The sequence below is a fragment of the Canis lupus genome, chromosome X (genome assembly GCF_048164855.1).
Source record: "Canis lupus baileyi chromosome X, mCanLup2.hap1, whole genome shotgun sequence".
In the NCBI taxonomy this organism is placed as follows: Eukaryota; Metazoa; Chordata; class Mammalia; order Carnivora; family Canidae; genus Canis; species Canis lupus.
The window spans coordinates 83,694,906-83,766,994 of record NC_132876.1 but is presented as its reverse complement, the minus strand read 5'-3'; the positions used below and the strand labels follow the sequence as shown (position 1 = coordinate 83,766,994).

The 72,089-nt window shown below is 39.4% G+C and overlaps 1 protein-coding gene and 1 pseudogene across 2 annotated transcripts; one reads left to right on the top strand and one right to left on the bottom strand.

Annotated features, from left to right (window-relative positions):
• The first annotated feature begins 2,954 nt into the window (after positions 1 to 2,954).
• LOC140627438 (CXXC-type zinc finger protein 1-like) lies at positions 2,955 to 10,253 on the top strand. Of its 2 annotated transcripts, none has more exons than XM_072815787.1 (9): positions 2,955 to 3,050; positions 4,702 to 4,797; positions 4,929 to 5,104; positions 5,490 to 5,697; positions 5,800 to 5,910; positions 6,375 to 6,424; positions 6,641 to 6,737; positions 7,807 to 7,959; positions 8,038 to 10,253. In XM_072815787.1, exons 2-9 carry the CDS (start codon positions 4,708 to 4,710, stop codon positions 8,182 to 8,184), a joined length of 1,032 nt encoding a protein of 343 aa, XP_072671888.1. In that variant the 5' UTR covers positions 2,955 to 3,050; positions 4,702 to 4,707; the 3' UTR covers positions 8,185 to 10,253. The 2 variants fall into 2 exon arrangements, with proteins under 2 accessions (XP_072671888.1, XP_072671887.1); XM_072815786.1 differs by having other exon boundaries at positions 6,641 to 6,746.
• Positions 10,254 to 12,958: 2,705 nt separating this feature from the next.
• LOC140628530 (uncharacterized) lies at positions 12,959 to 50,519 on the bottom strand (annotated as a pseudogene).
• Positions 50,520 to 72,089: the final 21,570 nt, after the last annotated feature.

Genomic DNA, 72,089 nt, shown 5'->3' with positions numbered 1-72,089 from the left:
GATAAACATGGAACAGATGTGAGAGGTAAGGCAAACACTCCCTTCTCCTTTATAATTCCAGGATTAAAGTAGAAGGAACACCACTCACAATTATAAGTATGCCCACAAGTACATTCAAAAGAGAAACATGTCACCCAGTTGTAAAAGAAATAGAGGGAACTTGACAGATGATCGTGCCAAAGCTGAGTCTTGAAAGGTGAGTAGGAATTAGCAAAAAAGAAGGGCAGGCCTGGTATGTGGAAGTCAGTGCTGGACTAACAAGAGAGTGAATATCCAGGATGCTCTGAATGATTGACACCTGGGGGGCCTAGGAAGAGGACTTGTCTGCCACAGGAAAGTGGGGCCTGTTATAGAGAACTTATCTATGAGAGGCACATCATAGAGTGGAGAGCTGATTCTGAATCTGGGGATCCAAGGAAGATTCCCAAGGAGGATGATGACATATTTCATCATCTGTGGTCCTTTAGGAAGACAATCCTGGAGGCAAAATGGATTGACCAGCCACATTTCAAAGAGAGAAGTTTATTATGATGCAAAATATGAGAAACCTCAACTAGTGCTTTGGAATTGGGAATGAAAGAAAGCAGTAAAGAGACACGAGACACTAGAGAAGTAGGTATGAAATCAGAGGTGAAGGAGAGCAAAAAGCTGTCCAGGACTCACTGAGTGGGCCACAGTGATGAAAAATAATTCAAAGAGAAGTTAAAACAATAGCTTGGACACCACAAGTAGTACTTATAAACTTCCATGACCATGGCGAAGTAATACTTTGTTTAGAGTTCACAGACTACTTCTGAGGTCAGCTTGGATTTCTTATCTCTTGCCCCAATCCCTAAACAAGGTTTGATATAAACTGTGAAGATTTAGCTGGGGACACTGTCATTAGATGCCAGGCTTGAATCAGGGAAAAATAACGTCTTAACAGAAAGATCTTAAACATTTTTTGAACACTGCTTTTCTTGTCAATGATTAGTTAAACATAACTCCAATGTAAATTACAGCATATATTTGCTTTTTATCTTCAAGGAATAATAGGGAGCCAGATAAATTACAATAATTTGCCATTTTGCAACAGTATTTGAAGGGTAGAGTTCCTCATGCATTCCTTTGATCAATGATGGCTACTGGATACCCCTGTGTGCTAGGCAGTAAACAGAGCACTGGGCAACCAGCATTGACCAAGACCAGCATTGTTCCTACCTTCATTTCAAGTGAGGAAGACAGACACAAAACAGGTGTGAAGGATTCAGGCAAGGCCTCCATTTCCTTCTTAATTTCAAGATTCAAATAAAAGGAACATCCTTGCTATTATAATTATGTCCAAAAGTTCATTCAAAAGAGAGGCCGGTCATCCAGATGAAAAGGAATCAGAGAGAACTTCCCAGACAGTGATACCAGAGGAAAGTCTTGAAGAGTGAGTGAGAATTAGAAGAACAGTAGGGTTGTAATATTCTACAATGAAAATATTGTTTTTCTGTCTTACCTAATATATTTTCTTTATATTTATTTTACACCATTTAATTGTATATAAGATTGAAAATTTTTACATATTCATGGTGAATCATAGCATTATAGAATGACCTTTCAATCCTAATTAATAACTTGTCTTAGTCTTTTTAATTTGATGTTAAAATAAATGACCTTGCTTTATTTTGGTCAACATGTGTCTGGAAAATTTTCTTCCATCCCTTTATTTCAAATTTTCTGTATTCTAATGATTTGCTAAGATTGGCATAAGCAGAATATAACTAGATTAGTTATTTTTCATCCAAAATGGCAATCTTTGGGATCCCTGGGTGGCTCAGCGTTTTGGCGCCTGCTTTTGGCCCAGGGTGCATTCCTGGAGTCCCGGGATCTAGTCCCACGTCAGGCTCCCGGCATGGAGCCTGCTTCTCCCTCCGCCTGTGTCTCTGCCTCTCTCTCTCTCTCTGTGTCTATCATAAATAAATAAATAAATAAATAAATAAATAAATAAATAAATAAATAAATATTTTAAAGAAATGGCCATCTTTGACCTTAACTGGAGAGTTTATCCCATTAATAATTTTTTAAAGATTTTATTTATTCATTTATGATAGACATAGAGAGAGAGAGGCAGAGACACAGGCGGAGGGAGAAGCAGGCTCCATGCCAGGAGCCCGACTTGGGACTCGATCCCGATCCCGGGACTCCAGGATCACGCCCTGGGCCAAAGGCAGGCGCCAAACCACTGAGCCACCCAGGGATCCCCCCATTAATAATTTTTTACTTATAATGTAATAAAATACGAACTTCAAATATGAATTTATTCCTACCTTCTTGCATTTTGATTTCTTTATTTCCTGGATTTTCTATAAATCTTTTTCTACTTTCTTGACTAAAAAATTTATTTATGTGTTTTTGTTTTCCTCATTGTTTACCACATATTTAAAATGACAGAAGACAGTAAAATAGTAATAATATGAAACTTTTCAAAATAATTGGCAATGATGAGGGGCTTAATTTTCCTACAATATACAATAATGCAATGATCAATCACTCTAATACATGAAACTTGGTGCTGATCTCAGAAAAGACAAGTGTATCCCTGTAGGCCTGTGGTAATGTTCCGCAGAATGGCACATGTGCAGAATGGCACACATACAGAAGTGGTTTCTCTGTAACCATACTCTTCCAACTTTGGGCAGTACAGCAGCTCTGTCCGGGATCCTGAGCAAGCGCAAACCCAACACATTAAAAAAGGGGCGGGGCTATGGTCGATACCGGAGCCGGAAGTAGCTCTACTGACTTTTTTTCTGCACCTGCCACGAGGCTCCTCACGGGTTAGTGCCTGCTTGGCGCTGAGGTATTTTGAAGAACTCGGACGACGGACTTCAGGTTCTGTGATTGGAGTTGTGGGCGTGATTTCACTGAAGAGAATTTTGGGGTTGATAATGGAGGTCTTTGGAGTTGGGATAGTGGCTTCTTTTAATACTAATTTACGTCTTTCTTGGAGTCGGGATAGTGGCTTCTTGTAATACGAATTTCCGTCTTTCTTTTCTCATATTTTCACCTTAAAGTTCCACAGCTGGGTATGTATTGTTCTTGGTCTTATTACGTTCTAAGTTTTTTCTAGTTTCAGTGTTGTTGTAGTGTTACCAAGAGTTACTTAGAAGTGTGTTTTAGGTTTTAAAAAGTTTTAAACATTTTATTAATTTCTGATGCAATCTTTTCTGTGCCTTATGTGATACTTATTCATTGGAATGTGTTTAGACTTCCTTGAAGGCTAATTCCAGGGTCAGTTTTTATTAATATTGCATCTCTACCTCAAAAATAGTATGAATTCTCCAACTGGGGATTTTCTTAATCAAAAGTGTAAATTCTTTTATTGGGTGTGTTTGCTCTTATAATCACTGAGAATGATTTGTTTGTGTGTGAGCATATATATATACACACATGCATTTTTAAAAATTGTATTTTTATATATTTTACTTGGTGTCACTGGTACAGGTAGGGGTACTTTTCAGAATAAAGATCATCAACTTATTCTAGGTGAGTCAGTGCAGACAGGGCGTGACTTGCCATTTGCACGTGGGGAGTGGGGGATAGGGAGGGCTTGGCATGGCTTAGCATGTGGGAGAGAAGACAGAACCGGTATGTAGGAGAAGTGGGGAGAAGCATATGAGGCTGAGAGAGTCTGGCAAGAGGAGAGGGCCTTGCATGGGGCAGGGCTAGGTATGCCTTGGTGCGTGTATGAGGCCCACAGGGCTGGCAGTGTGAGGTGAGAGAGAATGTGTCCAAGGGGGAAGTCAGGCAGTGTTTCTTGGAGGGACTAGGTGGGCTGGGTGGGGCAGACAGGTGGGCGGAGCATATATGAGGGGTGGGGTCATGTGTGTTTGGGTGGGCTAGACTGAGGTGGTTTGTCTGGGTACATAGTGCAGGGTAAGTAGGGTAGCAAGTGTGTCCTGAAGGGTGGAGCAAGGCCCGCTGAGTTGACCAAGTATAACAGAGTGTAGTCTAGTTTTTTAGAGCATATAAGCAGGGCCTTATGCATTCAGGTGGGCAAAGTGGGTTGAGATGGATCAGCCAAGTGTGTCTGGATAAAGTGGGCAAGCAGGGCCAAATCGTGCCAGTCAGTCCCAACCAGGTGCAGTGGAACCTGGCCCTGTCGGCCAGAAGGTGGGACCAGGAGTGTTGGGACAGGTTAAGTCTGTTCCCATTCACTTAGTGCCAACCCAGACCCTTCCTCCCACCAGCACAGAAACCTAGTTGTAATCCCTATTCTCTGGTAAGTCCAGGACACAGGGTAGATGGAGAAGTGGAGTTCGTGCAAGGATTTTCTCTTCAGCTCTTGCCTGGAACACTCTCAGACACCTTGCCATGGTCACACTGGGCACTGTGCATTCAATCATAGCTGCCTACCGTGGACTGCAGAAGTCCAGGCTGTCCCAGAAGTACCAGATGCTGGAAGTGCCATTGGCAGTAAAGGAGGCCTCTCAGATAACAGCCACACCCCAGCTGTTGTCTGAAAATGACCTGCCTCAGGACTGAAACCTATGCCAGAACTTTTGCATAGGGGACTTTTGACAAAGCCTTATGAGGGTATGTCAGGGAGCCTGGGTAGAAAGAAGTTGAAAATGAAGGCAGAGAGGGTCAGCAATGAGAATAACAAAGATAGGGAGTGTCAAAACATCATTTAAAAAACAAGTTGGGAAGACCTGCTGGCATTTTCCTGGCCTACAGTCCTCGATGAGTGACACTGAGGAGTTGCCATTCCTGGATCCTGCACCACAGAAACCAGTAGTGAATGTGAAGAAAATGGAGAATTTGAAGAAAAAGGTGAAGTGGACAGTGAGAGGAATGGGGGGCCATGAAGACAGGGATCAGGGGTGGAATACAGGGTAGGGGTGAAAGGTTAGAAAGCTGACATCAACTCTTCTATCTCTGCCTTGACTATTCTTGTCCCACAGAAAGAGAAGAAGGAGAAGCAGAAGCAAAAGCTCACAGAAAAGCAGAAACACACAGAGAAGACAGATGTCAAGGATCCAGTCTTGCTGAGGCAGTGCCTGGGACCTGGCTGTGTGTATCCCACCCGGCCAGGCTCCAAGTACTGCTCAGACGACTGTGGCATGAAACTGGCAGCTGAGTGAGTGAAGTTAAGCAACAGGATGTGGAGTGGGACGTAATTTATACCATCCAGAAGCCTATCTATCCCTCTACCCATGTATCCTCCCACCATTCATCCACGCACCCACCCATCCATCCATCCACCTTACAGCCACGCACCCACTGAACCTCTCGTACACATTCTATCCACCAGCCCACTCGCCTACCTTTATAGTCATTTACCCATCTGTCCATCCCCCATTCAGTCACCCATTCACCAGCATTCTCTCATCTATTATTTATTATTCTATACATTGACCAGTCATTCATTTTCTTCTTTTTCTTTTTTTAATATATTTTTTAATTTTCTTCTTTTTCTGATGTCCCTACCTACCCATTCCGTTTCTTGCTATCTCCCTTTCCAGCCGCATCTATGAGATTCTGCCCCAGCGCATCCAGCAGTGGCAAAAGAGCCCCTGCATTGCTGAGGAGCATGGCAAGAAAATGCTTGAGCGCATCCACCGCGAACAGCAGGATGCTCACAGCCGCCTGAAGGACATGGAGAACCATTTCCATGAACTGGAGGCCATAATTCAGCGTGGCAAGCAGCAGGCTGTGTGCAAGGATGAGGAGGTGGATAGGAGTGGCTTGGGTGGAGCAGAAAGGTATTTGAAATCTTGCTTTGCCCCTCCCCTCTCTGCACTGCTTCACTGGCCCTTCCACTGTCTTGTGCAGACTAACCAAAGTAGCAAGAACAGCCTAAATCTGCAGATCTTCTGTGTCTCCTGTGGGCAGTCAGTCAGCATGCATGTCGCCATGCGCCACATGGAACGCTGTTTTGCCAAGGTTGGGGAACTGGCGGGGGGCAGATGGAGCAAAGATGTTTTTGCCTGGGTGGGTTCTGTGGGGAGGAGGGTAGGTTCGGTGCCTAGGTGTTTGTTGTAGAAAGGAAAGCAACACACATCTGTGGTTCGACCCATTTGTGCTTCTCTTCCATCCTTAGTAGGAGGGCCAAGATTGGAGCATCAGCCAATGGTGAAGGAAATGTATGATGGTCAGGCAAGGAGAAGAATGGGGAATAGTTATGCAGTGAGAGCCAAAGGAAAGGGAGATATGGTCAGGCAGGGATGGAGAGAGAAATTTAGGAGGGGTAGGTCAGGCAGAGAGAAAACAAGAATAGAAGAGAAGCAGTCAGCTGGGCAGACAGGAACATGGGAGCCACAGGGACAAATGTGTTGTTTGGGGCTTTGTCATGGGAGGGCATGCTGTGTACGTTAACGGTTCCTCCCATTTGTACTCTTTCCTCCCAGTATGAGTGCAAGTCGTCCTTTGGGTCCATGTACCCTACTTGCATTGAAGGGTGAGTGTGGGGCTAGTCAAGATCAAAGGCATGATGTGGACAGGGTCAGGTGCAGGGTGGGCAAGATCAGGGGAAAGATGTGGGTGGGCTCAGAGGCAGAGGTGGGTGGATTAGGAGGAGGGAATGGGTGGATTTGGGGACAAAGTATGGGCAGGGGTTCAGGGTGGAACCTCCCCCTTTCTGACCCTTAGCACTTCACTTTCCATCTCCCCTCAGGGCCACAAGGCTTTTCTGTGATGTTTACGACCCAAAGAGTAAGAAGTACTGTAAACGGCTCCAGGTGCTGTGCCCTGAGCACTCGAGAGATAACAAGGTGGCTAAGGTGGCTCTTCCCTCCCTACCTCATCATCCTTCATTTGTCCCCTTCTCCCTGCCTGACCACCGTATTTCTCTCTTCCTCTCTTCTTGATTGCCTCCTGTTTCTTTGTTCCTTCTGCCCAACTGTGTCCATAACTCCTGACTGACCTTCGCGTGTCCCCTTCTTCCCTTCTGACCACCCCACATTCCCCCCTCCTTACTGGCTGCTTCTCTTCTATTCTTGTTTTCTCTCTGCCTGACCTACCCCTCCTAAATTTCTCTCTCCATACCTACCTGACCATCTGTCCCTTTCCTTTGGCCCTCACTGCATAACCATTCCCCATTCTTCTCCTTGCCTGACCATCATACATTTCCTTCCCACTCCTTGCCGGACTGCCCCATATTCCTCTCTTCCCCCTGCATGACTTCCCTCCATCCTTATTCTGCCTGCCCCGCAGTCATTTGCTCCTCCTAAGTCCTTTCTCCCTTTTTACGCAGCCCCTATTCCTCCCACCCTCACTGTCCCATTCCTCACTTCTTCCATGCTTACAAACCCTCTTGCATCTACTGTGCCCTGTCAGACCTTCCCTCCATCCTTCCTTTAACTCATTTGATCTGTTTCTATTCTTCTGTCTCTCCTTTCTGATCACCTCCATTCCTGCTTATTTATTATTATTTTTAATTTTATTTATTCATTCATGAGAGAGAGAGAGAGAGGCAGAGACACAGGCAGAGGGAGAAGCAGGCTCCATGTAGGGAGCCTGATGTGGGACTCGATCCCGGGTCTCCAGGATCACTCCCTGGGCTGAAGGCAGCGCTAAACTGCTGAGCCACCCGGGCTGCCCCGTTCCTGCTTATTTAACTTCTTTCATCCTCCATATACATGATCGTCCCCCTTTTGCCTCCTCTTCTCTACCTGATCCCGAATTCCTCTCCTCCCCCACTGCCAGGTCACTCCCCATTCTTCTCCTTCCTGCCAGAATGCCCTCCACCCTCCATTCCTCTCACAATGCCTACCTGATCCCTCTCAATGTCTAGATTTCTACCCCCCTCCATACTACATCATCCTTCATTCTTCCTCACAGGTATCAGATGATGAGGTGTGCGGTTGCCCACTAGTGCACAATGTGTTTGAGGTCACTGGCAATTTCTGTTGCCTCCCCAAACGCCTGTGCAACCTCCACTACTGCTGGGAGAAGCTGAGGCGTGCTGAGGTGGACCTAGAGCGCATTCGTGCGGTAGGCTACAATGCTGACTGGGGCTGAAGGAAGGGGGATATCATCCTGGGATCCCCCTCTCATGCTTACCTCCCACAGTTGCACAAGCTGGAAGAGCTGGTTGAGCAGGAGCACAAGGTGCGCACAGCTATGAGGAACCGAGCGGGGCTGCTGGGCCTGATGCTTCATCAGACAATCCAGCATGACCCGCTCACCACTGACCTGCGCTCCAGACTAGACAGCTGAGCCCTGCTCGACCGAGATCCTGTAACCAACATCCTGTGCAAAGGAGACATTCAATGAATTCTTCACACGCTTGTTCTTATAACACTTTGTTCTTAGGTCATTTTAGAGTTTCTCTGTTCATCATTTGGTCTCCTGCCTCTTTTCACTCCTTCATGGGAAGGTGGTCCTCAAAATTGCCCTCTGTTTCTGTTTATTCTTCCAACTGTCTGTCTCTTTCTTCCCTAAACCTTGGCAGGGCCCTGCCCTCATCCCCCACCATCCAGAGTTTTGTTAACAAACTTGGGAAGAACAAGAAATTTTATTTCATTTTAAAGATTTTATTTATTTATTCATGAGAGACAGAGAGTCAGAGACATAGGAGAGGGAGAAGCAGGCTCCCTTTGGGGAGCCTGATGCAGGACTCAATCCAGGACTCTGGGATCACAACCTGAGCCAAAGGCAGATGCTCAACCACTGAGCCACCCAGGTGCCCCATAATAAGGAATTTAATAACCCCCAATAGCCCCCCAAACCTGTCTTTCTGGCCACAAACTCAATTTCAAACCTCTGATGGTGAGTGACAGTGCAACTGTACTTAGGAGGAGGCTGCAGTGCACATGCAGAAGTGGCCCATGGAGTGATGCCCACTCAGGGCTCAGTGGGCCTTCTTCTGTTAGGAGAGATGTGACCTTACAGTGGAAGTGCCCATGACCCTTGTTCCCTGCAGTCCCTCATCCTAGGCCATCAGATACGGAGTTGGCACCTGATTAGTGCATAGCCAATTCCTTAACTTCTGTGCAATTGTTATTATTCCCTAGGCCAGAGGTGTTAGAAAAATGGGATGGGAGATAGATGAGTGTGGGATAGTCCTCCCTGATAATTCCACTTTGGGACACTGAGGAAGATTCAAAGTGTCATCGCAGTCATGCCTCTGCCCATCTTGTTCCACCCCTTACCATCTCATGAAGTCCTAGCTCTTTCTGTTAGCTTTGGTCCATGCCAGTCCAGTCCTGGTCTGTGCATAGCTTCCCAGCACTGCCCACAACATCCTCTGCTCCTCCCCCAATCACACTGCTCTGGGTCTGTCCTTTCCAGCCTGCCCTGTACATTGAAGCCCCATGTGGTCATGAACATTTCACACCTATAGGGTTGCCTGGAGAAGACTGAGACCTCTGGCATATCTCCCTTTGTCAGCCCCAGCCAGGCCTCCTGTGCCAGTGGAGGTGTGTCCCATAATGCTGCTTTGGATACTGGTATGTTTGAAATGACAGACTTGAACACTATTTTTTTCTCTACTCCCTCCCTGGTCCCTTAGGGATTTTTTCCTTAATTTTCATGATCACTTTTGTCCCAAGGACTCACACATTTTTACCTAAATGCTTAGATGTGTTGCTCTAGACTTATACCTCACATTCCACCACGCTAACTTGATATTACCACCTGCTTGATGTGATGTCTTCTTTATTTACTAATATTGTAGTTTTTTCTTTTCAATTTGACCAGATTTTCCCAGGGGCCAATCCACAGAATTGATTATATGAAAGGAGTAGCTTTATAATTTATTTAAATTCTCTAAATTCATATTTATTTTATTTATTTAAACTTTATCAATTGCCACTTCTTGGTTTTTTGTTTGGTATTTAATTTTCATATATTTACTTTATTTTGTTGTTTTTTTCTGATCTCCTGCATCAAAGTCTTAACTCAGTTATTTTTCTTTGTCCAGTCTTTTTTTATATATATAGTAAAGGATTTGAGGCCACTTTCCTCTAAATGTGGTTACTTTATCTCTTAAACTCTGGTATAAAAGTTTCAAATTCAGAATTGATTTCTCACTTTGAGCCTAGCTGTAGAGGAAAGTTTCTTAGTTTCTAACTAGTTTGTCTTTTCTTTCTTTTTTTGTCATTATGATCTTACTGTGATCAGAGAATGTAGCCTGTTGAATCTAAACTGGCAATCATTACTCAAGATTTTCTTTGTAGCTCAGATACTCCACTGAACTGTAAAACTTTCATGGATATATCCATTGATGATTAATGTTTCGTTACTCTGATTTTTCTGTCTACTTCAGCTGTTATATTATAAAAAGAATAAATACAATAATATTTTTAGACAAATTTTTCCTTGTGGTTCTGTGTTTTGGGGAGGGGAGGAAGGGGCACCCTAAAGTGTATATCTTAGGCCATTTTCCACAATGGCATTATGTATTTTCCTTGTTTTGTCCTTTTTATGTTTTCTTGTTTGAGTGCTTTTGAGCTTGAATTTACTTTGATAAGTACATCACCACACTGCTTTTATTTTGCTGCCACTCACCTTGTGTATCTTTGCCTAAATCTTTTTTGTGTTTTTATCTTTAAGATATACTTCTTGTAACTGTATATGTTTTTTGCCCTAATCCCACATTTGTGTCTTGAGATTCAGTCCACTTTGTAGAATTATGAAAATCTTATCTTTTTGTATTATGCTTATTATTGATTTTACAATTTCCTAAATAGAACTTTTATCCTTTTCTTCATCAATGAAGCTCAATGAAGTTTCTGATGTTTTGTTTCTCCCCCTTACTTCATTAGTTTGGAAATTTTTCTTGCTAATTGTTCATTATATACATTTTTACTTCCTTTTTTTAGATTATTTATTTATTTATTCATTCATTCATGATAGAGAGAGAGAGACACAGAGACACAGGCAGAGGGAGAAGCAGGCTCCATGCCGGGACTCCAAGATCGTGCCCTGGGCCAAAGGCAAGCACCAAATCGCTGAGCCACCCAGGGATCCCCCATGTTTACTTCTTTTAAAAAATATTCTTTATTTACTTGAGAGAGGGAGCACAAACGAGAGAGTAAGACAAGGTGAGGGGAGGAGCAGAAGGAGAGAGAGAAGCAGACTTCCCACTGAACAGGGAGCCTGACTTGGGGCTTGATTCCAGGACCCCAGGATCATGACCTGAGCCGAAGCAGATGCTGAACCAACTGAGCCACCCAGGCGCCCCTACATTTTTACTTCTAACAGACATAATTTAATTTGTTTTCTCTACTATTTGATCAGAATATAATTAGACCTTTCTTTCTAAAGGAAATTGCTCTATCCTCCATATTTGTCTCAGTGAAATGAACAGTATCACTTCTGGATTTTTCTTTTTTCTTTTTTTTTTAAGATTTTATTTATTTATTCATGAGAGACAGAGAAAGAGAGGCAGAGACATAGGTAGAGGGAGAAGCAGGTTCCACGCAGGGAGCCCGATGTGGGACTCGATTCAGGGACTCCGGGATCATGCCTTAAGCCAAAGGCAGACGCTTCATCGCTGAGCCACCCAGGCGTCCCCACTTCTGGATTTTTCTAGAGAAATTAAACTGCTTATTTGAAGATTATATTTTTCTGAAACTAAGTCATTTCTGCTTCAAGAAAATATACTGGGCAGCCCCAGTGGGGCAGCGGTTTAGCGCCGCCTGCAGCCGGGGGTGTGATCCTGGAGACCCGGGATCGAGTCCCACATTGGGTTCCCTGCGTGGAGCCTGCTTCTCCCTCTGCCTGTCTCTCTCTCTCATGAATAAATAAATAAAATCTTAAAAAAAGAAAATTTACTTAACATTTTAATTCAAAATCCCCAGTCACATTATCATAACTTAACTATGGCTATATGAATGTGTACCCAAGGGTGTATATTTTACAAGTCATTGCTAACAATTGTGTTGTTCTCTTATTTTGAGATCTATCTTCTGATTTAGTATTCACTTATTTAGAATACTTCCTTTAGTGTTTTCCTCAAATAGAGTAAGTGGGTGGAATACTCTTAAATATTTCATGTCTGAGGGACAACTTGGTGGCTCAGTGGTTGGGCATCTGCCTTTGGCTTAGGGTGTGATCCCAGGGCCCTGGGATCAAGTCCTGCATCCGGCTCCCCGCAGGGAGCCTGCTTCTCCCTCTGCCTGTGTCTCTGCCTCTCTCTCTGTGTCTCTCATGAATAGTAAAAATCTTAAGTAAAGGCATCTGGGTGTACATTATTTTTTTTTAGATTTTATTTATTTATTCACGACAGAGAGAGAGAAGCTGAGACACCGGTAGAGGAAGAAGCAGAGGGAGAAGCAGGCTCCATGCAGAAGCCTGACGCGGGACTCAATCCCGGGACTCCAGGATCATGCCCTGGGCCGAAGGCAGGCGCTAAACTGCTGAGCCACCCAGGGATCCCCGATGTACATTATTTATTCAGGGTCTTCCTTAGGTGAAATCTCTAAGGGGATAAAAGAAGCAGGATAGGGAAGCAATCATCAATGCAAGAGTATAGTTTCATGAAAAGTCTAGTTGTGTCTGGACACACGGGAAAGCTGTGTGGGGAAGGACAGGAGTGTCTGCAGCATCAACTGCACTGCAAAGCTGTGCTTTGAAGCAGGAACATGGGCTCTTGTATTCCTATATAATCAATTGTTGGCTACTCCCCAGAAGGGTGGTATAACTTCCTAGGGATCTGAAGGTATGTTGGCGCTATGACCAGCCAAGGGCAATTCTCTGCAGAAAGTCACAGGTATAAGCTGTTTGTTCCAGCACTTGCAACCCATGGGGATGGGTGCTCCGGCCAGTAAAGAGGATCTGGGTGAGGCACCAAGTGTCAACTCCACTTAATGAGGATGTGCAAAGAGGGAAACTCTGCTCTGATGCATTCTTAGAAGTTTTTTCCTCAGCTTCTTTCCTGAATATACTCGTGGTTTTTCTGCTGCAAGAATTCTATAACATATATTTAGATCTGACTTCTCTGAGAAGGTTTTTCTTAAATTGAAAAAACACAAAGATTTTGTGTTTTTTACATGGGAAGACATTGATGCATACCAACAGCTGATTTCTGGATGCTGCCTTTCCCACAGTCATTGTATTTATAAGGTTTTGCTTGAGGACAAGTACTCCAGTGCTTATTCAAACTTGATTAAGGCCTTGTCACACTCAGTGCATACATAGGGCTTTTCTCCTGTGTGACTTTGCTGATGCTGTTGGGGCTGGTATTTACTTATGAAAGATTTCCCACAGTCATCACACTCATAAGTTTTCACCCCAGTATGAATTGTCTGATGTGTAATAAAAACTGACTTGTATGTGAAAATCTTCTCACATTCAGGATATATAATGGGATTTCTTTCCAGTATGAATTTTCTGGTGTGCAGAGATTTGATATTTTGGTGAAAGCCTCTCCACATTTATTGCATATATAGGGTCTCTCTTGTGTGTGACTTTCTTGATGCTTATAGACCTGTGACTTAAAAGTGAAAGAATTCCCACAGCCACTGCATTCATAGAGCTGTTCTCTAACATGAACTTTCTGATGTAGCATTAAGCTTGACTTATGGTTGAGGGTCTTTCCACATTCAGTACATACATAGGGTTTCTCTCCAGTATGAAAATTCAGATGGACATTGAGGTGAGACTTCTGGGTAAAGATTTTTCCATAGTCACTGCATTCATAAGGTTTTCCCTGAGTATGAATTCTCTAATATGTAATCAATACTTACTTGGAAGTGAAGGGCTTTCCACATTCAGGACAAACATAATCTCTCTCTCCAGTATGGGTCTTCTGATGTGCAAGGAGATTTGATCTTTTGGAGATCTCCCCACATTTTGTGCGTATATAGGGTTTTTCTCCTGTGCGAGTGTTCCTATGTTCATGGGGTTGTGATTTGGAAGGGAAAGATTTCACACAGTAACTACATTCATAAGGTTTCTCTCCACTATGAATTTTTTCATGTGCAACTAAGTGTGTTTTTTGGATAAAAGCCTGCCTATGTTCAGTGCATATAAAGGGTTTCTCTTCTGTATGAATCCTCCAGTGCAACCTGAGTATTGACAGATGGGTGAAAACTTTCTCACATTCCTTGCATTCACAGGGCTTTTTCCAAAAATGAATAATCTGATATGCAGAGAAGTGTGACTTCTTAGTGTAGACCTTCCTATATTCAGTGCATACATAGGCTATCCTCCCAATAAGAAATTTTGGAAGAGGAACATGTTCTTGCTTATAGCTGAGTACTTTACCAAATTGATTAGGTTCACAGAATTTCTTCCTGTGTGAGAATTAGCACCATCAGTATAGGAAAAACTGAGTAAAATTTTATGAATTAAACGTGGGCTCCTGTAGATTATTTTTCTATGTACATATAGTCTCTCTTCCTATTCAATGTGTTCTTATTGATGAAGGCAACATCATTCAAAAGTCTATTTTAGTTTTCCTTATGTTTATCTGGTCATCATCTTACTACGCTTTTTATTTATAATGGAAACAATAAATAGTTCCTCTTGAATTCACCCACTATCTCACTGTGAAATAAGTTTTTTTTTTGTGAAATAAGTTTTTACGGAAATTCTCTGTTATAGGGTTTTAATCCTACACTTCCCTCCTAAAAAGAGAAGAAAGAACATGAAATTGGAACATAGAATAATTAACCAAATATAGATGAGCTATATGCAACTGACCCAGGTTGGACAGAGGGACATTAGATGATAATGATGATAATGGTGGAAACACTCTTATGGGTTTTGCCATATGCTATGTACTTATACAGCACTTGGGATCTTCCAGGCACTGTTCTAAGTGATGCATATATACATACACACATACATACATATCTTTAAACTCATTAAATCCTCACAGCAATCTTTTATGTTAGATACTATTATACATGTTTTTAAAGGAAATTAAGCTCAAAATGAGTAAATAATTTTCCCAAGATAACATGGATTATATATATATGTATATATATATATACACACATATATATGTGTATGTATATATATATATATATACATACACATATATATATGTATGCATTTGAGAGATTAGATTTAAACTAAGGCTCAGCTTTACCCTAAGTAATGCATCACATTACCTGGAAGGGGAAATAACTAATATTTAAATGATTTGTATAGAAGATGAAATACAGTAGGTCTTTAATATTAATAGAATTAATAAATTATACTATTATCCAATTCTACCAAATTTTAAGATATTGAGCATGACTGGATCACAAAGTCCAGTTTTGGTTTTTTCTTTTAAAAAGTCAGGCTAAAATACTGGAATCAAGAACTTTGTCTTGTCCCCCAAACTTCACTGTTCTTACACTCTTATGTTGTACTTTTTATATCCCCAAGCCTCTTCCTTTATTCTGTAGATCTTAAGCATACCAATTCACATGCAGGGATTGGGAACTTTTTCCAACTTTTTACTACATTTAAAAACATACTAGAATGGGCAATATTTAATCACAACTAACAACCTTCAATGTAAAAAGTTCATGCCTATGCTAAAAATAATTTCTTTAACACTCTGAGCCCATAGACTTAAAGAAGCATATAAATGGAGTCATCGGTCTGAAAAAAAATAGCTATGAATGTGAGTTTGCATTCTGCTAATAACTATTTCTTAAAAAAAAATCCAGTTTATTACTAAATCCAATAATTATTCAGGCTCTTCTTCTATTAACTTTGCCTTTTTTGTTTCTTTGTGCCAACTCAAAATGTACATGTGATAGGGGCACCTGGGTGGCTCAGTGGCTGAGCATCTGCCTTCGGCTCAGGTTGTGATCCTGGGGGTCCTGGGATCGAATCCCACACCAGGCTCCCTGCGGGGAGCGTACTTCTCCCTCTGCCTATGTCTCTGCCTCTCTCTCTCTCTCTGTCATGAATAAATAAATAATTTTTAAAAATGTATTGTGATAACTGTCTTTCTCTGATTGACTTATTTCACTCAGCATAATACCCTCCAGTTCCATCCATGTCTATGTAAATGATAGGTATTCGTGGAATGGAATATGAGCATATTCCATTGTATATATATACGCCACATCTTCTTTATCCATTCATCTGTCAATGGGCATTCTGGCTCTTTCCACAGTTTGGCTATTGTGGACATTGCTGCTATGAACATTGGGGTGCAGGTGCCCCTTTGGATCACTACAGCATAGAGAATCATAGGTAAGGGAGGGAAAACTGAAAGGGAAGTCATCAGAGAGGGAGAAATACCATGAGAGACTCTTAATTATAGGAAACAAACTAAGGGTTGATGGAGGGGAGCTAAGTGGGGAGATGGGGTAATTTGATGATGGGCGTTAAGGAGGGCACTTAATGTGATAAGCACTGGATGTCATAAGTGACCAATAAATCATTGCACTACATCTGAAACTAAGTATGTACTTTATGTTGGCTAATTGAATTTAAATAAGAAATTAAAAAACCCAAAATGTATGTGTGATTCATAGATCATTTAAGACTCTTATGCTCTGAAATTAATTCACAACCCCACCACACCTGTAGGAAGACATTATTTTCTCTCATTTAAAAAAATTACTTATTTATTCATTAGAGACACAGAGAGAGGCAGAGACATAGGAGGAAAAGCAGGCTCCATACAGGAGCCTGATGCGGGACTTGATCCCAGAATTCCAGGATTATGTCCTGAGCCCAAGGCAGACACTCAAACCACTGAGCCACCCAGGTGTCCCATTTTCTCTGAATTTTAAAAGCAACACTATCTGTACTATTCTCTTTGATGCCTTTTTAGTAAGAGTTGTTCACTTTACTGGAATAACTAATGAACAAAGGCTAAATTCTTTTTTGTTTTCAAGCCAAGGTTTCCCTTACCGCTAATAATCTGTTTCTTTGAATTCTTTCTGACACACTTAAAAAACACCTACTGAAACAAGACACTCTGATTTGTCTATCTTCACAAAACCAATAATTTCAGCACTTGAACTGGTTTCTCCATTTTTCTGTTAGAAAACTTAAGAATAAAATATTACTATTGCTCTTATTCTTAAAGATTAAAAAAAGGATCTAGGATAGAAGTGATCATATACCACACAATTTTAAAAAGTATTATTTGTATATGAATATTTCTGGAAGGAAACCTAAGAAATGATTAATACTGGTTAGTCCCTAGGGAAGGGAACTGGGGACAGAGGTGGGAGTGAGAATTTTCACTGTGTACTCTTTCACACTTTTTGAATTTCAAAACTTATGCACATATTACCTCTGCAAAAATTTTAAACTAAAAAATAAAATAAGTGGGAAAAGTTTCTATTTGTTCTGAGTTTCTACGGAATGGGGATGAAGAAAGGAAAAGAATATTAGATGCTGGATTAATTAAGAACTATTTTTATGGAATAGGGAAACATATCTAAATAGTCAGAGCCCTAAATAGTCAATAGCCTAGATGCAGAAAGGAATTTCACATATAGGAAACATTAAGAAAACTGAAGTCAAGCATAAGTTATGGAAGATATATAGATATAAGGTTAAATTGGAAATATGTGGCTTGTTGTCACTGAGAGGAGAATTTAATTATGTGCTGCATAATAGGGAGTAACTGCAGTTTTATTTCATAAAGCAAGTACAAGATAAATATAATGGTTCAGGTAATGAAATCTGTCAATAGTATTTAAAATGAATTTGTTAAAAACTGGAATTAGATAATTCCATTATGAGGGAACACCTGGGTGGCTCAGTGGTTGAGTGCCTGCCTTTGGCTCAGGTCGTGATCCTGGGGTCTGAAGATGGAGTCCAGCATGGAGCTCCCCGTAGGGAGCCTGCTTCTCCCTCTGCCTGTATCTCTGCCTCTCTGTCATAAATAAATAAATACAGATCTTTTAAAAAAGATAATTCCATTGTGAACAGAATAATCCAAACATGATAAAATATAACCTTGGTTTAAGGTAACACAGATGGGACTTGAAAAGTAAGGACATTTATTATTTTTTTCTAGATTTTATTTATTTATTCATGAGAGAGAGAGAGAGAGGCAGAGGGAGAAGCAGGCTCCATGCAAGGAGCCTGATATGGGACTTGATCCCCAGACTCCAGGATCACGCCCTGGGCTGAAGGCAGGTGCTAAACTGCTGAGCCACCCAGGGATCCTCAAAGAAAAGACATTTAAATAGAACCTTCAGAAAGAGAAAAAAAAAGGATAGGAATTTCAGAGTGCAGACTTTAGAAGGGAAGAAAATTTTCTTATTTGGACAATGATGATTTCAGTTACTATACTAAGAATGAGGGAATTGAATAGTTGTGAGAAATGTCCTTTTCCATAGGTAAATATGATACTACAGTACAGTTGTAATGCAAGGACTAAAGGTATTACTATATGAATCAATAGAATAGGGAACTAGACTTCTGGGGAAGATGGTGGAGTAGGAGAATCCAGGTTCCCAGGCTCACCTCATCCCACAGATAATACCCACATTACTGTAAATATCCCAGAAAATGCCCTCAAAGATGGGCAGAACAGATTCTCCACAGTTAAATGTAGAGAGAGACCACATCAAAGAAGGGTGGAGACATGGTTGGGAGACAAATTGATCTGCAGGACTGTTCATGGAGGGAGGGACACCGTGGGTGCAGAAAGGAGGAAAAGCAGACCCTATATTAGGCACACCAGGCATGGGGAATCCACACTGGGAAGACAAATTCCCATTACATTTGCCTTTGAAAACCAGACGGGGGCAGCCCGGGTGGCTCGCTGGTTTAGTGCCACCTTTGGCTCAGGGTGTGATCCTGGAGACCCAGGATCGAGTCCCACATTGGGCTCCCTGCATGGAGCCTGCTTCTCCCTCTGCCTCTGTCTCTGCCTCCCTTTCTCTCTTTCTCTTTCTCTCTCTCTCTGTGTCTGTCATGAATAAATAAATAAAATCTTTTTTTAAAAAAAGGAGGAATCCCAAAGAAATAATCCACAAAAAACAGGGACTGAATAGGTATTACGATGACACTAAATTCATATCTTTCAATAGTAACTCTGAACATGAATGGGCTAAATGATCCCATCAAAAGACGCAGGGTTTCAGACTGGATAAAAGAAGCAAGACTCATCTATTTGCTGTCTACAAGAGACTCATTTCAGACCTAAGGACATCTACATCCTGAAAATAAAAGGTTGGAGAACCATTTACCATTCAAATGGTCCTCAAAACAAAGCAGGGGTAGCAATCCTCATATCACATAAAGTTTATCCCAAAGACTGTAGTAAGAGATGAAGAGGGACACTATATCATACCTAAATGGTCTATCCAACAAGAGGACCTAACAATCATGAATATTTATGGCCCTAATGTGGGAGCTGCCAAGTATATCAATCAATTAATAACCAAGTAAAGACATACTTAGATAATAATACACAATTACTGGGAGACTTCAACACGGCATTTTCTGCAAATGACAGATATTCTAAGCACAACATCTCCAAAGAAACAAGAGCTTTAAATGATACACTGGACCAGATGGATTTCAGAGATATTTACAGAACTTTACATCCAAACACAACTGAACACACATTCATCTCAAGTGCACATGGAACTTTCTTCAGAATAGACCACATACTGGGTCACAAATCAGGTGTTAACTGATACCAAAAGATTGGGATTGTTCCCTGCATATTTTCAGACCATAATGCTTTGAAACTTGAACTCAATCACAAGAAGAAATTTGGAAGAAACTCAAACACGTGGAGGTTAACACCATCCTGCTAAAAGGTGAAAGGGTCAACCAGGAGATTAGAGAATAATTAAAAAGATTCATGGAAACTAATGAAAAGGAAGATACAACCATTCAAAATCTTTGGGAAACAGCAAAAGCAGTTCTAAGAGGGAAATACATCGCAATACAAGCATCCCTCAAAAAACTCGAAAAAACCGGCTCGGGGATCCCTGGGTGGCGCAGCGGTTTAGCGCCTGCCTTTGGCCCAGGGCGCGATCCTGGAGACCCGGGATCGAATCCCACATCGGGCTCCCGGTGCATGGAGCCTGCTTCTCCCTCTGCCTATGTCTCTGCCTCTCTCTCTCTCTCTGTGACTATCATAAATAAATAAAAATTAAAAAAAAAACTCGAAAAAAACTCAAATACACAAGCTAACCTTGCACCTAAAGGAACTGGAGAAATAACAGCAAATAAACCTACACCCAGCAGAAGAAGGGAGTTAATAAAGATTCGAGCAAAACTCAATGAAATAGAGACCAGAAGAACTGTAGAACAGATCAACAGAACTAGGAGTTGGTTCTTTCAAAGAATTAATAAGATAGATAAACCATTACCCAGCCTTAATAAAAGAAAACAGAAAAGACTCAAGTTAATAAAATCACGAATGAAAAAGGAGAGATCATACCCAATACCAAGGAAATACAAACAATTTTAAACACATATTATGAGCAGCTACACGCCAATAAATTAGGCAATCTAGAAGAAATGGACGCATTTCTGGAAAACCACAAACTACCAAAACTGGAACAGGAAGAAATAGAAAACCTGAACAGGCTGATAACCAGGAAGGAAATTGAAGCAGTCATCAAAAACCTCCCAAGACACAAAAGTCCAAGGCAAGATGGCTTCCCAGGGGAATTCTATCAAACGTTTAAAGAAGAAATAGTACCTATTCTACTGAAGCTGTTCTGAAAGATAGAAAGGGACGGAATACTTCCAAACTCGTTTTATGAGGCCAGCATCACCTTGATTCCAAAACCAGAAAAAGACCCCACCAAAAATGAGAATTATAGACCAATATCCCTGATGAACACCAATGCAAAAATTCTCAACAAGATACTAGCCAATAGGATCCAACAGTACATTAAGAAGATTATTCACCATGACCAAGTGGGATTTATCCCTGGGACACAAGGCTGGTTCAACACTGGCAAAGCAATCAACGTGACAGATCATATCAACAAGAGAAAAAACAAGAACCATATGATCCTCTCAATAGATGCAGAGAAAGCCTTTGACAAAAGACAGCATCCATTCCTGATCAAAACTCTTCAGAGTGTAGAGATAGAGGGAACATTCCTCAGTATCTTAAAAGCCATCTACATAAAGCCCACTGCAAATATCATTCTCAATGGGGAAACACTGGGAGCCTTTCCCCTAAGATCACGAACACAACAGGGATGTCCACTCTCACCACTGCTACTCAACATAGTACTAGAAGTCCTAGCTTCAGCAATGAGGCAACAAAAAGAAATAAAAGGCATTCAAATTGGCAAAGAAGAAGCCAAACTCTCCCTCTTTGCAGATGACATGATACTGTACATAGAAAACCCAAAGACTCCACCCCAAGATTGCTAGAACTCATACAGCAACTCGGCAGTGTAGCATTTCTATACATTAACAATGAGACTGAAGAAAGAGAAATTAAGGAATCAATCCCATTTACAATTGCGCCCAAAAGCATAAGATATCTAGGAATAAACCTAACCAAAGAGGTAAAGGATCTATACCCTAAAAACTACAGAACACTTCTGAAAGAAATGGAGGAAGACACAAAGAAATGAAAAAATATTCCATGCTCCTGGATTGGAAGAATTAATATTGTGAAAATTTCAAGGTTACCCAGGGCAATTTACCCATTTAATGCAATCCCTATCAAAATACCATGGACTTTCTTCAGAGAGTTAAAACAAAGCATCTTAAGATTTGTCTGAAATCAGAAAAGACTCTGAATAGCCAGGGGAATATTGAAAAAGAAAACCAGAGCCGGGGGCATCACAATGCCAGATTTCAGGTTGTACTACATAGCTATGATCTTCAAGACAGTATGGTACTGGCACAAAAACAGACACATAGATCAATGGAACAGAATAGAGAATCCAGAAATGGACCCTCAACTCTATGGTCAACTAATATTCGACAAAGCAGGAAAGACCATCCACTGGAAAAAGGACAGTCTCTTCAATAAATGGTGCTGGGAAAATTGGACAGCCACGTGCAGAAGAATGAAACTAGACCATTTTCTTACCCCATACACAAAGATAAACTCAAAATGGATGAAAGATCTAAATGTGAGACAAGAGGGGATCCCTGGGTCGCTCAGCAGTTTGGTGCCTGCCTTTGGCCCGGGGCATGGTCTTGGAGTCCTGGGATCAAGTCTCACATCCAGCTTCCTGCGTGGAGCCTACTTCTCCCTCTGCCTGTGTCTCTGTCTCTGTCTCTGTCTCTGTCTCTCTCTCTGTGTGTGTGTGTTTCCCATGAATAAAAAATAAAATCTTTAAAAAAATTAAAAAATAAAAATAAATAAATGTGAGACAAAAATCCATTAAAATCCTAGAGGAGAACAGAGGCAACACCCTTTTTGAACTTGGCCACAGTAACTTCTTGCAAGATACATCTAAGAAGGCAAGGGAAACAAAAGCAAAAATTAACTATTGGGACTTCATCAAGGTAAAAAGCCTCTGCACAGCAAAAGAAACAGTCAACAAAACTAAAAGACAACCTACAGAATGGGAGAAGACATTTGCAAATGACGCATCAGATAAAGGGCTAGTATCCAAGATCTATAAAGAACTTATTAAACTCAGCAGCCAAGAAACAAACAATCCAGTCATGAAATGAGTGAAAGACATGAACAGAAATTTCACAGAGGGAGACATAGACATGGCCAACAAGCACATGAGAAAATGCTCCGCATCACTTGCCATCAGGGAAATACAAATCAAAACCACAATGAGATACCACCTCACACCAGTGAGAATGGTGAAAATTAACAAGACAGGAAACAGATTTTGGAGAAAATGTGGAGAAAGGGAAACCCTCTTGCACTGTTGGTGGGAATATGAACTGGTGCAGCCACTCTGGACAACTGTGTGGAGGTTCCTCAAAAGAGTTAAAAATAGATCTGCCCTATGACCCAGCAATTGCACTGCTGGGGATTTACCCCAAAGATACAGATGCAGTGAAACGCCGGGACACCTGCACCCCGATGTTTATAGCAGCAATGTCCACAATAGCCAAACTGTGGAAGGAGCCACGGTGTCCGTGGCAAGATGAATGGATAAAGAAGATGTGGTCTATGTATATAATGGAATATTACTCAGCCATTAGAAACAACAAATACCCAACATTTGCTTCAACGTGGATAGAACTGGAGGATATGATGCTGAGTGAAGTAAGTCAATAGGAGGAGGACAAACATTATATGGTCTCATTCATGGGGAATATAAAAATAGTGAAAGGGAATAAGGAAAAGAGGAGAGAAAATGAGTGGGAAATATCAGAGAGGGAGACAGAACATGAGAGATTCCTAACTCTGGGAAACGATCAAGGGGTAGTTGAAGGGGAGGTGGGTGGGGGATGGGGTTACTGGGTGACGGGCACTGAGGGGGGCGCTTGTCGGTATGAGCACTGGGTGTTATGCTATATGTTGGCAAATCGAACTCCAATTAAAAAATATACCAAAAAAAAAGGAAGTGTAAGAAGCCAAGAAAATTATGCAAAGAAATACTGAGAGGATGTTTAGCAAATATTAAAACTTATAATGTAAACAAATGCAAGCAAAACAAGGATAAATAGGCCAGTAATATATAGGAAAATGTCCAGACATTGATCTTAAAGTATATGGGAATAGATATGACATTGGTGATGTTCAAATGAAGGAGTATAGGAAAGTTCATTATGTAAAAGCCAGGGGGGAGAAGAGGAATAAACAAAGGATAGGGGAATGCACAGAAGGAATCTACGGCCTATTTAACTAGAAAAGATGCTCAACCTCACTAATAGGTGAAAAAACATAGGTAAAATGGAACTAGATATAATTATTCATTCCTTAGAATGATATAAAATGAAAAAGAAGAACATCATTCAGTGCTGGAGAGGCTTTGGGAAAATGAGGTATTTTATACATTGCTAGTATGAGTATTTCATATGCCTTTATTTATATATATGTATATATTACATATATTGGGTATTTAATATATATTATATACATAATGTATGTAATATAATGTATATGATATTTCTGAGAGTCATTTGATAATATCTAATCTAAAAATACACATACCTCAGGGCAGCTGGGTGGCTCAATCCTTTAAATGTCTGACTCTTGATCTCAGCTCAGGTCTTGATCTCAGGGTCCTGAGTTCCAGCGTCTCATTGGTCTTGGAGCCTACTTAAATACACACACACACACACACACACACACACACACACACATCTGTACCTAATAAGATTCAAATACACAAAAACACAAAGAGAAATGCACAATATCACCATCACACTGCCCTCTATAGAACAAATAAGTGTTCTATTGATCTATGTGTCTATTTATGTGCCAGTACCACACTGTCTTGATGATCACAGTTTTGTAACACAGCTTGAAATCTGGCATTGTGATGCCCCCGGCATTGGTTTTCTTTTTTAATATTCCCCTGGCTATTCGGGGTCTTTTCTGATTCCACAGAAATCTTAAGATTATTTGTTCCAACTCTCCGAAGAAAGTCCATGGTATTTTTTAAAAAGATTTTATTTATTTATGCATGAGACACACACACATACACACAGAGAGAGAGAGAGAGAGAGGGGAGCAGAGACACAGGCAGAGCAAGAAGCAGGCTCCATGCAGGGAGCCAGACCTGGGACTCCATCCCTGGTCTCCAGGATCCCACCCTGGGCTGAAGGCGGCGCTAAACCGCTGAGCCACCCGGGCTGCCCAAGTCCATGGTATTTTGATTGAGATTGCATTGAACATGTAAATTGCCCTGGGTAGCATAGACATTTTCACAATATTGATTTTTCCAACCCATGAGCATGGAATGTTTTTCCATATCTTTGTGTCTTCCTCAATTTCTTTCAGAAGTGTTGTGTGGTTTTTAGGGTATAGATCCTTTACTCCTTTGGTTAGGTTTATTCCTAGGTATTTTATGCTTTTGGGTGCAATTGTAAATGGGATTGACTCCTTAATTTCTCTTTCTTCAGTCTCATTGTTAGTGTATAGAAATGCCACTGACTTCTGGGCATTGGTTTTGTATCCTGCCACATTACTGAATCACTGTATGACTTCTAGAAATCTTGGGGTGGAGTCTTTTGGGTTTTCTATGTAGAGTATCATGTCTTCAGCGAAGAGGGAGAGTTTGACTTCTTCTTTGCCAATTTGAATGCCTTTTATTTCTTTTTGTTGTCTGATTGCTGAGGCTAGGACTTCTAGTACTATGCTGAATAACAGTGGTAAGAGTGGACATCCCTGTCAGTTCCTCATCTTAGGGGAAAGGCTCTCAGTTTTTCCCCATTGAGAATGATATTCGCTGTGGGCTTTTCATAAATGGGCTTTAAGATATTGAGGAATGTTCCCTCTATCCCTTCACTTTGAAAAGTTTTAATCAGGAATGGATTCTGTATTTTGTCAAATGCTTTCTCTGCATCTAATGAGAGGATCATGTGGTTCTTGTTTTTGTTGTTGTTGTTGTTGATATGATCTATCACGTTGATTGTTCTACAAGTGTTGAACCACCCTTGCATCCCGGGGATAAATCCTACTTGGTCATGGTGAATAATCTTCTTAATGTACTGGTGGATCCTATTGGCTAGTACTTTGTTGAGAATTTTTGCATCTGTGTTCATCAGGGATATTGGTCTATAATTCTCCTTTTTGGTGGGGTCTTCGTCTGGTTTTGGAATCAAGGTATAATGCTGGCCTCATAAGATGAGTTTGGAAGTATTCCGTCCCTTTCTATCATTTGAAACAGCTTTAGTAGAATAGATATTATTTCTTCTTTAAATGTTTGATAGAATTACCCTGGGACGCCATCTGGCCCTGGACTTTTGTGTCTTGGGAGGTTTTTGATGACTGCTTCAATTTCCTCCCTGGTTATTGGCCTGTTCAGGTTTTCTATTTCTTCCTGTTCCAGTTTTGGTAATTTGTGGTTTTGCAGAAATGCATCCACTTCTTCTAGATTGCCTAATTTGTTGGCATATAGCTGCTCATAATACGTTTTTAATATCGTTTGTATTTCCTTGGTATTGGCTGTGATCTCTCCTCTTTCATTCATGACTTTTTTAAAAATAGATTTTATTTATTTATTCATGAGAGATACAGACACAGAGGGAGAGACATAGGCAGAGGGAGAAGCAGGCTCCTTATAGGGAGCCTGATGTGGGACTCGATTCCTGGATCCCAGTATCATGACCTGAGCCAAAGGCAGACACTCAACCACTGAGCCACCCAGGTGCCCCTCATTCATGATTTTATTAATTTGAGTCTTTTTTCTTTTTGATAAGACTGGCAGGTTTATCTATCTTATTAATTATTTCAAAGAACCAACTCCTGGTTTTATTGATCTGTTCCACAGTTCTTCTAATCTCTATTTCATTGAGTTCTGCTCAAATCTTTATTATCTCACTTCTGCTTGGTGTAGGCTTTACTTGCTGTTCTTTCTCCAATTCCTTTAGGTGTGAGGTTAGCTTGTGTATTTGAATTTTTTCCAATTTTTTGAGGGAGGCTTGTATTGCAATGTATTTCCCAAAAAGGGGCTTCTTCATGGTTTTATCCCTTAGTCATATTCATCCTAGAAGCCACCTCTATTGATGTACAATTGCAAACAAAGGCTTTAGCCAAACATAAAACAGCCTTCATGGTGAGAGGAGCCTCAAAGCTCACTATGGCACTTCTAGGACTTATGTTGGGACCGCAACACAAAATAACCAAAACAGTATGCTTGCTCAGCAGGACTCTAAGTGATACTTCCCAGGCACTAGACACACTCAACCAAGAATTAAGTGAAGTCAGATAGGGACTTCTTGAAAACCAGGACATTACTGACTACCTGCTATTGCTATGCCATTTGAGGTGTGCTAAGTTTCTTCCCATGTGTTGTTTTAAAATTACAGATAATCCCCACAAGGTGTCCCAATTTATAGGAGACATTCATGATCAATTAAATAAGATCAAGATATCCACTGGTCTATTTGACGGAATTGGTAATTGGGGATCTTAACTAAGAGATGTGATCACAGTTTTGAACCTAACACTTTTTTAAAAAAATATTTTTATTTATTTATTCATGAGAGACACAAAGAAGAGGCAGAGACACATAGGCAGAGAGAGAAGCAGACTCCCTGCAGGGAGACTGATGCAGGACTCAATCACAGGACCCTGGGATCATGACCTGAGCCAAAGGCAGAGGCTCAACCACAGAGCCACCCAGGTGCCCCCCCAACACTTGTTTAATGCTTATCCTTTTGCATGTGCTGATGCATACACTATTTGCTGTCAATTGTGACCCCCCCCTTGGAGCCATACTGCCATCCCTGAACTGACCCCTGGATAGATTCTAACTGCTGCACAACCGCCACCTCATTTCAGCAGGAAGCAGCCAGAGCAGTCATCATCCTAATTCCTAATTCCCTAAAGGCAGTTAGGGTCACTTATAAAATTAAATCTAAGTGATAATTATGCTGGTGCAGCATTACAACCAATTTTCAGCATTGCCCCACAATGAGTTTACTGCCCTGTAGTACCTCAAATATGGAAATTATGGAGATACCATTGCCCCTCTGGTGCATAGATGAGAAGAAGCCATCATATCTCTTCAATGGATGAACTGCTACTCATTCTTCAAAACCCAAATTCACATACCTCTTATGGGAAGCCCTCCCTGACTGTGGTAGGAGAGTCCATGCCAGCTGAAGGCCCTTCTGACCCAGCAGTGGGGAAAGCTTTTTGAAAGGGCCTAGGCCAGGGTGCATGGGTGACTTGGTCAGTTAAGTGCCTGACTCTTGGTCTCAGGGTCATGTGTTCAAGCCCCGAGTTGGGTGTAAAGATTATTTAAATTAAAACTTAAAAAAAAGAGGGAGGAGGAGATAAAGAAGATGAAAGCAAAGCATCCTTTGATGATAGATATTTATACTGAAGTATATGGGTGAAATGATATGAAGTTTGGTATTATCTTTAAAATACTCAAACAAGGGAGGACAGGAGTGAGGGGTGGAGGAGTGATGAAGCAAGAAAGACAGAATGTTGATGATAACTGTTCAAACTGAGTGATGGGTACATGAGGATTCGGCATGCTTTTTGTTCTATTTTAGTATATATGTAAGAAGTTCATCATGAATTTTTTAAAAATTGGGACAAGAAATGGATGGGAATATTCACAACTAATAATATTAATAAAATAGATTTCAAAGTGAAGAATTTTAAGAGAAATAAAGCATGCAGCCACTGAGAAAATCCACCAATCTGAGCATCTATATGTGTGGGGGTATGTATATGCTTTTGAAATATATAAAATAAAAACTAATACAACAGGAAAAAATTTGCAAATATTCAATTACAGTATAAAAATATTATATCCCACAGAAATGGACAGGTCAAGGGATGACATATGCAAGGTATTCATATTGGAATAATACAACTTAAAAGCTTGATATTTTATATGTCTATATTCAATCCTTATTTCATACTCAACAGAGAATGCACATGTTTTACACATAAATGACATATTCTGAAAAAATTTTCCTTGCACTAGGCCACAAAGGATATAACAAATTTTAACAAATTATATCACACAGGCCATATTCACAGACTAGAATGCAATAAAAATGGAGATAAAGACAAAGAGACAGCAAAAATCTCAAATGCTTGGACAGTGAAAGCACTCACACAAAATTAATACTTAGGTTAAGGAGGGCACCTGCGTGCCTCATTGGTTAAGCATCTGCCTTTGGCTCAGGTCGTCATCCTGGGGTGTGGGATTGAGTCCTGCATCTGGCTCCATGCAGGGGGCCTGCTTCTCCCTTTGCCTATGTCTCTGCCTCTCTGTGTCTCTAATGAATAAATACATAAAATCTCTAAAAACAATACTTATGTTAAGGAGGATGTGGAAACAGATTACCAGCTACTTGGAATTACAAGAGCACTACATAACACCTATGTGATGTGCAAAGTGATATACTTAAGATGATTTATATCATAAAGTGCATTTATTAGTAAATGAGAAAGACTGAAACCAATTATTTAAGCTTTTAGTACAAACTGTAGGACAGGAAAACAAAATATCCACAAAGGAAGTAGAAGTTAAAAAAGAAATAAGCAAGATAATTAGCAAATCTTGAATGGTCAGAGAAATTCATGTTGAGACCATGGTGAGTTACCATATATACCCTTTCATTGGACAAAAATTAAGCAATTGAACAAGATTAAATGTTGGTGAGAGCGCAGACCCACAATATCTCTTACAGTGTTCATGGGAGTATAAATTAGTGAACCCATTTTGGAAAATTATTTGGCATCCCCTTCTACAAATACCTCACCACACTGTGAGTCTACTCTTAGGAATAACCCCAAGAGAAACTCTTGCCCATATGCCCAGAAAACATGTAAAAAGACATTCATGAAAGCCTATTAACAACATCAGAACCTGGAAACAAACCAGATGCTCAGCAAAGGTCAAACTACAGCGAGACCCAACAGTATGAGCAGTATTATGGGGAAAAATTAATCAGAAACAATTATATACAGGATGATACACTAATTCCAACATTTTGTTATGAGCACTTCCAGGTATAAAGAAAAGTTGAAAGAATTTTAAAGTAAGCATGCAGAAAAACACATTTTATTAAATATATCTCTTCTATTCATTTATCCACCCTTCTGTCCATTCATCAACTCAGCTTTTTATGGATGCATTTCAATATATTTTCCAGTCACCAGCACGCATCACTCCTAAAAACTTCAACATGCATATCATAAACTGGAGGTCAGTATTTATTTACATTTTTAAGGAAAAATTTACATGCAGTAAAATGCACCACTCAAGATTTTATTTTAACCACTCGAGATTAGAAGTACATACAGACCTCTAGTTTCAGCTCTGATGTATTAAGAGCTTGGAGGTCATTACTCTCACTCTAACAACAAGAAAAAAATGCTGAACAAACTGAAAATCATTGACTTTTCATAGACTTCTCAGAGAATCAGGATTATGGAGCCAACAGTCACCCCAAAATTTGGAGAGACAAACAAATACAGGGAATCACAGCCAATGTTAGCTTACGTTATCTGAAGCTGAAGCCATTGGAGCCATAAACTGGTAGGACCTTTCACTGGTAATTTTGACAAATTGCCAGAGGCTAAGAGTAGATCAGCTTGTGAGGGAGAAACGTCTGGGGGTCCAGTCTTAGGGAGGCCTCACACTTTTACAGATTTTACCTCCAGGAACCCAACCAGATTCTCAAAGTGAAAATCTAAGAAAACTCCCTTAGGTTGTGGGTAAGAGGAGGATCAAAGTTACCATTTTGATGTACACCCAGAGATTTCTCTGTAATGAGGGACTGTTCTCCAAAAGAAACAAAATTTTTCCAGAGATTTGTCTATATGGGGAAAGGCAGTCAACTCCAGCCCTCTCTAACCTTCCTCTCTGATCTAAAGGGAGTGAGGGAAAAAAAGGCTAAAAAACACTTCTGAAGGTCACATTCCAGACACTCAGGCCCAGTAAAAGAATGAGATTTAATTATACAATTACAGAACACTTTCTTTCCTGGATGCCTGGGTCCCTCAGTCAGTTAAGTGTCTGCCTTCTGCTCAGGTCATGATCTCAGGGTCCTGGGATGGAGCCTTGTGTTGGGCTCCTTGCTCAGCGGGGAGCCTGCTTCTCCTTTTAGCCCTCCCTCTGCTTGTTTTCTCTCTCTCTCTCTCTCTCTCAAATAAATAAAATATTAAAAAAAACGAATGCTTCCTTTCCTTCACTCCATACCACCACATCAACTGGCCTCCAGAATAATGACAGTGGATTAAAACTGAAAGAGCTGAAGAACACAGACTCTATATGACAGAATATTATATTAATTATATTATTATATTATATATTAATTAATATATTATGGGAATTCAAAGACACTTTTTTTTCTTCTTAGGGAGAGAAGAAAAACCAAAACAAGGACACTAGAGGTATCTCAAGGCTCTGGCAGCTGTAGCTATAGCAAACATTAAACACACTCAGCTCGTAGTCAGATTAACATAAAACTTCACACTAAAGGCCCATGTACATCAGATACCCAACACATCATGTCCAGCTTTCAACAAAAAATTATAAAAGCATGCTAAATGCAAGAAAAACACAGTCCAATAGATTCTCTCTCCCTCTTCCTCTGCCTCTGCCCTTCCCCTGCCACTCACACAGGCTCTCTCTCTCCCCTCATAAAATATATATCTCTATCATTATCTCTATCTCTATCTCTATCCATATCCCCAAATATTTAGACATTCAATAACACAATTCTAAATAAAACATGGGTCAAAGAAAAAGCCTCAAGAGAAATGAAAAATATTTGAAGTAAACAAAATGAAATATACAACTTACGAAAATGTGTGAGATAACAGTGAAAGCGGGCAGCCCAGGTGGCTCAGCGGTTTAGCGCCGCCTTCAGCGAGGGTGTGATCCTGGAGTCCTGGGATCGAGTCCCACGTCAGGCTCCCCGCATGGAGCCTGCTTCTCCCTCTGCCTGTGTCTCTGCCTCTCTCTCTCTCTCTCTGTCTCTCATTAGTAAATTAAAAAAAAATCTTAAAAAAAAAAAGATATGGTGAAAGCAATGCTTAAAGGGAAATTTGTAACCTTGAACACATATATTGGAAAAGGAGAAAGAGTGACATCCATAATCTAAGTTTTCTCCTTAGGAAACATACAAATGGCCATTAAGCACATGAAAAGATTCATTAGACAGCAGGAAAATGCTAATTAGAATCACAATGAGATATCACTTCACAGCCATTAGAATGGTTAAAACTAAAAAGACAATTTCACCAGTGTTGGCAAGGGTAAGGAACAACTGGAACTGTCATACACTGCTGGTGGAATTGTAAAATTATAAAAGTACATGGGAAAACAGCTTGGCAGTTTCTTAAATAGGTAAACATACACCTACTGTATGACCCAGCCATTCCACTCTGGGTATTTACCCAAAAGATATAACAGCTTATGTCCATACATAGACTTGTACATGAATGTTTAAAATAACTTTATGTGTAAGAGCCTAAACCTGGGAAGAACACAGAAATCCATTGAGTCGAATGGATAGGGGTAGCCCGGGTGGCTCGGCGGTTTAGCGCCACCTTCAGCCCAAGGCCTGATCCTGGAGCCCCGGGATCGAGTTCCGCATCGGGCTCCCTGCATGGAGCCTGTTTCTCCCTCTGCCTGTGTCTCTGCCTCTCTCTCTCTTTCTTTGAGTGTCTCTCATGAATAAATAAATAAAATCTTTAAAAAAAGAGTCAAATGGATAGATAAAGATAGATAGATAGATAGTGGTAGATCCATACGCTATAATGCTACGCAGCAATAAAAAGTAACTGACACACACAACCTGAATGATTTCAAAATAATTATGCTGGGTGAAAGAAACCAAACACAGAAGAGAAAATACTGTATTACTCCATTTCTATAATATCCTAGAAAGTGCACATGAATCTATAATGACAGAAAACACATCAGTGGTTATTTGGAGGTGAGGATGGGGAGGACTTCTAGATTACAAATAGGCAAGACGAGACTTTGGGGGCACAGTGATAGAAATATTTGTAATCTTGATTGTGGTGATGTTTACATGTGTGTACATTGACTTGTGGAGTTTTGCACAAAAATGAAAAATTTAGATCATTCTAATTTAGAAACATCAAAGAAAAAATTCCTAAGTAAAACATTAGGAAACAGAATCTGTCAGTGCATTAAAAAAATCATATGCCATAACCGAGTAAGACTAAAGGAGGATTACAAGGGGCTCGAAACATATGAAAAGATGCTCAATCACTTTCATACTAAGAGAAATGAAAATTTAAACACTTGGAATATCATATCTCATCTATCAAGATTAGCAAAAATCTAAAAGTTTAATAACACACTCTGTTGGTGAAGTTGTGGGAAAACCGACACTCTATGTTGGGCATAGTCAGTGATACAATTCTATGGAGGTGAACCTGAAAATATTTAGCAAATTACAAATGCATTTAATTACAACTCAGAAGCTACATTTCTGGGACTCTATTCGAGGAATTTACCTATACATGTTTGGAAGGTATATTATAAGGTCACTCACTGTGGCATTGTTTGAAACAGAAAAATCCAAGTGTAAAAAGAAAAAAAAGAAAAATCCAAGTGTGCATCAGTAGGACTCAAAGAAATCAATGAAGTCAAATAATCAGTATGATTCCAATCAGTAGATTCAAGAAGCATCAAGATGTAATATTAGAAGTAAGAATAAACATAGTTTCAGAGAGAGCAAGGTAAAGAAAGACCCGAGAACCAGTATATATAACAAATTGCAATTGGGGAAGGAAACTGGAATCAATGAGTATTGTGTGTAGGATTTCCCGTAGAATGTTATGATAGTACTTACTATTCATTAATTGCACTGATATTTCTTAAGCATTAGTTGTATGTTATGTAATGTATCTGCAAATACATTATGATGCTGGCACATGAATATAATAATTCTCAACAAACAAATGAACATGCAAGGAAGGAAAACTCTTTACAGAACAATGTCAACTAATATAGAAAGATACAGAATTAGAAAACCACCATTTGCAAATCCCAAGTTAATCATTGTTTTAGGCAAACATAATCAATGGATGATAAAACAATTTTATGAATGCTTACCTGTGTGTCATGGGCTGAATTGTGTTCCCCCAAAATTCATATGTTGAAGCCGTAATCCTCAGTATCTGAGAATGTGACATATTTGGAGATAGGGCCTCTAAAGAGGTGATTAAGTTAAAATGATGCCTTAAGGGTAGGCACTGATCCAATCTGACTGGTATCCTTATAAGAAGAGGAGATTAGGATTTGCAGAGAGACACCAAACATGCCAAACATGCATAAAGGAGCAACCATGTAAAAATGCAGCAAGAGAGGGACCATATGCAAGCCAAGGAGAGAGGCCTCAGAAGAAACCAAACTTGCCAACACCTTGACCTTGGACTTCTAGCCTCCAGAATGGTAAGAAAGTGGATTTCTGTTGTTTATGCCACCCAGTTTTATGGAATTAGGTTATGGCAGACTTAGCAAACTAACACATTGGGGGAAGAGATTATTCACAGGATCATCAATGAATTACCCAACAGATAAATAATTAAATACAAAAGAAAAAGGATTTCTGGGGCACTTGGCTTCCTCAGTCAATTAAGTGTACGTTATGACTCTTGATTTTGGCTCAGGTAATGGTCCAAGGGTTGTGAGATCAAACCCCATGTCTGGCTCTAAGCTCAGCCAGAAGTCTGCTGGAGATTCTCTCTCCCTCTCCCTCTGCCCCTCCCTGCGCTCTCTCTCTAAAATAAACAAATAAGTCCTTAAAAAGAAAAGAAAAGAATGGGATGCCTGGGTAGCTCAGCAATTGGGCACCTGCCTTCGGCTCAGGTCGTGATCCCCCGGGATCTGGGATCGAGTCCCGTATCAGGCTCCCTGTGAGGAGTCTGCTTCTCCCTCTGCCTATGTCTCTGCCTTTCTCTCTCAGTCTGTGTCTGTCATGAATAAATAAATAAATCTTAAGAAAAAGAAAAAAGAAAAGAAAAAAAGATTTCTTTACAATGAAGAAATTAAATTTAGTATTAACAAATATAGGATGCATGGACACATGTCTCCAGACATGACTCACTGAGAGGGACAAATCACCCATGCAGATTTCTTTCCCAAGCTGTTTGACCTGAATCTATTCATTAGGAAACAATTAGAACTGCAGAACCATCTACAACACAACTGGCAAACTCTTCAGAAATACCAAGGTCATGACAAATTTAAAAAAACAAAAACAACAACAACAAAAAACCAAAAACAAACAAAAAAAACAGGCTGGGAAAATACTCTTAGTTTAAAAAGAGATTAGAGACTAAAGAGGTGTGATGCCATGAATGATGCCAAATGCCATGAATGAACCCTATTTGTATTTGGGACTTTAAAAGAAATTTGAGGATAATTAGAAAAACTTGAAGTTGGGATGCATATATTATTTTATGATTGTTAAATTTAAGTGTGATGCAGTTTTTGGGAGGAGTTGGAGAAGGTGATGAAACTGTAACGTGATGGTAGTGGTGGTTTTACAAATCTATACATGTATTCAAACTAATGAATTGTACACAAAGTAGTTAATTTTACTGTATGATAATTTTTAAATAAAATTGAAAGTTAGAGTGCTTGGGTGGCTCAGTCAGTTAAGCATCTGACTTTGGCTCAGGTCATGATCTCAGGGTCCTGTATGGGGAGCCCCATGTAGGGCTCTGTGCTCAGTCGGTTTGTTCCTCTCCCTCTGCCCCTCCCCCCACGCACGCTTGCGAGCACTCTCTCTCTTTCTCAGATAAATAAATAAAATCCTTTTTAAAAAATTGAAATTCATATCATGGATTTCTTAGATGTGGGAATGGGCTTGTGGTTATAAAAAACAAACAAACAAACAAACAAAAAAACAAGGTCCTTGTTCTTAGGAGTGTGGAAATATACAAAGATGACTCCAATGGGGAAAGAGGCTACAAAGCTTTCTATAGCAAGGGAATCAGCCACCAACATGTAGGAAAGCTTTATAGTGAAGAAAAGAAAGACTTCAGGCACGTCCTGTGGAAATAAATGAAGACAAACCAAATGAGAACAGCAAAGGCCATTTATTCTGAGCTCACCATGGCAAGGAAGTCTGACATTGTCACTTGCCTTTTGGCAGAGACTCAAAGGCAGACAGAGGAGTGGAAAAAACTTTACAGTAAAAAAAGGGAAGGCTTCAGGTATGCCCTGATTGTAAAGCTGTTGGCATGGGGAAGCTGTAGGCAGGCTAACTAGAAGCAGCGCATCTTAGGTGATTGGTTTGGGGAGCAGATTTTGTTTTCTCTGGTTGGACCTGAGTTGGAAGTGGAGAGTGGGGGCAAAAAATGAGGTTGGTAGTCATTGACCAAGTTCTGACCGTCTAGAACCACTGCTGCAGAGGCAGTGGTTTGGCTTCCCAGGATTGTTGCTACAGAGGTTGTAGGTCAGAGTTCTAGTGTTACATACAGTTGACCCTTGAACAACGCTGAGTTTAGGGGGACTGACCTCCCCCTCACACAGTGGAATAACTTTTCATTCCTCCCAAATTTAACTAATAGCTTAACATTGACTGGAAGCCTTGAACATATATTTTGTATGTTGTATGTATATTATATACTGTATTCTTACATTTAAGTAAGCTAGAGAAAAGAATGGTATTAAGAAAATCATGAGAGAATACATTTACAATACTATACTGTATTTATCAAAAAAAATTCTGCCTATAAGTGGACCTGTGCAGTCAAAACTCCCTTGTTCAAGGATCAACTGTATAGATCTGGCCATTGTCTGTTTGTATATTCAGTCCCTGAGGAGATACATGCTGAGTATTTAGCTTTTAGGGAGCATGATGTCCAGTTTACTGTAGAAAGGTATTATACAACAAACATGCTGGAGTCCTTTCTTTCTTTTGCTATCTATTCTTTCCCCTCCCGCATGAACTTTGATTAATGGATAAGCCACAAGGCTTATAAAAACAATTCTCAGAAAGTACTGTTCTGATGGTATGCAGCTCTGATTGAGAGAAGAGCACAAAAACAAGAACAACCCCCTAACTGTGAGTTTCTCTTCAGGTAAAAAAAAACCATCACCTAAGCCCAAAGTGCAAAGACACGTATCTAACTTTTCCCTATAAAAATCCTAATCCTGGGGTGTCTGGGTGGCTCAGCTCGTTAGGCACCTGCTTCGGCTAAGGCCATGGTCCCAGGATCCTGGGATTGAGCCCCAACTCAGGCTCCCTGCTCAGTGGGGAGCCTGCTTCTCCCTCTCCTTCTGCCTGCCCTCCTCCCTACTTCTTCTCCCTCTCCCTCTGCCTGCCATTCCACCTGCTTGTGCTCTCTCTGTGTCAAAATAAGTAAATAAAATCTTTAAAAAAACCAACCCTAATCCTGCTTCAATGCGAGGTGGAGTGGGTGGGGTGGGTGGGGGTTACCTGATGCCCATCAGCTGAATGCAGCCTCTACTTCAGTTACTTAAATAATTTTCTTTGGATATTATATTTTTGTATTTACTTATTTTGGACATTATTTTTAAATGATGGGGCCTGTATGTATGTACAAAAAGAGATAAAGGAAATGTAGCAAAAGTTAACAGTTGTTATATCCAGGTGGAGAGCATTTGGATGTTTGTAGTACAATTCTTTCAACTTCTGTATAGTGTAAAATTTTTCCATTAAAAAGTTGGGTGTAAAATAAATAAGCCATCATTGCCTGTTGTCTACTGACATGTGTAAATGGTTGTGGCTGTTGGTCCAGAGGTCCCTGCTTAGCCACTGAACCTGATACTTTTACCAGGCTTTCCTCTACCTCTGTCAGTGGAAGACAGATAATATTTTTTAGTATTGTAAGATATTTTTCATCTACTAAAGGAAGAAAGCATGTAAGACAAGGCTGATCAGAAGATTGTGGATATCACTCCTCAAATGGTGTTGGGAAAATTGGACAGCCACAGGCAGAAGAATGAAATGGGACCATTTTCTCACATCATACACAAAAATAGACTCAAAATGGATGCAAGACTTAAATGTGAGACAGGAATCCATCAAAATCCTAGAGGAGAACACAGGCGGCAACTTCTTACTAGACAGGTCTCCAAAGGCAAGGGAAACAAAGGCAAAAATGAACTACTGGGGGATCCCTGGGTGACTCAGTGGTTTAGCGCCTGCCTTCGGCCCAGGGTGTGATCCTGGAGACCCAGGATCTAATCCTGTGTTGGGCATCCTGCATGGAGCCTGCTTCTCCCTCTGCCTGTGTCTCTGCCTCTCTCTCTCTCTCTCTCTCTCTCTCTCTGTCTCTCATGAGTAAATAAATAAAATCTTTTTAAAAAATGAACTATTGGGACTTCATCAAGTTAAAAAGCCTTTGCATAGCAAAGGAAATAATCGAAAAAACCAAAAGACAACTGATAGAATGGGAGAAGATATTTGCAAATGACATATCTGATAAAGGGCTAGTATCCAAAATCTATAAAGAACTTATCAAATTCAACATCCAAAGAACAAATAACCCAATCAAGAAATGGGCAGAAGACATGAATAGACATTTCTCAAAAGAAGACAAACAAATGGACAACAGACATATGAAGAAATGTTCAACATCACTCAACATCAGGGAAATACAAATCAAAACCACAATGAGATGCCACCTTACACCTCTCAGAATGGATAAAATTAACAAGTCAGGAAATGACAGATGTTGGCGAGGATGCAGAGAAAGCAGAATCCTCATATACTGTTGGTGAGAATGCAAGCTGGTGCAGCCACTCTGGAAAACAGTATGGAGATTCCTCAAAAAGTTGAAAATAGAGCTACCCCACAACCCAGCAATTGCAGTAGTGGGTATGTACCCTAAAGATATAATGTGGTGATCCGATGGGGACCTGCACCCCAATGTTTATAGCAGCAATGACCACAACAGCCAAACTATGGAAAGAGCCCAGATATCCATCAACAGATGAATGGATAAAGAAGATGTGATATATATATCATGGAATACTACTCAGCCATCAAAAAATGAAATCTTGCCATTTGCAATGATATGGATGGAACTGGGGGATATTACGCCAAGTGAAATAAGTCAATCACAGAAAGACAATTATTATATGATCTCACTCCTATGTGGAATTTAAGAAACAAAATAGAGGATCATAGGTGAAAAGAGGAAAAAATAAAACAAGATGAAATCAGAGACGGAGACAAACCATAAGAGACTCCTAATCATAGGAAACAGAGGGTTGCTGGAGGGGTGGAGGAGGGGGGATGAGGTAATTGGATGATGGACATTAAGGAGGGCTTGTGATATAATTAACAATGTGTGTTATATAAGACTGATGATTCATTGACCTCTACCTCTGAAACCAATAATACATTATATATTAATTAATTGAATTTAAATAAAATTTAAAAATAAATAAATAAAGACTGTGGATATCATTCTTTGCATTTACCATAGGACAAAGAGGTGCTCATCATTATGTCCTTAGCTGCAGATCTGTAAATATTCTGACCTTGCATTTTTCCTTGTTTTCAACTGGTTGCCAGCATAAATGTGAAGATTCACAAGTGGCCCACTCCAGGATTCAGGATTGACTGTCTTGAATCCTGGAGTGGGCCAGTTGTAGAGTTTAAAAGGAGACTCTGATCTCTCTATTTAAAGTTGTAGCCCCCCTCCTCCCCTATTTCTAACTCACATTACTGCCCCATCCACCCCCTGTAGTAGTTATCAACTTTTGAGAAAACCATGTTTATTGCTCTTTTCCCCACTAGGATGTTGGGCTGGTGAAGCCAGGAATTTGGGGTCTATTTTATTTTACCAAATATCAAGTACCAAGAGCAGTGACTGGTGATCAATAAATATTTGATGAACAAATAGGGTCTTAAGTTCTCCATCTCTTTAGTGTTTCCTACGTTACTCCTACCAAATCAATTTTATAATTAGTCATGTCATCCAGAGATGCCTGCAGAATCTTTTGAAGGGAATAATTAATCTTTTAAGATAATGACCCTGGTTGTGTGTATTTTACTGCTGTCTACATCTCTAGTAAAGATACCAAAAATAAAGCAGTTACTCCACATATATGAGAGGCAGAAATCACTTCAGTACTAGCATGAACAAGTAAATGAGCAAATAGTAAATGAATAAGATAATTTCTTTTTTTAAAAAAGATTTTATTTATTTATTCATGAGAGACACACAGAGAGAGAGAGGCAGAGACACAGGCAGAGGGAGAAGCAGGCTCCATGCAGGGAACCCAACGTGGGCTCGATCCCGGGTCTCCAAGGATCACACCCCGGGCTGCAAGCAGCACTAAACCACTGTGCCACCAGAGCTGCCTGAATAAGATAATTTCTGATAAAAAGAAAGAAGGTTATGAAGAAAACTAAGGCATGGTGAGGAGCTAGAGAGTGGTGGGGGTAGGTCAGGGAAAGAAGACATCAAGAGAAAGGACATTTGAGCAGGCATGATGGAGTGAGCCATGGAGCCAGAGCATCTTTAGCAGGGACTTCAGTAAGTGTCAAGGTCATGGGGCTCCTGTCTCTCTGCTCTTCCCACCACTGGATGGCATCTCTGGGCTGGGGCTAAAAATTTTATTGCTCTATTCAAGGAAGGGACAGCACTTTTTCTCCAAGCAGACTTTGCCTTTTTACATTTAGATATTTATCTAATAGCCTTATTTTCCCAATTGACTTAAATAGTTTTTATTTACTTTATTTTATTTTTTATATTTATTTTAAAGATTTTGTGTATTTATTAGAGAGAGAGACAGAGAGAGCATGAGCAGCGGGGGAGGAGCAGAGGGAGAAACAGACTTCCCTCTGAGCTAGGAGCCTGATGTGGGGCTCCATCCCATGACTCTGGGATCATGAACTGAGCCGAAGGCAGACGCTTAACTGACTGAGCCACCCAGGTACCCCTAATGTAAATAGGTGTAATAATAAAGTTAGCACTTAATGTGCCTACTACCCATTGTACGGCCTTGATGGTAACCTGGGTCCCCAATTCATTGCTCTGCCTCCCCTGAACTGAATCCCAAGTTCGTAAATCTTTTATTTTTAATATAGTATTTTATTATAATTTTATTGTAACTACATACAGTCTTAAATAGCTTATGTTCTTTATATTAGTAGCTTTTAATCTTATAAAAGTGTGTTATGCTTTATATAATCTTTCGGGAATTACAGGGTATTTTTCCCTTAATATTCATCCATATTGAGTATTATCCTAGTTTATTCATTTTGACTCTTGTTGATGAGCATCCATTTTTGTTTCTAGGTTTTGCTATTGTGAATAGATTGTCATGCATATCCTAGGTTTCATGTGGGAGTGTTTTTTTTGTTTTTTTGACAAAGAGAGAGGGTGTGAGGGGGTGGGGAGGGGCAGAGGGAGAGGGAGAGAATCTTAGGCAGGCTCCACACCCAGTGCAGAGCCTGACGTGGGGCTCAACTTCACGACCCTGAGATCATGACCTGAGCCAAAATCAAGAGTCAGATGTTTAACTGAATGAACCAACCAGGTGCCCTACCCTCTTTTGGATATATTCCTAAGAGTGGACTGGCTGAATTGTGAGGTATGTAAATATTCACTGTAGGAGAGAATGCCTATTTTCTCTTTTTTTTAAGATTTTATTTATTTATTCAGGAGAGACACAGAGTAAGAGAGGCAGAGACACAGGCAGAGGGAGGAGAAGCAGGCTCCATGCAGGGAGCCCGATGTGGGACTTGATCCCTGGACTCCAGGATCACCACTTAAGTGGAAGGCAGATGCTCAACCACTGAGCCACCCAGGTGTCCCAGAATGCCTATTTTCTAAAGCGGTGCCATAAACATGGTATGAAAGTGTATACACGAGTTGTGTCTTTCCACAATATCAGCTTTATTCAATAATAAAGCAAAGTTAATCACAATTATATAGCACGTTCAGGATTTAAACTCAATGACATTTTACCATGTGCTTAGTGCTTAAACTTGGTTTCTGGGCACCTGAGTGGCTCAGTCAGTTGGTTCAGGTCATGATCCCAGAGTCTTGGGACCGAGTCCTGCCTTAGGCTCCCGGCTCTGCAGGGAGCCTGCTTTTCCCTCTCCCTCTGCCTGCCATTCCCCCTGCTTGTACGCGCGCTCTCTCTGTGAAATAAATAAATAAAATCTTAAAAAAAAAACTTGGCTTCTTACACAGCACAAAGAGCAGGACATGAGACAAACCGCACAACAAACAAGATAACAGAAGGTGTAGGAAGTTAACAAACCAGATGCAAAGACAGTCTGTGAGCGCACGTTTGAGATAAGGTCTCCATATAGTCTGGGTCAGTTCTTAGCACTTATTGCTTCTTATGTTCAACCAGTGAAGGATCTCAGTTCTGCTCGGAGATGAGTTGGGCAGAGCCTTTGGTAGCAGTTGCCTTTTTAAAAGTGGTCAGACAAAAAAGGTCATGTCTAAAGAGTCTGACAGTTTGCTGCAAAAATCTTCCCCCATTTAAAGGGATTTAATTAGTCTTGGACCCCTGAAAAAATCCCTTTTTAAAGGGGTTTAATTGGGCCTCTGCAGACCTTCTCTAGTTCTGCTTGTTATAAGTTCCGGGGTGTCAGCTGATACTGATCCTGGTGATATCTATCAGCTGCAGTAACTTTAACTACTTGGTTGGTCATTGCTTGACATAGGCTCCTGCTTGACAGGACAGACTCCATTTTGCTTTCTACAAGCACTTACACTGATTCACATTCCTTCAACAGGGCAAAACAATCTTGTGGGTGCACATCCTCTTCAACACTTGGTATTAACAGACTGAAATTTTTGTAAAGTGAATGGGTATAAAATGTCATCTTATCATGTCTTGATTTCTATTTCCCTGATCGTTCATGACTTTGAACTTCTCATATGCTTATTGGCTCTATCTTTCCTTCTCTGAAATGGTCTAACAGACCTATTATTTTTTAATATAACTGTAGTACTATTAGGATGATCAACAACATGGACAATGATTCTTGGAACTCTATATAGAGGTATGCCAGACATGTTACCACTGATTCAATTCCTTCTTTGTTTATTCATTCAATAAACTATCAGACCAGGGATATATATGTAGAAAGAGAATTTGGAATGATTAGAGTCCAACCCCCTAAGATAGCAAAAATTAGCTCAGACTATAAAAATCTGCCCTGCTGGGCAGCCCCGGTAGCCCGGCGGTTTGGCGCTGCCTTCAGCCCAGGGCGTGATCCTGGGGAACTAGGATCGAGTCCCACATCAGGCTCCCTGCATGGAGCCTGCTTCTCCCTCTGCCTGTGTCTCTGCCTCTCTTTCTCTCTCTCTGTGTGTCTGTCATGAATAAATAAATAAAATCTTAAAAAAAAATCTGCCCTGCCATTCAACAGGCTGGGAGAATAATCACAGATAAACTAAGATGCAAAGTTAACAGGAAACATTTCTCCCAAGGACGTCCTGCAGCTGTAATGCCATAAAGAACTCTACTATGAGTGACTATTGCTTTCTTAGTCACTGGGAAACTTCCATCTCTACAATCACAGACTATCAGAAAGCTGCCATTTGAAACGGTATCAGTATGAATGAAACATCCTGCTCCCACTGGAGACTCTAAGTCACTTAGACACGAAGAAGCAGCCAGGATTTCCAACTCTGACCAGAGATAAGGAGTATCTAGACACGACATTTTACATCCATCTTAGCTTTATTGCTTTCAGGAAAACAGGACTCCGTTCACTTTGGGGTTCACATACAGCCCTGTTTTGCTTTAAGGTTACCAAAACACTGCTTCATTTCTATCTCATCTAAACTTCACCATTCCTCAAAATCCTGTAACTCTACCTTTTCCTTTGTTTAGTAAGATACTCTATAGTTCCTCTGGTGTGTGGTCTCCCTCATTGATTGATAGATCAGTCAGACTACAAATTAGTCCCAGATGGTCTTAGGCTGAGTAGGACACCCTTACATTCCAGATTGTTAAACTGAGCCCCAGAGGGTAGGTGACTGGACTGCATCCAGCCTGTGTCAGGCCCCCTCAAAATACCTTCCTCATCCGAGGATCCAGAAAAGCCTTCAGAGGGTACAGAGCCTTTGACCTCTGTCAGGAGGATTCCCTGGAGGAGGAGATACTTGAACTTGGTTTTTTTTTAAGATTTATTTATTTATGATAGACATAGAGAGAGAGAGGCGCAGAGACACAGGAGGAGGGAGAAGCAGGCTCCATGCCGGGAGCCCGACGTGGGACTCGATCCCGGGACTTCAGGATCGTGCCCTGGGCCAAAGGCAGGCACCAAACCGCTGAGCCACCCAGGGATCCTCTGAACTTGGGTTTTGAAGGAAAAGTAGGCATTCCCAGCTAAAGGGCAACAGGACTTCCCTTTCTGCCCCGCTGACATCTCCTAGAAGGATATGAGCATCTCCAGAATTTCCCTATTAGAAGTAATGCTAAGGGGATCCCTGGGTGGCGCAGCGGTTTAGCGCCTGCCTTTGGCCCAGGGCGCGATCCTGGAGACCCGGGATCAAATCCCACATCGGGCTCCCGGTGCATGGAGCATGCTCCTCCCTCTGCCTGGGTCTCTGCCTCTCTCTCTCTCTCTGACTATCATAAATAAATAAAAATTAAAAAAAAAAAAAGAAGCAATGTTAGGGGCAGCAAACGGGTTGAAGGGCAGAATCAGTCTTATGTTAAAGCTACATTTTCAAAGGGCATTATCACTGTGCAGATTTTATTTTATATGGAAATAAAAATAATAGTGTCCTACAGTTTTATTGACATATTGCTTTAGATTAAGGAAAACCAAAAAGTATTATTGGTACATATTTTATCTGAGGTCGCTGGAGTGGGAGATAATGTAGACTATGGGAGCATTCAGATCCCACGCAGCCAACCCCTACAAGAACAACAGAAGAGTATCTGACACTGACTTCTCCCCCTTTTTCCCTCAGGGCTATATCCCAAGGAGACTTGCACACCCCCAATTTCTTCCCCTTCTTGGCTCGTGGTATGTTCCAGGAGAGGACTGTAAACCAGTCTGACTTCTCCCCCCCCCCACCTTCTCATCCTGTGGTATCTGCCGGGAGAGAACAGCCAAGGGCACCTCTGCGCCTTGTCAGAAGCCCTTTAGCTTCTCTGAACATTATTACACAAATCCAGAGTATAGGTCCAAAGACCCCTCCTCCAGGAAGCCCGCCCCAAAGAACGTCGCCACCCACGCTCCCCGCCACGGAGACAGCTCCGCGGCTCTGCTCTGTGAGTCTAGAGGCTTCTTTACCCTTGGTACGGAACAGTTACTCCCCCAACATGGCGCACCCGACGGGGAAGCGCGACACGGGCGCGGCCATGTTCCCCTCCTGACGACGCGGCTGTAGGGCACCGAACGCCTCGAAGCACCGATTCCGTAACACCCCCATGTTGACTCTGGGCTGAGAGCGGCTTCGAATGTGGTTTTGCGCGTGTGCAGGGCCACGCCCCCTTCGTCCGTCGCCCCAAACCCTCAGAAGGGGCAGTGCTAGGGGTGGTGACCGGAAGCGGCTACGGTTCTCAGCAGTGTTTAATAGTTGTCAGGAGGATCTCAGTGCTCTGCGTCCGAGGGATGTGGAAGCGATGGGGCCCGGGGAGCGTGAGTGTTGGGGCATTCTGTGTGGTCAGTGGTGGAATCGGTTGTCTAACAGTTGGATGATTCGATCATTGTTTTGCAGGCTTTCCTCTTCTCTCGACGTTAAAGTCCTGAAGTTCACTCTAAAGACCCAGAGGTTCGGTGCATTATGTTCTAAGTGTTCCCTGAGAGTTGATTTTTCTTCTGCCCACAGGTTATTTAGAAGTGCGTTTTTAGTTTCCAAAAGTTTATCTTTTTAATAGATTTCTAGCTTTAGTTTTCTGTGGTCAGAAAAATGTCTATGAAGCTCATTTCTTGAAACAGGAGGAGACTCATGGCCTAGGCCGTGGTGAATTTTTATAAATGTTCCTTCTTTTAATAAAAAAATATATTTAGTTTAGTTGTCAACTGTGTCATACAAAATTTGTACTCTTTGGTGTCCTTGTCTCCCGTTACTGAGAGAGGAGAGAGAAATTCTCCCGTGTGTTGGTGATTGTTCCATTTCTCCTTCCTGCTGTCCATGGTGCATTTTGAGTTCAGGATTGTATATAGAGTGAGACTTAGACTGAAACTCATCTATTTGAATGTCAAGCACCATTTGTTGAAGACGATCCTTCCTTCCTTGACTTGTTTTGCACCTTTGTGAAAAATAAATTGGCCATACTTGTGTAGGGCTATTTTTAGGTTCTTTATTCTGTTCCTTTGATCTATGTGTCTATCTAGTTTTATCACGAATGGGTATTGAAATTTGTCAATACTGTATGAATTTACATGATCTTGTGATTTTTCTTCTGTAGCCTGTTAATATGGGAGAATGCACTGATTGAATTCTGAATGTTGAACCAGCCTTACATTCCTGGAATAAACCTCACTTGGTTGTGCTGTGTAATTCTTTTTATATGTTGCAGGAATTGATGAACTAATGCTTTTTTTTTGAGGATTTTCTGCAACTCGGTATATGAAAGACATTAGTCTACAGTTTTAGTTTTTTGTACTGTCTTTGTCTGGTTTTAGTGTTAGGATAATACTGGCCTCATAGAATGAGGTGGAAAATAATCTCTCCTTTTGTATTTTCTGGAAGAGATTATGTAGAATTATGTTAATTTTCCTCTAACTGTTTGATAGAATCCTCCAGTGAAACCATCTGAGCCTGGACATTCCCTTTTGGAAGCTTTTTGATTATGGCTTCAACATCTGTAGTAGTTATGTGACTTCAGGTTATCTATTTTTTTTTTTTTCAGAGTATCTACTTAATAATGAGTGACTTGTGGGAATTTGTGTTTTTTGAAGAATTGGACAATTTCATCCAAGCTTTTGAATTTATGCACATTTGTTGTGGTATTCCCTTACTTTACTTCTAATGGCTGCAGCATCTTTAGTTATACCTTGTGTTTCAGTTCTGATATTGGTAATTTGTATCTTCATCAGTCTTGCTAGAGGATTACCAATTTTATAAATATTTTCAAAGGACCAGCTTTTGGTTTCAGTTATTGTTCTGTATTGTTTTTCTGTTTTCATTTCTTTCTTTTTTTATGTATTTACATATATATTTTGTCTCAACTATTTTTGTTTCAGGTGTACAATAGAGTGATTCAACAATTTGGTAAGTGTTTTCAATTTCATTGATTTATGCTCTTATATATTTATTACTTCTTTCCTTCTGCTTGCTTTGGGTTTACTTTGTTCTTTTTCTAATTTCTTGAGATGGGAGCTTAAATGATTGATTTAAGACCTTAATTCTTTTCTAATATAAACATTTTAGTACTATAAATTTCCCTCTCAACATTGCTTTATCTCCATCCCCCAAATTTTGATATGTTGTATTTTAATTTTCATTCATTACTTTTTAATTTCTCCTGAGATCACCTCTTTGATCCATGGATTATATAGAAATGTATTGTGTCATTTTCAAGTGCTTGGAGACTCTCCTGTTATCTGTTACTGATTTCTAGTTTGATGATATTAAAGAACATACACCATATAAATTCAATTTATTGAGGTTTGTTTTATGACCCTCCCTGAGTGTGATATGTCTTTGAGAATGTGTATGGGTGCTTGAAGAGAATGTGTATTCTCTTAGTATTTGGCTGGAGTGGGGTGGTATATTTAGTTAGGCCACCCTCTTCTTGGCCCTGTGATTAAGGGAAGTAGGCATTTCTCAGAGCTTTTTTTGTCTGTGCCTTTTAACAGTTCTGAGTTATAAGCTTCTCCAGTGTCCTGTTTGTGATATATGGGAGGAAAAGGAGACCTAGGGAACTCAACAGTGTGTTGTTGTTCCTCAGGCCCTAAAATCCATGGGCTATTTGCCTTTCCTTTCTACAGGTCAGAGTCTTATTATTTGTGTTTGTTGTGTTACGTCATTTTTTTCCCTGATCTCTTCTACGTTGATTGTTCCCTTCTTTTTTTTCCTATATTAACTTTGTTAATTTACACCTTGCTAGAGAATCACCTGTTTCACATCAATATTAAAATACGTTGCTATACAGTTATGTATAACTCACAATAACTACTTTGAAACACTGCCCTGTCTGGGAAAGATTTTCCGTGTGTGTGTGTGTGTGTGTGTGTGTGTGTATGTGTGTATGTGTGTATGTGTATGTATTTCTTTATTTTAAACTGTCCTCCTTTATCTGGTTTGCTAGGGGGTGATTTATGACATTGGTCATTTCAAAGGGCCAGCTCTTTGTTTTGTTTTTTTAAACCGCCTATTATATTTATTTGAATTATTTAAGATTTTATTTTTATTAATGACTAGCTTATTTTTGGAGGGGGGCTTTGCCTGGTTTTGTTTTTTCTAATTCCAGTGTTTTAGGCTGAATACATTACTCTTTTTGTTACATTTATTTTTTATTAAAATCAAGCCATTTAAAGTTGTAAATTTCACTCTATATGACTTTAGTGTGTTCCATGACTTCTGGTAAAAATTGTGTAGCTTCTGTATTGACTTCCCACTTTGATCCTGGGTTATTTAGGCAAGTCTTTCTTTTCTTTTAAAACAGATTTATTTAGATATACAAAATAGATTTAGATATATACCAGTACCATAAAATTCATCCATTTAGAGCAGTGGCTTTTAGTACATTCACAGAATTGTACAATCATCACCACAGTCTAATTTTAGGACATTTTCCAAACCCCAGAAAAGAAACCTAATACACATTAGCAGACATTCAGCATTCATGCCACCCCACACCCCCAGACTAGGCAACTACTAACCAATTTTTTGTGTCTATGTATTTGCCTATTCTGAATATTTCACATAAATAGGATCATAAAATATGTGGTCTTTTGTGATTGGCTTCTTTCACATAAGATAATGATGTCAAGGTTTATTCATGTTGTAGCATGTATCAGTACTTCTTTTTTATTGCTAAATAATATTCCCTTGTATGGATATACTAAATTTTGTTTACCTGTCTTCAGTTGATGGACATTTAGGTGGTTTCCACTTCTTGGCTACTACGAATAATACTGCTGTGAATAGTTGTGTATATACGTTTGGGAGTGGACATATGTTTCCATTTTTCTTGGCAAGGTACCTAGGAGTAGAATTGCTGTGACCCTATGGGTAACATGTTGAGGAACTGCTAAAATGTTTTTCAGAGTGGCTATACCATTTTACAATTCTACCAGCAATATATGAGTGCTCCAATTTATTCACATCTCACCGATACCTGTTATTGTCTTTTCTCCCCTTATTTTACCTATCCTGATGGATGCGAAGCTGTCTCCTAATGAATGGAATATTTTGGTTTTGCTTTGCATTTCCCTAATGACTAATGATATTGAACATCTTATATTATGATCAATATAATAATATAGCCTGTCAGTTCCCAACATTAAGATATCTATCAGATTTTCTTTTTTTTTTAAGATTTATTTATTTGAGGGGAGGGAAGGGGCAGAGGGAGAGAAATAATCTTTCAAGCAGATTTCCTGCTGAGTGCAGAGCCCTAAGCAGGGCTCAATCCCAAGACCTATGAGATCATGAGCTGAGCCAAAACCAGGAGTCAGTCACTTAACTGACTGAGCCGCCAAGATGCCCTTGCCAGATTTTCTTCATGGCCAAGCTATTTGATGGAATTTTGTAGAAGTTCCAAGGGCATAAGGAAAGAAAGCAGGTCTCTCTTTGCTATAACATCATGTTTATATGTTTAAAATTCAACTTACTCATGTCTTTTATTTTACTATTTATTTACTTGTTTCCTCTTTATCTCATTTCTTACTCTGTTGTCTTAATTAAGTTCCTCTTCATAATCAAGTTCCTCTTCCTTTTATAAAGGATATTTTCCCTTTCCCAACAAGAATGACTAAATCCGTAGTGTTTCTATTAGTTGATCAGAATAAAATTGTTCCTTGATGTAGACACAGAGACGCCCTCTCCTCCTTAGATCCTGTAAAAGGAGAAACAATTTTACCTCTGAATATTTCAAGGTAGTGAAAACATTGTAGTCCAAGGCCATTAGCATTTTCCTTATGGCATATCTCTTCTGTTTTGAGAAACTAATTTTTTTTGTTGTTCCAAATCACAGTCATGTTTTCAACATCTGTTAAACAGAACCATGTTTATTTTTAAGCCTACCATACAAAAGATACTATATGTTGTAGTGTTGAGAATGTAAAATTTGAAGCCAGGTAGACTGGGTTTGACTTAATATCACTAAACCTCTGTTTCTGTGTGCATAAAATGAAATAATAATAGTGACAACACATGGGTAACAGGATTGTTGTGCAAATTAAGAGAATTACCTACTTCCGCATATGGCCTGATTCCTTTTAATGACAATACTTGCTAATATGAATTAAATATTTACTTGGTCCAGCCTGCTGCTAAGTGCCTTATAAACATCATCTCATTTAATTTTCACAACCCCTTGAGGTGAATAATTTTGACTCATTTTGAAAAGAAAGCTGAAGAAACATTTTTATATTCTCATAGCTGAAAATTGGCAGGACTAGAATTTCGGGCTTTAATAATTTTTGTCTCAGAGCACCTGGGTGGCTCAATCGGTTAAGTATCTGCCTTCAGCTCAGGTCATGATCTCAGGGTCCTGGGATCAAGCTCCACATCAGGCTCTCTGCTCAGCAGAGAGTCTGCTTCTCTCCCTGCCTCCCTCCCTGTCATGCTCATGGGCTCTCTTTCTCTCAAATAAATAAAAATTTTTTAAAAATAATTTTTGTCTCAATCTCATGGTCTTGTTCATATTCCATTTTGATGAATAACTAGAATAGGTATTAACTGAACTTTGTCCACCCCATGGTATCCAGTGCCAGGAACTGTACTTTGGTGCTTCTAGGAAGTGTTTGCAGGGTGAATCCTGAATGTCTGTGTGGATACTATCTTTCCAGGAATCTTGGAGTACTCTATGGAGCTCCTGGGCTAGACCCCGTAGTGGAGGCTGCAAGAACTTCCCTCCGGCCCCAGCAGCTCTGATTGAGTCCACGGACACCATTTGGCTTCGGGTTTGTGGCACGAGCATCAGCAAGAGAACTGGAGGGCTGAGGCCCAGCAGGAACATGCCAGCCAGCCGGAGCTCTCCTGGGCCATCCCTAGCTCTAGCTGGGGAGAGATGTGACAGCTCCTGTGAGGTGAGGAGGAAGAGGTGCCTAGAGGCAGGAGTTCATCCAGAATGAAAGATAGTATCTCATTACTTTAATTTGTATGACTTGTTCTTTAATTAAGCAGTATAATCAGGGAATTTTTATTGGTCATTCATTTCCCTTGTGTGAATTTTCTTGTCCATTTATTTATCTTAGCTTGTGGATTTTTTTACTGAAGCATAATTAGCATACAATGTTATATTAGTTTCAGATGCACAAAAATTTTTTTAAGGGGGAGCAGTGGGGGCAGAGGGGAGAGAAAGAATCTTAAGCAGGCTCCATGGCCAATGTGGAGCCTGATGCAGGGCTTGATTTCACAACCCTGAAATCATGACTTAAGCCAAAATCATGAGTCAGACATTTAACCAACTGACCACCCAGGCACTCCTCAGATGTACAACATACGGATTGGAAAGTTTTATATATTACTGAATACCATAATAAGCCTAATCACCATCTCTCACCATAAAATATTATTACAATATTATTGATTCTATTTCCTATGCTATGCCTTTCATCCCTGTGACTTATTTATTTTTATAACTGGAAGTTTGTATCTCTTAATCCCCCTTATCTATCTTGCCATTATATCATTGACCTCTCTTCTGGCAATCACCAGTTTGTTCTCTGTACTTAAGAATCTGTTTTTGGTTTTTTGATTTATTTTTCGGATACCACATATACATGAAATCATATGGTATTTGACTTTCTCTGACTTATTTCACTTAGCATAATACCCTCTAGGTCCATCCATATTGTCATAAATAGTGAGATTTCATTTTTTTTATTCTTTTACTATTTCATTTTTATTTGTTTCAAGTATTTTTTAAAAGATTTTATTTATTTATTCATGAGAGACACAGAGAGAGAGACAGACAGACAGACAGAAAGAGATACAGGCAGAGAGAGAAGCAGACTCCATGCAGGGAGCCTGACGTGTGACTCGATCCCGGGTCTCCAGGATCAGGCCCTGGGCTGAAGGCGGTGCTAAACCGCTGAGCCACCCGGGCTGTCCTGTTTGTTTCAAGTTTTTATTTAAATTCTTGTTAGTTAACATATAGTGTAATATTGGTTTCAGGAGTAGAATTTAGCAATTCATTACTACATATAATACCCAGTGCTTATCAAACAGGTGCCCTCCTTCATACCCATCACCCATTTAGCCCATAACCCCACCGACCTCCCTTCCAGCAACCCTGTTTGTTCCTTATAGAGTCTATTTTATAGTTTGCATTTCTCACTCTCTTTTTTTATTTCCCCTATGTTCATCTGGTTTCTTAAATTCCACAGATGAAGTGAAACTATATGGTATTTGTCTTCCTCTGACTGACTTATTTTACTTTGATAATACTCTAGCTCCACCACATCATTGCAAATAGCAAGATTTCATTTTTATGGCTGAATAATATTCCATTGTATGTATATATACTATCTCTTCTTTATCCATTCACCATTTGGATGGACATTTGGGCTCTTTCTGTAATTTGACTATTATTGACAATGCTGCTATAAACATCGGAGTACGTATACCGCTTTGAATCAATATTTTTGTATCCTTTGGGTGAATACCTGGTAGTGCAATTGCTAGGTCATATGGTAGTTCCATTTTTTTTGGTAGTTCCATTTTTAACTTTTTGAGGAACCTCCATACTGTTTTCCATAGTGGCTGTGCCAGTTTGCATTCCCACCCACAATGTAAGAGAGTTCCCCTTTCTCCACATCCTTGCCAACACTTGCTATTTCCTGTGTTGTTAATTTTAGCCATTCTGACAGGTATGAGGTGGTATCTCATTGTGGTTTTGATTTGTACTTCCCTGATGAGTGATGTTGAGCATCATTTCATGTGTCTGTTAGCCATCTGTATGTCTTCTTTGAGAAGATGTCTGTTCAGGTTTCTGCCTATTTCTTAACTGGATTATTAGTTTTATGGTTTTTCAATTTGATAACTTCTTTATAGATTTTGGGTACTAGCCCCTTATCAGATATGTCATTTGCAAATATCTTTTTCCCATTCCAAAGGTTGCCTTTTAGTTTTATTGATTGTTTCCTTCACTGTACAGAAGCTTTTTATCTTTTTTTTTAAGATTTATTTATTTATTTAGAGAGAGAGCATGAGTGTTGGGAGGTGGAGCAGAGAGAGAAAGAAACAGACTCCCCACTGATAAGGGGCCCAACAAAGGGCTTGATCCCAGGACCCTAAGAACATTACCTGAGCCAAAACCAGGAGAGGAATACCTAGCCAATTGAGACACCCAGAAGCCCCCAGAAGCATTTTATCTTGATGAAGTCCCAATAGTTCATTTTTGCTTTTGTTTCTCTTGCCTCTGGAGATTTGTCTGTTAAGAAGTTGCTATGGCCAAGGTCAAAGAAGCTACTGCCTGTGTTCTCCACTAGGATTTTCATGGTTTCCTGTCTCACATTTAGGTCTTTCATCCATTTTGAATTTATTTTTGTGTATGGTGTAAGAAAAGCGGCCCAGATTCATTCTTTTGCACGTTGCTGTCCAGTTTTCCTAGCATCATTTGTTGAAGAGACTTTCTTCCGTTGGATATTCTTTTCTGCTTTGTTCAAAATTAGTTGACCAAATGGTTGTGGGTCCATTTCAAGGTTCTCTATTCTGTTCTGTTGATCTATGTGTCTGTTTTTGTGCCAATTACCATACTGTCTTGATGATTACAGCTTTGTAATATGGTTTGAAGTCTGGAATTGTGATGCCTCCAGCTTTGCCTTGCCTTTTCAAGAATGCTTTGTCTATTCAGAGTCTTTTGTGGTTTCTGCAAATTTTAGGATTATTTGCTCTAGCTCTGTGAACAATGTTATTGGTATTTTAATAGGGATTGCATTTAATGTGTTGATTGCTTTGTATAGTAGAGACATTTTAAAGGTTTGTTTTTCCAATCCATGAGTATAGAATGCTTTTCCATTTCTCTGTGTCCTCTTCAATTTGTTTCATAAGTGTTCTATAGTTTTCAGAGTACAGACCTGTTACCTCTTTGGTTAGGTTTATTCCTAGGTATCTTATATACATATTTTAAAGATTTTATTTATTTATTCATGAGAGACACAGAGAAACAGGCAGAGACTTAGGCAGAGGAAGAAGCAGGGAGCCCAATGTAGGACTCGATCCCAGGACCCCGGGATCACGACCTGAGCAAAGGCAGATGCTCAGCCACTGAACCATCCAGGTGCCCCATCTTATATTTTTTAGTGCAGTTGTAAATGGGGTGGATTCCTTGATTTCTGCTGTTTCATTATTGGTGTATAGAAATGCAACAGATTTCTGTATGTTGACTTTGTATACTGTGACTTTACTGAGCTTGTGTATCAGTGCTAACAATTTTTTGGTGGAGTCTTTTGGGTTTTCTACATACAGTATCAGGTTGTCTGCAAATAGTGAAAGTTTGACTTCTTCCTTGACAATTTGGATGCCTTTTATTTCTTTTTGCTGTCCGATTGCTCAGGCTAGAACTTCTAGAACTATGTTAAATAACAGTGGTGAGAGTGGACATCCCCCTCTTGTTCCTGAGTTTAGGGGGAAAAGCTCTCAGTTTTTCATATATGGTCTTTCTGATGTTGAGGTATATTCTTTTTATCCCTACTTAGTTTTTTTTTTTTTTTTTTCCTACTTAGTTTTTATTAAGATAAGGTGGGGAATTTTGTCAAATGCTTTTTCTGTATTTATTGACCTCTTATCTTTTCTTTTATTAATGTGGTATATCATGTTGTTTGATTTGCAAATATTGACACACCCCTTCTGCCCAGGAAGAAATCCTACTTGATCATGGTCAATGATTCTTTTAAAGTACTGTTGGGTTTGATTAGCTAGTATGTTATTGAGAATTTTTGCATCCATGTTCATCAGGGATATATCCCTATAGTTCTTCTTTTCAGTGGAGTCTTTGTCTGGTTTTGGAATCAAGTGATGCTGGCCTTGTAGAATAAGTTTGGAAGTTTTCCTTCCATTTCTATTTTTTGGAACAGTTTTTGAAGAAGAAGTTTTTTTTTTTTAATGTTTATATTTCTTTTTTTAATTTTTTATTTATTTATGACAGTCACAGAGAGAGAGAGAGAGAGAGAGAGGCAGAGACACAGGCAGAGGGAGAAGCAGGCTCCATGCACCGGGAGCCCGATGTGGGATTCGATCCCGGGTCTCCAGATCGCGCCCTGGGCCAAAGGCAGGCGCCAAACCGCTGCGCCACCCAGGGATCCCTGAAGAATAAGTTTTAATTCTTTAAATTTTGGTAGAGTTCCCCTGTGAAGCCATCTGGCCCTGGTCTTTTGTTTATTGGGAGATTTTTTTATTCCTGATTCAATTTGTTTGATGATTATTGGTTTGTTCAAATTTTCTATTTCTTCCTGTTTCAGTTTTGCTATTTTATGTTTCTAGGAATTTATCCATTTCTTCCATATTGCCCAATTCATTGGCATATAATTTTTCATAATATTCACTTATAATTGTTTGTATTTCTGTGGTGTTGGTTGTGATCTCTGTCATTTGTGATTTTATTTATTTGAATCTGTTCTCTTTTCTTTTTTATATGTCTGGCTACGGGTTCATCAATTTTATTCTTTGCAAGAACCAGCTCCTAGTTTCATTGATCTATTCTACTATTTTTTGTTTCTATATCATTTATTTCTGCTCTAACCTTTATTATTTCCCTTCTTCTGATGGCTTTAGCCTTTATTTGTTGTTCTTTTTCTAGCTCCTTTAGGTGTAATGTTAGGTTGTGTATTTGAGATTTTTCTGATTTCTTTAGGTAGGCCTGTGTTGATATATACTTCCCTCTTATGACTGTTTTTGCTGCATCCCAAAGGTTTTGGACTGTTGTGTTTTCATTTTTGTTTGTTTTCATATATTTTTTTAAACTCTTCTTTAATTTCCTGGTTAACCCATCCATTCTTTAGTAGAATGTTCTTTAACATCCATGTATTTGTGGTCTTTTAAATTTTTTTGTTGTGGTTGACTTCAAGTTTCACAATGTTGTGGTCTGAAAATATGCATGATATGATCTCAATCTTTTTGAGGCTTTTGTACTGGTTCAGGCCTGATTTGTGGTCTCTTCTGGAGAATGTCCCATGTGTGCTTGAAAATAATGTGTATTCTGCTACTTTAGGGTGAAATGCTTTGAATAGATCTTTTAAGTCCATCTGGTCCAGTGTGTTATTCAAAGGCCTTGTTTCTTTGTTGATCTTCTGCTTAGATAATCTGTCCATTGCTGTATGTGGGGTATTAAAGTCCCCTAGTATTATTGTAGTGTTATCAATGAGGTCCTTTAAGTTTGTTATGGATTGTTTTATATATTTAGCTGCTCCCAAGTTGTAAATGTTTACAGTTGTTAGATATTCTTGTTGATAGATCTTTATTATGGTATAGTGCCATTCTTCATCTCTTGTTACAGTCTTTGATTTAAAATCCAGTTTATCTGATATAAGTATGGCTACTCCAGCTTTCTTTTGACATCCATTAGCATGATAAATTGTTCTCTATCCTGTCACTTTCAACCTGCAGGTATCTTTAGGTCTAAAATGAGTCTCTTGTAGGCAGCATATAGATGGATCTTATTTTTTTAATCCAGTCTGGCACCATGTATCTCTTGATCAGAGCATGTAGTCCATTTACATTCAAAGTGATTATTGATAAGTATGAATTTATTACTATTATATTACTTGTTAAGTGTTTTTTTCTGGAGATTTTCTGTTCCTTTCTAGTCTGTTGTTTTTAGTCTTTCTTTCCCACGCAAAGCGTCTCTTTTAATATTTCTTGCAGGGCTAGGTTAGTGGTCATGAACTCCTTTAGTCTTTGAGAAACTCTTATCTCTCCTTCTATTCTGGATGACAGCTTTACTGGATAGAGTATTCTTGGATGCATATTTTTCCCATTCAGCACACTGAATGTATCCTGCCCCTCTCTTTTGGCCTGCCACGTTTCTGTCAGAGGTCTGTTGCTAACCTTATGTGTCTTCCCTTACAAGTTAGGAAATTCTTTTCCCTTGCTGCTTTTAGGGTTTTTTCCTTATCTTTATATTTTGCAAATTTTGCTACAATGTGTCTTGATGTTGGCCTGCTTTTGTTGATTTTGATGGAGTTCTCTGTGCCTCCCTGATTTGAATGTCTGTTTCCTTCCCCAGATTAGGGAAGTTTTTAGCTATAATTTCCTCAAAAAAACTTCTGCCTCATAATCAGGGATTCCTATAATATGAATGTCATTATGCTTTATAGAGTTGCTAAGTTCCCGAAGTCTATATTCGTGAGCCAATATTTTTCTTTCCCTAATCTTTTTAGTTCATTATTTTCGATAATGTTATCTTCCATATCATTTACTCATTTTTCTGATTCTTTCATCCTTGTGGTCATTACATCCAATTGGTTTCACATCTCAGTTATAGCATTTTTTATTTTGTCCTGACTAGTTTTTAGGTTTCTTATCTGTACAGCAAGGGTCTCCCTGGTATCTTATATGCTTTTCTCAAGCCTAGCTAGTATCCTTAGGATTATTGCTTTGAATCCTGGATCAGGCATATTACTTATATCTTTTTTTTTTTTTTAATTTTTTTTTAAATTTTTTATTTATTTATGATAGTCACGCACACACACAGAGAGAGAGAGAGAGAGAGAGAGAGAGAGAGGCAGAGACATAGGCAGAGGGAGAAGCAGGCTCCATGCACCAGGAGCCCGACGTGGGATTCGATCCCGGGTCTCCAGGATCGCGCCCTGGGCCAAAGGCAGGCGCTAAACCACTGCGCCACCCAGGGATCCCCTTATATCTATTTTGATTAGATCCTTGGCAGTGACATTGTCTTATTCCTTCTTTTGGGATGAATCCTTCACCTTGGCATTTTGTATAGGTCTCTGTTTTGTTCTCTCTGTTAGAAAAGCCTGTTATGTTTCCTGCTTCTGAGAGTAATGACTTAATGAAGAACAGGTCATATACTATCCAGGGCCTGGCACTTCAGGTAGTGTCCCTCGTATATACTATATGCACTCTGCTGCTGTTTTGTGGGTGCTCTTTCCCTCAGGTCAGTCCTCTTCAGAGTTTCTCCTTGCCTGCAGTAGGGAGTGTTTGGACCTTGTCCAGAGTTTGGTGAGCACAAAAAAAGTGGTCATTTCAATATATGCAGAAAAAGCATTTGACAAAGAACAACATCCATTCATAATAAAAACTCTCAATAAAGTGGGTTTAGAGGGAATATGCTTCAGCATAATAAAGGCCATATATGAAAAACTCACAGCTAACATAGTTAATGATGAAAAACTGAAAGCTTTTCCTTTAAGAACATGAACGAGACAAGATATCCGTTCTCACCACTTTTTAAAAGATTTTATTTATTTATTAGAGAGAGAGGGTGTACGAATGAGGTGGAGCAGAGAGGGAGCAGGAAACTCCCTGCTGAGTAGGGAGCCCAATGTGGGGCTCAAACCCAGGACCCCGCAATTATGACCTGAGCTAAAGGCAGGCACTTAACTGACTAAGCCACCCAGGTGCCCTTGCTCCCACCACTTTTATTAACATACCAGAAATTCTAGCCATAGCAATCGGACAACAAAAGAAATAAAAGACATCCAAAGAAGTAAAATGTCACTATTTGCAGATGACATGATACTATATATAGAAAGCCCTAAAGAGGGGGCACCTCAGGTCGTGATTCCAGAGTTCTGGGATTGAGTCCCACATCAGGCTCCCCACAGGGAGCCTGCTTCTCCCTCTGCCTATGACTCTGCCTCCTTCTGTGTCTCTCATGAATAAATAAATAAAATCTTTAAAAAAAGAAAACCCTAAAGACTTCACCAAAAAACGATTAGAACTTAATAATAAATTCAGTAAAGTCACAGGATACAAAATCAATGTATACTAATAACAAAGTAGGAGAAAGAGAAATTGAGAAAACAGTCCCATTTATGATTGTACCAAAAAGAATATAAAGTATCTAGGAAAAAATTTTACCAAGGAGGTAAAAAATCTATACTCTGAAAACTATAAAACGTTAATTTAAAAAAATTGAACATGACACAAACAAAAGGAAAGATACACTAAGCTCATGGATTGAAAGAACTAATATTGTTAAAATGTCCCTATTACCCAAAGTGAGCTATAGATTCAATGCAATCCCTATTAAAATACCAGATAGTTTTCATAAAACTTAAATAATCCTAAACTTTGCATGGAAACACAAAAGATTCTAAATAGCCAAAGCATCCTTGAGAAAGAAGAACAAAGCTAGAAGTATCACAATCCCAGATTTCAATATATAATAAGTAGGAATCAAAACAGTATACTACTGGCACAAAAACAGACACAGAGATCAAGAGAACAGGATAGAGATCCCAGAAATAAACCCACAACTATACAGTCAATTGATTTATAACAAAAGGAGGCAAGAATATAGAATGGGGAGAAACCTGTCTTTTCAGTAAATGGTGCTCAGCAAACTGGACAGCTGCATGCTGAAGAATGAAAATGGGCCACTTTCTTACAACATATATAAAAATAAATTCAAAACGGATTGAAGACCTAAATGTGAGACCTGAAACCACAAAACTCCTAAAAGAAAACACAGGCAGGGGCGCCTGGGTGGCTCAGTTGGTTGGGCATCTGCCTTTGGATTGGGTCGTGATCCTGAGGTCCTGGGATTGAGCCTCACGTCAGGGTCACCACTGAGCAGGGAGCCTGATGCGGGGCTCAATCTTAGGACCCTAGGATCATGACCTGAGCCGAAGACAGATGCTTAACCGACTGATCCCCCAGGTATCCCAAAATGATTATATGGTTTTTATCTTTTTTTCTTGTTAATGTGATGTATGTCACTGACTGATTTGTGAATATTATTTTTTAAAGATTTTATTTATTTATTCATGAAAAACACAGAGAGAGGCAGAGATATAGCCAGAGGGAGAAGCAGGCTCCCCAGAGGGAGCCTGATGTGGGATTAAATCCCCAAACCTGGGGATCACGCCCTGAGCAGACAGTCAACCACTGAGCCACCCAGGCATTCCTGAATTGTGAATATTAAACCACCATTGCTTCCCTGGAATAAATTTCACTTGACTATGGGTTAGGGTGAGGATTTTTTAAATGTTATTGTTGGATTCAGTTTCTAATACTTTGTTGAGGATTTTTGTATCAGTGTTCTCTTTTTTTGGTAATGTCCTTGTCTGGTTTTGGTATCAGAGAAATGCTGGTCTTGTAGAAGGAATTTGAAAATTTTCCTTCCTCTCCTGTTTTTTGGAATAGTTTTTGAATAGGTAGTAAGTCTTTTTTTTTTAAAAGATTTTATTTATTTGAGAGATCAGGGGTAGGGACAGAGGAAGAGGAGGGAGAGGGATAGAGAATCTTAAGCAGACACTGTGCTGAGTGCAGAGCCTGATGAGGAGCTTGATCCTACAACCCTGAGATCACTACCTGAGCTGAAACCAAGAGTCAGATGCTTAACCATTTGCACTGCGCAGGTGCCCCAGAAGTAACTTTTTAAAAATGTTTAGTAGAATTCACCTGTGAAACCATCTGGTTCTGGACATTTGTTGGGAGTTTTTTGATTGCTGATTCAATTTCTTTGCTGTTAATCAGTCCATTCAAATTTTCTGTTTCTTCCTGAATTAGTATTGGGAGATTATATGTTTTTAGGAATGTATCTGTTTCTTCTAGGTCATCCAATTTTTGGCTTATAATTTTTCATAGTAGTCTCTTATGATCCTCTGTATTTCAATCTTTTTTTTTTTAATTTTATTTATTTATGATAGTCACAGAGAGAGAGAGAGAGAGAGAGAGAGGCAGAGACACAGGCAGAGGGAGAAGCAGGCTCCATGCACCGGGAGCCTGATGTGGGATTCGATCCCGGGTCTCCAGGATCGCGCCCTGGGCCAAAGGCAGGCGCCAAACCGCTGCGCCACCCAGGGATCCCTGATCCTCTGTATTTCAATGAAGTCACTGGTTATATCTCCTTTTTAAATCATTTAATCATTAAAATCACTTCTGATTTTATTTGAATATTCTTTTTTTCTTGATGAGATCATAGTTTATCAATTTTGTTATCTTTTCAAAGAACCAGCTCTTAGCTTCATAGCCCTTTTCTATTTTGTTTAGTCTTTATCTCATTTATTTCTGCTCTAATATTTATTATTTCCTTCCTTCTCTATCTTTGGGCTTTGATCTTCTTTCTCTAGCTTTTTAGGTGTAAGGTTAGGTTATTCATTTGAGATTTTTCTTGCTTCTTAAGATAGGCCTGTATCTCTATGCACTTCCCTCTTAGAACTGTTTTTGCTGAGTCCCAAAGATTTTGGACCATTGTGTTTTCATTTCCATCTGTCTGTATGTATTTTTGATTTCCTCTTTGATTTCTTGCTTGACCCATTTGTGGTTCAGTAGCATGTTGTTTAGCCTCCATGTGTCTGTGTTTCTTCCAGAGTTTTTCTCCTACTTGATCTCCAGTTTCATAGCTTATGGATTTCTTAAAAAGATTTTTATTTATTTATTCATGAGAGAGAAAATGAGTGAAAATATCAGTGAGGGTGACAAAACATGAGAGACACCTAACTCTGGGAAATGAATAAGGGGTAGTGGAAGGGGAAGTGGGCAGGGGGTTGGGGTGACTGGGTGATGGGCAATGAGGGGGCACTTGGTGGGATGAGCACTGGGTGTTATGCTATATGTTGGCAAACTGAACTCCAATAAAAAAAATTTAAAAAAAAAGAAGGCAGAGCCACAAGAAGAAAGGAACCTGGGTCACTGAATCACCCTTTGGAAAGCCACTTGACGAGGAATCCCGCATTGTGACAAAACTAAAAAATAAACTTTGTGTTGAGCCTGTGAAAAAAAATTTATTCATGAGAGACAGAGAGAGAGGCAGAGACACAGGCAGAAGGAGAAGCAGGCTCCATTCAGGGAGCCCGACGTGGGACTCGATCCCATGACTCTAGGATCACGCCCTGGGCCAAAGGCAAGCGCTAAACTGCTGAGCCACCCAGGGATCCCTGCTTATGGATTTTTAAGGTTTTTTTTTAAATTAGGGTTCATGACCCATTATAGTTTTCATATATTTTTGTGAATATTTTTTGCCACTTTGTCATTTGAAATTAGTTTTTAGTTTTATTTACAAGTGGTAAAGGATGTCAAACAATTCTCTAACTCGTCTTTTAAAAATGGCTCTTTCCTGCTTTGTTTCTGCCAGATTCTGGCTCCCTGGAGGCAAGCACTCTTAATCTTTTTAATGGATTTGATTTTTTTTTAAAGTTTTGGCCATTATCTAGTGACTTCCATTATGGAAGGTAGAGATTTAGCTTTTCCATACACCTCTACTAACATACACATTTGCCTGTAAATATTATTGTTTTGATCAGATTCCTTATCAGTGTTTATTACTGTGACTATATTTGAGTCATGTAGTATCTGTGCTGTTTAGATTACTATTTCTGTACAATTCTTTCTTTTCCCTGGAATTAATAATTTTCTGGAGTCATTTCTTTACTATATATATATCAATGATTCAACTCTGAATTCTTGAGGTTTTCTTAAAGCTTTTATTTATTCATGAGAGACATAGAGAGAGAGAGAGAGGCAAAGACATAGGCAGAGGGAGAAGCAGGCTGTATGCAGGGAGCCCGATGTGGGACTCGATCCTGGGACCCTAGGATCACAACCTGAGCCAAAGGCAGACACTCAAACACTGAGCCACCCAGGAGTCCCTTCAAAGTTGTTTAAATCTCCTCTCTGCATATTCAAACTTAGTAGGTAATAATCATAATGACAATAAACACTCATATCATGTTTACTCTGTGCCAGCAGTGTTAGGTGCACACAACATATACTAACTCATCTTCATAACGACCTGGAGAAGTAGATGCCATTGTTATTCCCATTTTATAGAAGAGGAAACTGAGGCATAGAATAAACATATCTGGCCCATGTGCACACAGCTGGTAATAGATGGTGATGTTCTCAACTCTGGACATCAGTGGCCTGTCTTTGAAGAAGTCTCTCCTGGAGCTGGTTGGCTTGTTGAAGACTAGTCAGGTTGCTCTCAACTTCACAGGCACTTGTTATGGTGGTGCCTTCCCTTTGAAGGGAAGAAATCCCCCAAGAAATCCCTTTCACCTCTGTCCTGTGTCCAATTCCCTTTCCTGGGGACCCTCTGTCTTCCTTCCTGTTTCCCGGATCCTGTGTCGTCTTCTTTCTTGATCCTCTTATTTTGTGGGAGTACATCCTCCAGTGTATCCTTGAGAATGGATGTGTGACAGGTAGATTTCACAAAACTTTGTATGTTTGACAATGACACACAAGAATATATTAATATATATAATTTTATAAATATATTTATAGAAATAAAAAAGTAATATATACCATGGAAATACATTTACTTGACCCTGAGAGTATATTTATATTTTTGGCTGGGTGTAGAATTCTAGGTTAGGAATCATTTTTGTGCAGAATTTTAAAAGCCTAGTTTCCAGTTTAGTCCTTTTCTAGTCACACATTTTTCTCTGTCTTTCAAAAAGCTCTGCTTACTTCATTGATCTTCCATTTTAAAAAATTCTTTGTTCTACTAATGTCCATTTCTTTCTCTCTTGCTGTTGTCACTAGTAGTTTTTTAAATTATCTTCCAATTCTTCTTTCATGTCTCATTAATGCTGTTATATATTTTTATTTCAAATAGCTCTTTTTGTTTTCACAATTTTTTAATAGCATACTGTTTTTGTTTTGTTTTAAGGTTTATTTATTTATTTTAGAGAGAGAGGGTACATGTGGGAGAGGAGCAGAGGGAGAGAGTGAATCTTCTGCAGACTCCCCGCTTGAATGAGGAGCCTGACTCAGGGCTTGATCTCACAACTCTGAGGTCATGAACTGAGCTGAAATCAAGAGTCAGAAGTTTAATGACTGAGCCACCCAGGTACCCCACATGCTGTTTGTGTTTTATGGATGCAGCATCTTATCACTCTAAGGATATAGTAAATTTTTTAGTTTAATGTCTTGAATAATGATATAGACACATGACTAAAAAATTTAAAAAACATACAACTCTATAAAATTTAAAAATATAAAAGTATACAGTCTAGCTTTCTTTTTCCTCTCAGCTCAGTACTAATACATTCAACCAGGTTAGTTAGTTTTCTATAAATGATTAGCAGTTTTTTATGCAAATAAAAGCAGCTGAAAACACATTCTTATTTTATCCTTTTTATTTCATAAAACGGTGGCCTACTAAATAAATTTGTATCAATTTTGTTAATTTAGGTGAAATATAATATGAATTACAAACAATACTGCCATGAACATTTTTTTCATGTTCCCTCATATACATGTGTACCCCTATCTCTTAACTATATACATAGTGGTGGAGTTAACAGGTCATAGATTAAGCCTATCTTTAAAAGATTTTTTTTAAGATTTTATTTATTTATTCATGAGAGACATAGAAAGAGGCAGAGACATAGGCAGAGGGAGAAGCGTGGGACTCCATACCAGGATCATGCCCTGAGCCAGAGGCAGATAGATGCTCAACCACTGAGCCACCCAGGTGGCCCTTTTTAAAAGATTTTTATTGTAAAATACAACATAAACACAGAAAAGTGTACAAAGCAGACATGTATAGCTCAGTGATTTTTCACTGTGTAGATCTAGAAAGTATCCAGAGTTAGCATTCCAGAGTCCTCCTACTCCCAAAGATTACTATTATCCTGACTTGTACACCAATCACTTCCATTAAGAAGATCACAAGCCACAGAGTGGGAGAAGAGATAGACAAGCAAGCCTTATACCCAGAATATATAAAGAACAACAAGATAATAAAAAAAGCAGACTACTAAGTAGTCAGAGGCCTTATTTGAACAGGCATGTAACAAAAGAAGATATCTAGTAGCTAATAAACACCCGAGATGGTGCTCAGTCTCCTTAGTCATCAGGGAAATGCACAATTTAAAGCACAATGTAATAACACTACATTTTCACTGGAATGGCTAAAATTAAGAAGACTGAGGGTCACCTGGGGGGCTGTCAGTTAAGCATCTGCCTTCAGCTCAGGTCATGGTCTCTTGGTCCTGGATCGAGCCCTGCGTTGGGCTCCCAGCTCAGCTGGAAATCTGTTTCTCCCTCTCCCTCTACCTCTCCCCTTTGCTCGTGCTCTTTTTCTGTCTTTCTCTCTCTGAAATGAATAAATACCAACCTTAAAAAGAATTAAGACTGACAATAACAAGCGTTGAGAGGATGTAGAGCCCTATAAGCAGCTCATATGTTCATGTCAGCACGTACAGCTGTTGCTGTATTAGCTCATATCTGTAGTTCTGTGCTGCTGGTGGGGCTGTAAATTGGCGCAGTCTCTTTGGAAAAACATATTAGCCTTCTTCATCCAGGTGCATGTAGACCATGTGAAGAGACAATTCTCCTAGGAAAATATGCAAGAGAAATCCTTGGCTGATATACCAGGACACAGATATAAATGCTCACTGTAGCATTATTTGTAACAACCAGAACCTAGAAATAACTTAATTGTCCATTAATAGTAAGTGGATAAATAAGTTAAACATAATATTAAGTAAAGAAGTCAGACACAAAAGAATCTGTGTTATTTCAATTCACATAAAGCTTAAGACAAGGCCAAAAGAATCTATATTGTACAGGAGTATATAGCGAGGTGGTAAAACTAGAAAGCAAAATAAGACAGTGTTTACCATCAGAGGCAGGACAGTGTTTTCCGTGATTGGTGGGGGCTAAGGAGTCAGGGAGGAGAAGAGGCATGAGGAAGGCTTCTGGGCAAGGAGCTGGCGGTGTTCTGTTTCCCCTACCAGGGTGAGAATTAGGTAGGTATTTGCCTTCAATAATTAGTAAGCCAAATATTTGTTTCCTGTATTTTTACATGAATATTATATTTCATAATAAAAGTCTTTTGAAAAGGAAAAAGATATGTACCCTCTAATTGTTTTACTAAGTTTTAAATTTTAATTCCAGTATTAACATACAGTGTTATGGAATGCCTGGGTGGCTCAGTGGTTGAGCCTCTGCCTTTGGCTCAGGGCATGATCCCAGAGTCCTGGGATCAGGGCCCACATTGGGCTTCCTGCATGGAGCCTGCTTCTCCCTCTGCCTATGTCTCTGCCTCTCTCTCTCTGTGTCTCTCATGAATAAATAAATAAAATCTTTTAAAAAACATACAGTGTTGTATAGTTTTAGGTATGCAATATAGTGATTCAACAATTCTATACATTACTCAATGCCTATCACAATAAGTATAGTCTTAATCCCCATCACCTCTTTCACTCATCCTCCCACCCACCTCCCCTCTGGTAACCACCAGTTGTTCTTTACAGTTGAGAGTCTGTTTCTTGATTTGTCTCTTTTTTTTTCCTTTGCTCGTTTGTTTTGTTTCTTTTTTAAAAAAAGATTTTATTTATTTATTCATGAGAGACACAGAGAGGCAGAGACACAGGCAGAGGGAGAAGCAGGCTCCTTGTGGGGAGCCCAATGCAGGACTCGATCCCAGCATCCTGGGATCATGCCCTGAGCCAAATACAGATGCTCAACCACTGAGCCACCCAGTCATCCCTCTTTTTTTTTTTTTTAAGGCTTATTTATTTGAGAGAGCATGAATGTGAGTGGGGACAGGGGCAGAGGGAAAGAATCTCAAGTAGCCTTCCTGCTGTGTGTGGAGACTGACATAGTTCTTGATCTCACAACCCTGAGATCATGACCAGAGCTGAAATCAAGAGTTGGAGGCTTAACTGACTGAGCTACTTACTCTTTTTTTTAACTTTTTTTTACTTACTCTTTTTAAAGACTGAATTGGAATCTTCCTCTAATATATGGGTATATAAGAATATAACACTCCCCTAACAGACATTTAAGGTATTTCCAGTCTTTTGCTATTATAAACAATGCTGCAATGAAAGTCCTTATGCATATTTCACTTAACACAAAAGGAGGTATGTTTATTATTTAAAAAAATTTTTTTTACTGTATGATCTCACTTTTATCTGGAATCTAAAAAACAAACAAACCAAAAAACAAAAACCAAGTTCACGGTACAGAGAACAGATCAGTGGTTCCCAGAGGCTATGATAGAGGGCAGAGGCAAAGGGGCCCACAATGAGTGAAGTAGGTTGAAAAGTATAAATCTCCAGCTATAAGATAAGTCATCCCAGGGATATACTGTACAGCATGGTGACTATAGTCAGTAATACTGTATCATATATTTGAAAGTTGCTGAGGGTAGATCTTATCACAAGAAAAAAATATAACTATATTTGACGGTGGTTGTTAGCTAGATTTATCGTGGTGATCATTTTGCAACATATTCAAATACCAAATCATCATGTGCAACTGACACCAATAAAATATGTTATATGTCAATTATATCTCAATTAAAACAATAGAATTACCATATGATCCAGCAATTCCCTTCTGGGTCTATATCCCAAAGAACTGAAAGCAGGACTTGAAGAGATATATGAATGCCCACGTTCATAGAAGCATTATTCAGAATAACCTAAAGGTGGAAGTAACCCAAGTGGCCACTGACAGATGAATGAATAACCAAATGGTCTTTACATTCAGTGGAATAGTATTCAATCTGACACATGCTACAATATGGAGAACCCCTGAGGGCATTGTCCTGAATGAATAATCTAGTCACTAAAAGATAAATGCGTAGATTCTACTTGCATAAGGTACCTAGAGTAGTCAGAATCATACAGATAGAGAGGGGTGGGTGCAAGGGGGTATGTTTAAAGAGAAATTTCTGCAAATAGAATTCTCAGGACAAATGACATATATGCATTTTCATTTTTGAGAGGTATAGCAAAGTGGCCTACCTTGTAGGTCATACCAGTTATAGAAGAGTGACTGTTTTTACCTTACCCTGTGGAGCACAATGTCTTGTCATATTCACTTTTTTCTTTTTGGCACATCAGATAGGTTAAAATATGGTATCTCAGTACAGATTTAATTTGCATTTCTCTTAGTATAGCTGAGGTTAAATATATTTGACTGTGTTTAAACAGCCATTTATTTTTCCTGAGCTGATATAAATTTCCTTTGCCCATTTTTCTATTAGGTTGTTGCTATTTACATATTAACTTTAACTCTTTATACGGGACCCAAATGCTTTTCCTCAGTTTCTCATTTGTCTTTTAAATGAAAATGTTAGTGTTTTCTCTATTCATTTCACATAATTGTGTTTATGAGTCTTTTATGTCCTCCAAATTTTGTGTCATAACTAGAAAGGCCTTCCCCAATGCTCAACTCTGCTTAAAAAAAAGCTATGTTTTATTTTAGTACTTTCATGTTTTTAGTTTTTACCTTTACTTTTCTGACTATCTAGGTTTTTGGTAGTTGTTGTAAAAGCCTTAGGTAGGGGTCCACTTTTATTTTATTTTTTTAAAATGATTTATTTATCTTAGAGAGAGCATGTGGGTACACACATGTGCATGGGAGAGGGGCAGAGGGAGAGAAGAGAATCCACTGAACGTGGAGCCCAACTTGGGACTCAATCTCACGACCCATGAAATCATGACCTGAGCTGAAATCATGACCTGAGCTGAAATCATGAGTTGGACACAACTGACTGAACTACCCAGGCGGCCCTCCATTTTCATTTTCTTCAAGATGCCTACTCATCTGTCCCAACACTATTTATTGAATAACCTATATTTTCTCCACTAACATACAATTCTATATTAGTGTATATATACATTCCAATATATAACTCTGGCTGTATTTATGGACCTTATTCTGTGCCATTGATCTAATAATAGTCATAATCATGATGAATCACTAAATTCTACTCCTGAAACCAATATTGCACTATATGTTAACTAACTAGAGTTTAAATAAAAAATTGATAGAAAAAACAAAATAATAATAATAGTCATAATCTTTATTCTAATTCCTCTGTTTATAATTTATTCTAATAGAATGTAGGGCTAAGTCTCTGAGTACCCTTCTTTTAAAGAAATTTACTGTTTTCTTGATTGTTTTAATTTCTATATTTTTATAATCAGCTTACCAAATTTAAAAACAAATCTACTTGCTGTTGTCAATGAGCTTGCATTACATTTATATTTTAAGATAGTATCATTTGTTTCTTTATAACAATTCAGATTTCCTGCTCAAGAATAAGGTATGTCATCTGTATTTTTTCAAGTAATCTTTGCATTTCCCATTAACATGTTAATATTTTCTTCAAATATCTCTATATATTTTAAATATTTTATTTATTTAGTAGAGAGAGCACAAGTCAGAGAGAGAGAGAGAGAGAGCGCAGAAACAGGGTAAGGGGCAGAGGGAAAGGGAGAAGCAGACTCCCTGTGGAGCAGAGAGACTGATGTGGGGCTTGATCCCAGGACCCTGGGATCATGACCTGAGCCGAAGGCAAACCCTTAACCAACTGAGCCACCCAGGCACTCCTCTTCAAATATATTTTTGATGTCAGTTTTTGTTTCTATTATGTAAAGGAAAAAATACAGTGCAAATATATATGAGTATATATTACACATTGGAACTAGAATTACAATTATATACACAAATAATAGTTGAAGAATGAAAGGAAAAATGAAGAATACTATGATTCTCTTATTCTTGTTAATAATTATGGTCTTATGCTGGAAAAAGCAGAAGAATAAAACTAGAATGGGTAACTTTCAAATGAGCATTGAGTGGGGAAACGCAAAATTTGATTTGTTAAGGAAATTAAAAGAAATGAAAAGAACTATATAAATAGCAGAAATCAGTCCTAGTATTACAGTAATCACATATTATGAATGGGTTAAAATCATCCCTTAAAAGAAAGACTCTCAGATCAGATGGGGAAAAAAAGAAACAAGCAAAAACTGTCCAAGGTCAAGCATTATTTTATAAACTTTAGTTACACTTAAAATGAAAAGGCCCAAGAAATGTAAAAATAAAGGGACAGGAAAATAATAGACTTGGCAAACAAAAACCAATGGAAATCTGGAGCTGCATTTTTAATACCAGACTAGAGGGAATGGAAAAACATCACAAGGGATGAAGGTAAATGGTTCAGACTATTAAATACTAAGAAATAAAAAAATTATCAGCATGCATATAGGTAATGTATATATCCTTAAACTATGTGAAATTAAAAGGAACAGAAATAGTTAATTCTACCATTAGCCATTTTAACCTACCCTTGATCATGCAAAGAAAAATAATCTAAAGCTTTGCTATAATGTAGATTATAATATTCTATAGCCACAGAGAATTAAGTTAAAAATAAGTAAAAAGCTAGCAAAAGCAAATCATGTCTACAAACATTAAAATGTTTTACATGAATATCTATTAAATAGAAAACAAGTAATCTCAGAAAACACATGGAGGGTTTGTTTTGGCTCGAGCTGCCATAACAAAATGCCTTAGACTGGGTGGCTTAAGCAACAGAAATTTTTTTCTCATGATTTTGGAGGCCGGAATTCTGAGATCCTCGTGCCAGCAGGATCAGGTTCTGGTGAGTACCCTCTTCCTGGCTTGTAGGTGGCCACCACCTTACTGTCTTCATATGATCTCTTTGTGTGCACACAGAGGGGGATTAAACAAGCAGGTTCTCTGGTATTTTTTAAAAGGGCAGTTATATGAAGACCCCAGTCTAAATCCCATCATGAAGGCCCCATCATCATGACCTCATAATCCTCATTACCTCCCAAAGGCCCCATCTCTGCACACCATCTCACTGGGGTTAGGGCTTCAACATACAAATTTTAGGGAGATACATGCCTCCAGTTCATAACAGAATTGAACTCCAAGTGGCACATTTTAAAGTTTATGCACTAAAGCAAAACTCGTAGAGGGAAAATGAGAGATTTGAATGCCTTTACTTATTCCTTTCCTATACCCACAAACTTTCCTTCCTGTTAAAAAGAAATGAGCTCTCCGCTCTACCACCGCCCCCTCCCACACTTTTAGGTATGTCTTTTCTTTCCTATATTATCACCTTTCCTCTTCTGTGCTGATACCTTCCCAAAGCATATAACATGCAGTGATATTTTTCATCTCAAAAAATCTGCCCCTTGGGATTCCTGGGTGGCTTGGAGCCTGCCTTTGGCGCAGGGCGTGATCCTGGGGTCCCGGGATCGAGTCCCGTGTCGGGCTCCCTGCGTGGAGCCTGCTTCTCTCTCTGCCTCTCTCTCAGTGTCTCTCATGAATAAATAAATAATCTTAAAAAAAATCTGCCCCTTGAGCACTGGGTGTTATTCTATATGTTGGCAAATTGAACACCAATAAACCAAGCTCATATCTGTAAAAAAAAAAAAAAAATCTGCCCTTGACCCCTGATCCACTTCCAGCTGAGGTGTTCCACCAGATCCAGTAATTCCTGCAAGTTCACAGACCAAACCTTCTGCTCTGTGTGTGTTTAATGCCCTCTCCTGTTGGTTGGATTTTTGGCCAGGGACTTGCTTCCTCAAACTGGGGTGGGGGTCACTCCCCCTATGACCCTCCTCCCGGTACAGTTCTCTACAGATCCTGGGAGCCTCCATTAAGCCAACATCTCCCCACCACCACCCCTCAACTCTTCCTTATTCCTGCTTCATACCCTACATCCTTGCCAGAATCTTGCTTTCCTGAGGGCTTCTTAATACTCTGTTTAATGTTTTGGTACAGAAGCCTGACAAAGGGAACACCAATTACAGATCATTCCCACTTATGAATAGTGAGTGATGGGGCAATTATAAATGAAATATTACCAAAGAGAATCTAGCAGTTCCTTGAAAGAGCTTTCATTCTGAGCACACCGTTCAATATTACAAAATCTCTATGTAATTCGCCAATATTAACATATCATTGGAGAAAAGGGATTTGATAAAATTCAGCATCCATTCTTGATTTTAAAAAGTATCAAAGTTGAGCACTTCACACTTAAGTCTCTTCCCAAAACTCACAGTAGGGATTGTCACTGATGCAATAGGGGTTGATTCATGACATCCAGAATTCTTCATTTTGAATTGAGTCCTTTATCTTTATAAATTGCTTTCCTTTGTCTTATTTAATACTTGTCCAGAATTCACCTCTGACTGATACTAAAATGGAGACCTTGCTTCCTTTCTGTGGGCACTTCCTTATACTTTGATGATGTCCAGAATTCTTTATTTTGGATCGAGTCTTTTATCTTTATAAATTGTCTTCCTCTGTCTTACTTAGTTTTTTTGTCCCGGAATTCTCCTCTGGTTGGTTTTGAAATGGAGACCTTGCTTCCTTTCTGCTGGCTTTTCCTGATACACCTTTGCTCATCCTTTTTACCATTGTAATTCTGAGTCCTTGCACATTTTTTTCTATATGTTTGAAAAGGTGTGTTTAATATTATGCCTTCTAGTTTTAATGCTACTTTTAAAATGTCTTTCACTATATGGTCCATTTTGCTTTGTTTTGGGTTCCTTCTAGTAATTTGAAAGGGTTGAATTCTTTTTTGGTTCTTTCAGTGGGTACCTTTATAACATTAATGTTATAAAAAATAATCTAATTATTGAAACAGTATCTATTAATTGTCCAGTATGAGTCA

Excerpts from the sequence above, each read along its gene's own strand:
- LOC140627438 (XM_072815786.1), top strand. The coding sequence starts at position 4,708 with ATGAGTGACACTGAGGAGTTGCCATTCCTGGATCCTGCACCACAGAAA. Across the intron at positions 5,698-5,799 it reads CTGTGTGCAAGGATGAGGAG|ACTAACCAAAGTAGCAAGAA; the intron begins GTGGATAGGAGT and ends TGTCTTGTGCAG. Across the intron at positions 7,960-8,037 it reads ACCTAGAGCGCATTCGTGCG|TTGCACAAGCTGGAAGAGCT; the intron begins GTAGGCTACAAT and ends TACCTCCCACAG.